Genomic DNA, 61,528 nt, shown 5'->3' with positions numbered 1-61,528 from the left:
TTGTGTGTGTGTGTGTGTGTGTGTGTGTGTGTGTGTGTGTGTGCGCGTGTGTGCGTGTGTGTGTGTGTACTAGTTTCGGCTCCACAATCCAGTGTGTCGTTACTATAATTATAGCTTTCATGGCTGAGGTTGTTGGTGTGTCTGTTGGCTCTGGGTTCCCAGTACTCAGTAGCCAAGGCTGGTTGGTAAAGTAACTCCAATTTCACTTCAAGGTACCAGTGCATCTAGTGCCTGCTTTTATCAAAAGCAGCGTGCTGTCTATACTGGTTACCCCAGCAAGTGTAGGGTGTGCATAGGTAACTGTCTTGGCCGTTTTATGCCGATATACTCTGTGTGGTGTAGATCAGGTGTGCATTGGTGGTCGATTCATATGGCGTCGCCAGTTGTATGGATTAGACAGTTATCTGGCGCAAGTCTTGATGTGTCTCATTCAGATCTTGTTCGCTATTGTTGCTATAAGAGAGAATCTGTGGGTGCACATCCAGTGCATTTGCAGATTTGCGTGCTTCTCTTGCGACGGGCGTATACATGGTACATGGTGTATGTGTGTGTGTGTGTGTGTGTGTGTGTGTGTGTGTGTGTGTGTGCGTTAGTGCGGCAGGCGTGCGTGTGTGTGTGTGTGCGTGTGTTTGTGTGCGTGTGGCTACAAAAACCAACTTCATAGCTGTGTGGTGTGGACCACTGAGGCTGAATAGTTGCGGTCAATTCTTCAGCCTTGCAAGCTGTTGAATGGTGCAATCCCCGCACAAGTTGCTATGGCTTCTGTCGTAGCATCGCCACCATCGCCTCCAGCGATGAGCGTCGAAAAATCAAAGGTGTGTTTGAGTGTGTTGGGGGAGGGGTGTGTTTGTGTGTGTGTGTGTGTTGATTCTCTTGAAAATGACTTCAAGGTACCAGTGTTTGGAATGTCTTTTTCCATTAAGGGGCAGCCTACCCATAAATCTCGGCATTCAATTGACCGTAACTTTAGTGTTTCCCAATGGATTTGAGTGATATTTTGACCACACACTCCTGCTACTATGCTGGCCCTCAGGACATGATTTACAAGTTCTTGCGCCTCACTGACAGGATTTACAGGCCGCAAAAACTCAAAATTCCGGCATAGTGCCACGGTTGGCGAGCCACCCAGGAGCCAAACAAATGCATTTACAATTTTTTCACATTTTCGTGCCCATTCTGTCCGTGCGCGGGACCCAAACCTAAAACAAGTCCAGAAGCAGCCATGGGTGATGGGGTAGGGCCCCTCAACGTGGCCCTGAAATCTGTCACAACGGAACGAGTGGGCGTTCTCTCGCAGACTCACGCAGACCCAAGTCAATTATTTTTGAATTTTTTTAGGTTTAGCACGTGCTACGAGGTCGTACCTTTGATACAACATCCAGTGCTGGGACCTCCACAGCAAGCCATTTCCACAGCGCTGCACACCAAATCCAGGATACCCTCAGAAACAGGCAAAGACTACCACTCACGTTCCACTAGTGCCTAGTACTGAATCCTACCTGACTTCTTGACACGACTCAAACTTGCTAAAGTCACTAAATCAACGTCAACTACAATAATCAAGCCACAAATCTGCAACGTCACGAGGGTGCTGGCAAAAGTCCTGCTGCACGGCGGCGGGCTTAGCCCGCCGCCGTGCAGCCCAATACTTGTTTTTTTAACGTGATTTTTTTGGACTTTTTGGACTTGCACACTTTCGCGTGTTTCCATGATACGACAAGTTGCGCACGGTCTGCTCACATTCAAATACAGTGCTGCCAACAAAATGACAGCGTGCAACAAACAAATCTTTCCTTGCAAGGGCACATTTTCGGCCATAACTCTTGAACGGCTGGTCAGATCGGGACACAATTTTTCAGAGAATTTGCAGCCATTCATGCTCTTTCAACTGACGTAGCACTCAATATGAATTTACAAATTCGTTTTTCAGCGAATTTTTGGGTAGTCTGCCACCTTAAACTAGCTCTACATCCTTCTCATCTTAGCGTGTACAGCTGGTTCCGAACCACAGATGGCTCCCAGACAAGATGCTCTGTTTCCCTCCCCTTGGCTAAAACGTCCTCCCTTGTGCACTCTCCACTCCTTGTTGCCTACTCTGCTTGGCTTGCGCTGCCCGCTACTACGCGCAATGCCAGTACCCTGGACGCATTTAAATCTGCTCACTAGATTCACCATCACCTGTCCCTCCCATGATTTTCCGTCTTGACCATTCTTTTCTTCTTTAATTATTTTTATTCACCATGGTTGGTTAACACCCACATCTCCCGTACTGGCTGATTTTCTTTCATGCTATGAGGTGTTGTCTAATAATAAGTAAATAAATAAATATGCAGCCATAGCCCTGTGTCTAAGCTGCAATGGAGAGCAGTCGTGGCACTGGCGAATCGATTATGTCTTATAGTGCTACAAGGTGGTGGAGCTTGTGGAAAATATTGCGCCGGATTAAGCGCAGATTGAATATATTATGCAGCCTCTCTTCCTTTGTGACCCAAACCAAGAGCATTAATTTATAGCCCTTGTTGAAACATTTTAATCAGCTGGGGCTTAGTTTGAAGGTACACACCTCACAGTATCAGTGTACAGGTCAAAGTGCTGGAACAAATACACCCTCCATGACTTGAGGGCAAAGACAACGCCCACAGTTTCTCGCTCTGCAGCCGTGTAATGTCGCTCAGCCGAGGACAATTTCCTACTAGCATAGGCAAAGGGTAACCACGAACCAGCGTCCACGTTCTGTGATAGTACAGCTGCCGTAGCGAAATCGCTGGCATCAGTTTCTACGCGGAATGCCTTGTCAACGTTTCTTCACGGAATGCCTTGTCAACGTTTCTACACGGAATGCCTTGTCAACGTTTCTACACGGAATGCCTTGTCAACGTTTCTACACGGAATACCTTGTCAACGTTTGGCAACCTCAAAACTGGTGTGCATAGAAGCGCATTCTTCGAAGAATCAAATGCCCTCTGCCTTTCAGTGTTCCAAAGGAAATAAGCATTCTTCCCCATTATTTCTTCCAATAAAGATGGAAAAACTGGTGGCGAAGGAAGCATGAACCTTGTAAACATGTGTGTCTGTCTGTTTGTCAGGGTGTGGGGAGTTGAGTGTGTATGGGGGGGGGGGGGGGGCGTGTGAATGTGCACATGTGCTTGTACTTTTGTGTGTGTGTCTGACTGTCTGTACAGTGTTTGTGTATGTGTGCGTGCATGCGCGTTTTGTGCACACTTCAGAAGTTCTGTTGTGAGACACAAATGATAAAATTTACCTTTTGTACACTCACCGAGAACTTTTTCCGGCCGATCTGGAGGCTCAGCATTCCGTTTCCTAAAGCCACCGTGTGTACGAGTAGAAAAGTGTCGAAATTATCAAGATTACCTAACGCTCTAATATATACCCAGCTGCCACCATGTACATGTACATAGAGAACACACAGTGATTGTTCTCTTAAAGAATCCGGGTCATATCATGAATCAGGGAATGAGAATCAGGGAATCAGTGCGTTCTAATGCTCTGTGTTGCGTTTTGACGATGATGAAGGAAGGGAGCCTTTGTAGTTCAATGACAACAACACACGCAGAAGTCCACTCGACTGCAATTTCAGTGCAATTTCTGACACAAATTCAACTCCACGAGTACGAGGAAGCTCGGCGGGTCTCCACAAGACCTTTCGCCCACCATCTGCAATGGAATATGGGCTGTATGATACGACCAGTGGCTTAGACGGGAAGTGGCTTTATTTTCGACCAATCCCGTTTCATTCACAACTATTTTGACTGCCATTTCAGTGCAATTTCTGCCACAAATTTAACTCCACGAGTACGAGGAAGCTCAGCGGATCTCCACAAGAACTTTCGTCCACCATCTGCAATGGAATATGGGTTGTATGATACCACCAGTGGCTTAGACGGGAATTGGCTTCATTTTCGACAAATCTTGTTTCATTCACAACCATTTGACTGCAATTTCTGGCAATTTCTGCCACAAATTCAACTCCACGAGTACGAGGAAGCACAGCGGATCGCCACAAGAACTTTCGCCCACCACCTTCGATGGAATTATGGGCTGTGTGATACGACCAGTGGCTTAGACGGGAAGTGGCTTCATTTTCCACAAATCTCGTTTCGTTCACACCAACTCAAATAAAATTGAAGTAACAGTTTGGGATTTACCTTGCCCTTCCATCGTCTCAGAATATATCAACTTCGATAAATGAGAGAGAATGAGTGAGGCAGCTGGAAGAATCAAGGATGAAAATAGAGATCAGAAGAGTCGACGGAGCAATCGTCTCCGTGCTCTAAGAGAAATCGGAGAATGTCCCAAGAAGTATTTCAAGAAGACATCACAATTTTCGAAATAATAATTTTCTGGCCTCGAAACACCTGGCCGGAGAGAGTGGAGTAGTGAAAATGCTACTCCGTTCCCCGGCAGCGTGAGTCAAAGATGCTTTCTGGGAATGTGTGCCGTGTCCTCTCCCGGGCTTTTACGACTCCCTGGAGTCCCTGGTTGAAGTGTCCCATAATAGAACCGTTTCTGTCATGTTAGCGGTTTTCAGTGGAATTGTCATGGCGATGATGACGTCCGATCAGATCGACCATCTCCACGTACTACGTGACGCAGCTATTCCAAACTCTTCGAAACTACTCCACCTCTGCCATCGGATGAGGTTGTGGAGTTTCTAGGAGGTTCGTTCTGAAGAGGCCAATATTGGCCACCTCTTCAGAAAAACGAAACTCTTCGAAAAGTCAAAGAGTTACAATTCGAACGCGCCCTGGCCTTAGTGCTTAACTGAAAGCGTGTAATCATCATCGTGCGCACCTCAGGTGCTCGGCATGAGGTGAGAGCTGATACACAACTCGTCATCTGGCGTTCCTTGTCGCTGTGCGCTGCATCAGCCACGACATGCCTTGTAATGTGGTAGGCTACGCCATTGTGGCCTCACTAGGAGGCAGGAAAGCGGCAAGAGGTTAGCAGGAGATGCCGATCTTGGTAACTACATTGTACATGATGTACATTGTATGCAAGATAGTCCCGAGTTGCTGGAGAAGCACGTCACGCGGCACTTTATCGAAGGCCTTCGAAAAATCGAGAAATGCAGCATTGTAAGGGATGCGTTTATCCATGGTCGAGGTGATCTTAGTAGTGAGCTGTATAAGCTGGTCAACTGTGGAGCTACCACGGACAAAGCCGAACTGTTCGGGGACAATGATATGGTTGACCTCGAGAAAGTGACCGAATTTGGTGGCGACGATCTTGTCTAGTGCTTTCGCAATAGCTGGGAGTTGTTGTTGTTTATTTATTTTACATCGCAAGGCAAACGGGCAGTTCTGCCCAATATTATGGAAGCGATGACAACCAGTAAGAAGAGTCAGAAATGAAGCGAAAAATAAATGAAAATAAAAAATTAATACGAAAATGGAAGTAGCAATGAGGGGAGGCAGGGTCAAGACGAGCAGAAAAAATGGATCTCAAATTTACAAGTCGGGTCATCGTAGCATGATTCTATCGAGCCTCATCAGTAGGTTACGAAAGCCATTACAAATTTACATTTAACCGAAGTAAAATACGTGTAGCATGCGTTTGAATTCACGGACAGATACTATGGACTTCATACAGTCGGGCAGGCCATTCCAGAGTCGGCAGCTGGCTAGAAGCGGTCGGCATGCGCCAGACGCACTGTGGGCCAGGGGGAGGGGAAGGTTGCGGCCCAATTGACCTCGAGTGGTCATGCCTGTCGGCGGGACTTGCAATACAATTCGGGACGACAACAGCTCACTGACGATTCCAGAACGGATTCTAAATGTCAGGAGTCGGAGCTTGCATTCTCCTCGTTCCAGCACTGGGCAGACACCCAGCCTGGTGTATAGGGGAAGAGTGTGGGCCAATGGGTGCTCATCGGCCACGCAACGGATGCAACGTTTATCCAGTTTGGCTACTGTGTTCCGCTGCTCAGCGGACAGTCCTGGGAGAAACGCATTCGACGCATATAGAATATCCGGTACGACAAGGGCAGAGTAATACAGCATCGCCTGCCCTGCTGAGGGTTATAGGGCCGTAGTTGGAGGGATCACACGGGTTACCTTTATTTTTAAATATGGGGATTACTTTTCCCAGCTTCCAGGCACTAGGAAACTCACCTAAGGTGAGGCTAGCATTAAACAGGTTGGCAACAGAGGACGTTATACATGGTGCGATCTCTCGGAGGATCCTGTTCGAGATGTTCCCGCCTGTTGCCTTATGCTGCGGGAGCCTTCGGAGCACCCGGTACACTGAGGATTCGGCCAAGACTGGCAGAGAGAATAATTCATTCGGACAGCCGTCGGCTGGTGCTGGTATTGGACCTGTACCGTGAGCAGGAGTGCACTGGCGCTCAAATACCTTCGCGAGCATTTCTGCTTTCTCTGGCTCGCTCTGTGCCGTGTAGCCCTCACACGTTAGGTCAGGAACTTTCTCTTTCTTACAGGAGATGTTGGCAAGTGTCTTGGCTTTCTTCCACCAAAGGTGGGCATCTTGCTCAACGTGAATATTCTCACTGAGGCGCTTGAAGTACAGGGTCTTGGCATTTCTTAACTGGTTCTGATATGCATTCCTCTGGGCCTTGTAGGCTGACCAGTATTCTACTGTTTGGTGGCGTTTGGCGGCATGGAAAAGGCGCTGCTTCTGGCGATGAAGGTGATGCAGATGTGGGGTGAACCAAGGCTTGGTTTGCTGTCTTCGAGATGAAACTCGTCTGTACGCTAAGCAGCTGGCAATGGCTTGTGTGATGCATGACTCCCATGCCCACCACGCACTCTCGATGGTGGAAGCACCGAGCATACACTCCCGGAGTGGAAGAGATGAATTTAAAGATGATGGGACAGTGGTCTGAAAGCGCACCCCAAAGCACCGGCCGCCCCGCTTTGTACCAGACTACGCGAACACAGTGCGGCGGTTGCCTTTAAACTGGCTCTGAACAGAATTAATTGTAATTTGTAACCACCTTGCTCGGCATCCCTAAACATTACTGCATGTTTTCTCGGTGTTTTCTTCACTGCATGTTTACACATACACACACCCATTTGAATTATATACAAACTTTGTGCTTTGGAATTATCATGTTATGATTCTTTTAAATATTTCCTTCTCTCATAATATTATATTCGTTCTTAGCAGGAACCGGAGGTTTTTCCTCTGGTGAGAAGGCAGAATTGCCTGTGCTCTAAACGAATTCAAATAAAAGAAACAAACAAACAAAACACTGACTTTCAATCTCTACGACAGAAACTTTCATCTCTTCCACTCCGGGAGTGGATTTAGGACTTCAAGGTCGAAGATACGATGCTCTGCGTCTGTGATAACCAGGTCGGGAAGTGATGACTGGCTACCCGTAACTGAGTATCGCGTTGCGGTGTTTCGGACAATTTGCTGTAGTGCAAGGTCGTCTAACAATCCTGCTAGCTGTTTTCCCTCTGCCGTATCAAAATCTGTTGCGTTCCACTGTCGGAGCTTGGCATTGAAATCACCGAGAATGACTGTCATGCCTGAGGTTGACAGTGCGTTGGCGATGGTGGACTGGAAGGACACAAAAAAAGTCATGTTTTTCTGCTGATGATCGGTGAGGGGGCCTGTAAAACATGTGGAATGTATTCTTTCGACTTTTCTGCGATTCTATAAATTCCACGCAAATGTGCTCCAGTGAGCATTCAAGGTCGGTCCGCCGGTGGAAATGGCACATAAGCGATTGTCGAATATAAACAGCAAGTCCTCCGCCTATCGCTGAGTGTCGGGCACCATCTCTATCTTTACGCAGGAGGCTGTCAGAAATTGAGATGGCTGCATCCGGCAGTGATTAGTAGAACCACGTCTCACAGAGGAATAGGAGGTCAAGGGACGAAGTGTGTAGTAGCGACTCAATGACTGGGATCTTATGAGTGGCGCTTTGGCAGTTGAGTTGGCCTATCCTAAGGTGGAATGAATGTGTTATGGGCGTGTAGGGTGGATGGCTAGATATCACATCAGCAAGAAGGGGAGGGAGGGGTTCAGGCGGCAGCTCGTATTCTGCAGGTGGGCAGCAAAGTTCCAGAACTGCAGGAGATTGCATGTCGGATTTTCAGGTTTAGCAGGCAAAATTGCATTTGACTTGTGCCAGAATGGGTTCCAAGGGAGGAGAACGTTCTGGCAGATTTTTTTATCCAAGGTAGTGGATACTGATGACTGGAAATTGTCGTCTGAGGTATTCGATGAGGTAGACGGTTTGTGGGGCCCGCACGCTGTTGACTGCTTTGCCAGTGCAGAGTCGGCACAGTTGCCTCGTTTCTGCTCACGTTGGTGGAATCCAGGATGTTTGGCCGTGGATGCTTTCACGATGTGCTGGGAAGGGGAGAACTTGTGGTTGTGCCCCCCCCCCATTTACCTCATCGGAGACGTTATTAGCAGAATTTCAGTGATTGTCAGTCATGGGACATTGGTTGTCCCAAAATGGACATCTGCATGGTGGTGGCCATACATATTCAAAGGTACTGAAAGCTCCACGTTGGTGAGGATTTTTATTTTCCTGCCTAGAATATCAGGTCTGTTTGACAGTGGCTCTTGCCAATGGAATTGGTTTGATGGGAAGGTGCCAAGATGTGAAGTCATGGCAATCAGGTTCTGTAGTATCATGGGCTGTCGGTGCTGTGAGACAGAATGTCGGGAATGATATTGAACTTAAAGACAAGGTGTCTGCAGATGGTTCTGTGTTTTGCTGTGTGTTGGTTGTTGATTGGCTGCAGATTCTAGAGGCTAGTTCTGCAAGACGCACATGGTGCATAGCCTGAGGCAGGCTGGACGGTCCTGGGGACTGTGCTGGTGGATCCAGCGCCAAGGAGCTGCCAACATACCAACAGAGGGAAGTCTGGTTTGGTACTTGCCTTGTATTATTGTTAGCTGTGTTTTTGCATGTTCCAAGGTGTGAAGTCATGGCACCCAGGTCCAGTACTTCGTAGTATCATGGGGTGTCGGCGCTGTGGGACAAGATGTCTAGGTATCTGCAGAAGGTTCTGTGTTCTGCTATGTGTTGTTGATTGGTTGCAGAATCTAGAGGCTAGTTCTGTAAGACGCACAGGGTGCATAGCCTGAGGCAGGCTGGAGGGTCCGGGGGGAATGTGTAGGTGGATCTTGCACCATGGAGCTGTCAACATATCAACACAGGGAAGTCTTGTTTTGGTTCTTGCTTATTATTATTATTATTGTTAAAATTCGACGAGGAGACAATAATTTTAATATGGCAATAAGTAGGACGAGCTGAAGCGACATGTGGACTACTTTATTAACAATGTAAGCGATGGAGACGATGCAAGAAACAACCTAAAGGGTAAGGAAAAAAATACATGTAAGAAGAAAAAGGGCAATGGAAAAAGATGATTCGAACAAGTTTTCGTACAACACTCTTCAGGAATCACCGTTGTACTAAAGAACAAAATGAGAACAAAGGAAATAATATAGCAATCAAGGTAGGGTGACACGATACAATGACAGCACTGGAATATCGAGGTGCCTCACAAAAGTGTGCAGAAAACAAGGGTATACAAGTAAGAACTAAGCGTGACAAGTGTGTATCAGCAACAAAAACAAACAAGTGAGAACGAATAATAATAATAACAAATAATAAACAAGAAGGTGACAAAACACATTTAGGCACAATTGTATCGTGTCACCCTACCTTGATTGCTATATTATTTCCTTTGTTCTCATTTTGTTCTTTAGTACAACGGTGATTCCTGAAGAGTGTTGTACGAAAACTTGTTCGAATCATCTTTTTCCATTGCCCTTTTTCTTCTTACATGTATTTTTTCCTTACCCTTTAGGTTGTTTCTTGCATCGTCTCCATCGCTTACATTGTTAATAAATTAGTCCACATGTCGCTTCAGCTCGTCCTACTTATTGCCATATTAAAATTATTATTGTTAGCTGTATTTTTTGGCAGGCCATGTGGTTGTGTATGGTTGGTGCATGTTAGCCATTATGATGTAACATGGCATAGGAGGAGGCTTGTAGCTGGAGCACAAGCTTGTGCGGTCTGAATAACGAGGCTTATATTGTGGTTCTTTCCATGTGCTTGCTAAACATTTTAGAGATCTGGTACCAGGGGTGCTGGAAGGAGCTACAGGAAGTAGTTGAAGGCAAGGGCCTAGTGAGTTTGTCGGAACGAGCCAAGGACTTGGTGATGGAGACTAGGCACCGGCGGATTACGCCGGCATAATTACAGTATTGGCATAATTTGATGGTTGACAATTTGGAGCAAAATTTGGCATCCTCTCGGAGGTAGGAGCATAACTACACGATTATACCACAGTTCTAGTATGTAGGCTACACAATTGTGTACACTGCACCTGATCAGTGCTGGTGGTCTGCATGGCAAAGGGTTTGGAGGTCATGCAGATAGTGTTTTCAATGAAAAGCAGGGTAGAAATCATGGCAATACATTATTGTATGCTCGAACTCGTCTTCTTCAAAGTTCCTTCTCACACCGACACAGTACATGATGTAGCAGAAGATGCGAGTGAATCAGCCTTCATCAGGTATCCCGGGGCGGATGAGATACATGTAGTGGCGGGTAGTCCGCAAAACTCCGTGTACATGTACATGTACATTATGCATGTTACGAAGTCATGACCAGTCTGGATTTTAGCAGCCATGATATGACTGCAGGCTACGGATATTGCTCTAAATTGATGTATACAGTATAGTTGATGTTCGGTCATGATGGAAGGAGACGTGGAGCTAGGGAGAGATGAGCTGATTATTCGCAGGGTGAGGCCCAGGGTGACATCGGATGAACGAGCATGATGATCACGAAGACAGTTGAACATGATAATTTTCAAAGGTAACTCAAACTAATTTGGCAATGAAATAATATTTTTACTGAAGTACAAAAGAAATCAAGTAATGAATAGAAGAAGTATTGTTTTCTCTTTTCCATGTTGACCTCTTACATGTACATGCATGGACACCTTGGTATGGGGATACTCATGTACATGTATTTTCTTGTACTTATGGCCACTTGCAACTTGCAAGTACGAAAAAAGGCACAATTTCCCGAACTTTGAGGCTCCATAAGTACAACAAAGTGAATATATATCCCCGGGTGCCAAAGCATAATATGAGGATTTTAAGAGCATAATGCGAGAATCCATGAAAGCATAATTCCTTGATTTCGTGAGCATAATCCGCCGGTGCCTAAAATTGGAGACACATGCGTCATCTACGTTGAAGACCTACACGTCGGCATTTTCGCGTTGGAAAATCTGGGCTATGGAGCATGGGTTTGTGGCGATACCCGCTACACCGGTGGCAGTCAGTTTGTATCTGATCCACCTCGTAGAGACGAGCGTATCCGCAAGCCCAATTTCTGCAGCTCTGTCCGCAATCAAATGGGCTCATCAGAAGGCATGCGTACAGCTTCCTGTCAATGCCATGGTGGAGCAGATTGCAGCAGCGGGAAAAAGGATGTTAGCTTGCACCCCCAGGCGGAAAGAGCCCCTCGACAAGAAGCAGGTGGCTACGATCGTGGGTCAACTTGCCGGGAGCGACGATTGTCTGAAGCTGCGGACAGCGGTTATGTTTGCCATTGGATTTGCTGGCTTCATGAGGTGGGACGATTTGGCGAGAATCCGGGTGCGGGACATTGCATTCCGTCGAGACTACATGGAGGTTCGTTTGGATAAGCGCAAGAATGACCTGCTCAGAGAAGGCAGCTTGGTCCTCATAAGCACGCAGCCTGGTGAGCTGGGAGCGGTAGCTCTGAAGCAGAGGCTGATCGAAGAAACGAACCTTCAAGCTGATGATCATTTGCTGAGTAACTTGGTGAAAGTGAACTTTGGCTGGAAGACGAAGAAAGGGTCACTCCAGTACTCCAGAGCAAGAGAGCTGTTCCTGGAGATAGTGGCAGGAGCAGGCCTACAGGCAGAGATGTTCGGCCTGCACAGCCTCCGATCGGCAGCGGCCGCAGGCAAGGTTCCACAGCGACTGTTGAAACGGCATGGTGGCTGGCACAGTGAAGCAGTCAACTCCTACATCAAGGTCAGGAGAGTCTGGACAATATGCTCTTGCCATCTAGTGCCGTTAGCTGGCACTAGATTAGAGGCCCCTGGCTATGCTTTGCTGCTGTGCTGTGGTGGCCCCCACTGGCAATGTTCACGTGTTCAATAGTGGTGTACACGTATGAGTGAGTGTGCGGATGTGTGCGCAACGAGTGAGTGCAGAGTGGACAGAAAAATGTCACTTCTCTGCGGTTGACGTCACAGTATGAATTAGCAGAGAAGTAGTGTTCTCTGTCCACCCGGGAACGGGTACGAGAGAGCACGGTGTGGGATAAAAGGAGGTGACGAGTGCAGGGTCGGCCTCTTTTGTCTTTGTGCAGAGAGTTGAGTGAGAGTACCCACCCACCCACCCCAGTAATCATCATGTAATTTCATATATCATCGCTTTGATTATTCTAGTGATTTGATTATTCTAGAGTGTGCGGATGCATAATGGTCGGGCGTGGTTTTCTGGTTGTACGTAGCTGGAGTTTTTGTTAGACTACAGTCCATTCATTGGAAACTGGCACCCTAACTTTTTGTTGTCTCTCTCACATAGTTGTAGATATCGTGAAAACAACAGTACATCCTGCATTGTGTGACCCGTGCAATTACTCCTTGCCACATTTGAGGCCAGAAAAGTCCAAGAACAGGGAAATAGAAATTCAGCCAGGTTTTACAAAATTAGGACAGGTATGCCATGGCAAAATGTATGGAGAAGCAGATCCAAAACCCAGATTTTTGAGATTTAAAGTGGGTTTTTGATCCTCAATTCGGCCCAAATCCGACTTTCAAAAGCCAGTGGGCCAGTTTCCGATGAACATGATGAATGGACTGTAGGCAATGGTTCTATAGTCATGACCACGGAATTGTGTGCAAAGACAACAAGTAACACGTTAGTTGGGGCGCTGTGCTGTGGTGGCCCCCACTGGCAATGTTCAAGTGTTCAATAGTGGTGTACACGTATGAGTGAGTGTGCGGATGTGTGCGCAACGGGTGAGTGCAGGGTGGACAGAGAAATGACATCCAGCTCCAGGATTTATCCGTATGACTACAGTCCATTCAAAAAAAGATGAGCGTTGGCTCTGGAGAGCTCCCGTGTTTGGCGATTTTGTGGTACACTGTGCAGTGCCGCGCGATTCGAAACTTGAAAAAGGGTCCAAAAAAGGCACCTCAACTGGGGTTCGAACCGCAAAATTAATGTACTGTTATGCAAGTGGAGTGAACGGCCTGGATTTTCATGGTTTTTACCCAATTCAGTGCTTTTGGGGCAAAACCTGGCCGAAATCCTATTCATGTTATGGCTTGCTTTTTGGAGAAATATACTTCAAAAACACAATTGGAAGAGCATTCCATGGGGGATTGCTAAAAAAATTGTGACGAAAACTCAAAATGTGACCCGTTTATGGCCAAAAGCTAGGATAATTATCATCTTTTTCTGAATGGACTGTAGACTGTCTATTGCCGGAGTACACTGACTGGAATTCCGAACTTTTCCGTTTGAGAAATTTTTTTTCCTTGAAATTAATCCTTGCTGGGTTTTTTTCATCTAAATGTCCCGCTATTATCTGCTGAGGTGATTTCTTCCCTCGTCGATTTCTTTCCTGCTTTTATACCTCGATATTTAGGTACTTGTTTCCCTTCTTCCCATGCTTCATCTTCCACTCTCCTCTCCCCCATTTCCCCATTTTTCTTGCGATATTTATGTGGGAGACTTCCGTGATAAGCATCCATTTGCTTTTGGAGAATCCTTTTAAATAAATACAATACAATACAATACAATACAATACACTACAGTATGGCGTTTACGTTATCTTCGTAGATCTACCGAGTAGTCACAGTAGTACTAGTAGAGTACTAGTACTAAAGTAAAGCTCAGAGAGATGCCTGCGTCCCTGCTGGCACTGCTCTTTGACCTGTTGACTGAGTACATGACATTGTACTACTGTACTGTAGTGTAGGCCAGGCTGTAGTGGACATGGAAATCCAGTCGATTGACCGGGGCCGGCCGGCGCCCCCAGCGCGCGTACAGAACGCTGCGTGCGGTGCACATAAAAATTATGTTGAGTGTTGATCCTTTGCGACGAGCGCGCTACATGTACAGAATCTGATGTACAGCGAACAAATGCATGTGTGTACAGCTTGTCCACGGCTGCATGGCCAGCGCCCTGGGGCCGCTAGACGTGCGACCGGATTTCCATGTCCACGACAGTCAGTAGTACATGTACAGTGTCCATGCTGTGTGTAGTCATGTAGATTTCCTGATTTATTATAATGAAGCCGCTGAGAATATGTGGAGCCGCTGAGAATATTTTGAAGCCATCATGGCGAAGGAACTGATATTCCCTCCTGCTCAGCAGCAGGTAAGACAGTTACTATACGACACTGTTGAGAAAAAAGGCCTACAGATAAGCGCGGGGCTAGGCAGTGACTACAAAATCCCTTTGAAAGACTTATTCTTCAATTTGATTCTGTTGACAGAAGACGGACTTGAAAAACTGTTGAGGAGTGAATCATTCTTTTCGTCAGTATCTGAGAGAGGTCGCCAGCTGGAGCAGTTCAAATCGAGACTAGAGGAAGAGTCTGAAGTAGCCGGTGAAGCAGGCATTGAGCTTGCCGACTTATTTTCCATCAGTGAAGATGCAACTGAGTCCGGACAAGGGACGTGTAGCGCACGAAATCAGACGTCGGATGCAGCAATTAAAAACGTGCTGGTGTTTGGCAGCGCTGGTAGCGGCAAATCTACGATCTTCCTGACAATACTGGAGTATTTGTGGGCTAAAGGTTCGCTGTGGACGGGGCGGATTGATCTGGTGCTTGCGTTGGCGTTACGGCGTCCTGATGTGCAGACTGCTAACAGCCTGTTTGATTTACTCACGCGACGTTTTGCCAGTTTGAATGTATCCGCAGAGGTGCTGTCGGAGATCTGCCGCTACTTTTGCCACCTCCCGTATCGACTCTGTATAGTACTTGACGGTGTAGATGAGTGCAGTTTGGATAAGTGTAGTGACTACATGCGTGCTCTGCTGATGAGAGAGGTCGACACAGATGTGCATGTGGTGGTGACATCACGACCGTGCGCGGATGCCTACAAGCTGAGTAAATGCGGACAGTACCAGCGACATGTCGAGGCAAGGGGCTTTTCAGCCGAGAACGTGGAGACGTACGTGAGAAACGTGATGGGCAGTGTGCGCGCTGAGGTCATGCTGGAGGAGCTGCGTTCCAAGCCGGACATTCTATCGCTGATGGGCACTCCTTTGTTCGCGGCGATGGCGTGCGAGCTCTTCCGCAGCAGGCATGGATTGGCCGAATCCAGTACCGCATGGTACGAGTCGCTACTTCTGCGCGTGTTTGAACGGCGTGCAGCTGTAGCATATGAATCATTTAATGCCGTGGAAGAGGCGGATTTGGAGGTGATGAGCGAGCTTTCACGCTTTGCTCTGGCGATGTTGTCCGTGCAAAAGGTGGTGATCAGTGAAGCGGACGTGAAGAGCGCACAGCTAAGCGATGCCGCTCTTCAACTTGGACTGCTGGCTGCATGCGAGGACTATGGCGCTATTGACTCGCGACAGTATCGGTTTGCTCACCTGTCCCTGCAGGAGTTCTTGTCTGCGTGGTACCTGTCACGCGAAGTGCTGAAGAACGAGCAGGATGCCGCATGGCTCGTGAAGAGAGTCGGCCATTACAGCGGTCACATGACGCTGTTCTGGCGCTTCCTCATCACACTGCTGCCGCGCGCGGTCTCCATTGCCGTCATGGAAAATCTTTGGCTCCTGATCTATGAAAGCTATCCGTGGGCCAGATCCGACACTGTTGATTCGCGCCTTGCAGCGGACATTGCCAGCTACGCCTATTGCAAAGCCGAACGTTCAGAACTTTGCAAAATGCAGTCAGCACTTTGCGGCCTGCTCAAGTACAAGCGGCTGGGACAGCTTGCTGACAAGCTGCTGGAGGAGACGCATGGTGAGGGCAATGGTTGCCGGTGTGTGGAGAGTGCTGTGCCGTCGGCTACGTACCTGTCCAATGAAGTCTTCTTGACCACTCTGATCAGCTTGTGGCGGCAGCAGGCACGAGAGCCCAGTGACGAGGCATTCCTGGCCGCAGTGCACAGTGTGGACCCGGTCACAGCGGCACGGTGTCGCAATGCCATGCGCCTCAGGCCGAGACAGTCTGTGTCATCATCGTCCTGCGAGACTATTGCATATGCGTCGCCGGCACTTCGACCAGCATACTCCAGCGACCAACGGCTATGTCTGGTTCATTTTCTAGTGGCTCATCACCAGCATTGTGGGTATCATGGTGGATCCTGTGACGGTTGCTGTTCGTTCTTCTCCCCGGTGTTCGCCGACGGCTTTAGTCTGATAGGCGTGGACTTGTATCTGTTCGAATGTGCCTCCATTGCCTACTGCCTGAGCACACATTCGTGCATCAGTACTCGGGTCATTGATTTGTATGGCTGCCACACTGGCATTGCTGGCCTGAGATGCATCCGTGATGGCGTATTGAGCTGTAAAAATGTCCGCTTGCTTGATGTGACCAGCAATTCTTGCAGTGATGCCAGTACGCTATGCGCTATCATCCTGTCTCTTTCGGCCACTTTGGAGGAAGTCAACGTTCGCAAGAATCGGGTGGTGGGCTGTGGCGGTGTTGCAGCAGTGTACCATGCAGTGTCTTCTTGTGAGAAGCTGAGCGTCGCCGACGTGTCTGGCCTCGCCGGTGATGGTGGTGCTGTCGAACTAGCGTGCATCAGTGGCATCGTTCAGGCATGCTCTCTCCTGAGAAATTTGTACGCGTTCAGCAGCCTGCTCCAGTTCGACGACGAGTGCCTGGAAAGGTTTGTGCGAGCTGTGAAGCGTCACGGCGCGATTCGCAAACTCTGCTTTCATAGCCGCCTGGGTGAAAACCAGCGTGTGGTGGCGGAGCTGAAGCAACTTGTCAGTGACGAAGATTGTACGCTTCAGGCAGTGTAAGGGAAATTCAGAAACAGAAACTTCTCCGCCGCCATCTCAAACACTGAAGTAGTTATTGATCTGAGTTTAACTGTATCGCAGTTGTCAGTTTGTGTTTGATCAGTTCCTTTTGTGCCTTACTGTTTGCCAACTACAATGTACTTTATTTTCTGTTTCAGCAGGCGGCAGAGTGGCAGCAAAGTTATAGCCTTGCTTTATTGCGAACTTGTTTCTCTTGTTTACAAAATTGTTGTCAATTTGCTGAGCAACATGTACTTCGAAGTATAAGATGTAGAGTGAGTTCTTCTTACCTGTTCGAAGTCCACACATTATTTATTCATTATTAATTTTATTCAAGCATACCTCAAATATACGATATCGAAAATATTCTTCATTTTAGACTTAAAAAAAAAAGGTACTGATATTTTGCAATATTGAATGCTTTTCTAGTTATTTACGATTGACAAAGCACTGCCAAAGGCAATAACTATAAGATAAGATTGAATGTACATGTAAGCTGCTGTTAGTACTTTTTTCAATAGCTACAGGAGTGCTTCGGATGTAGCTAAATTAATTTTTGGCAGCTTATCCCGTTTGTCTCTTTCCCTCAAACCAGTTAATAGCTTATATTAAAGTAAGTAATAAAATAATTATTAGTTATTCCTTGGTTTGAGATTAAAGTTATAATATTATTACAGATTGAGTATAATAATAATTATTATTATCAGTGACCGTCTCATCGCAGCGTACATGTTCTGCCAGTCCCTGCGACTTGCACATGTCTGGGACCATGTGTCACAGCTAGCACTACGTGACCAGTGACAGTCATACTCGATCTAGTCAATTGATCAAGTCGTCAGTCGGTCAGTGTACGTAGCGTGACCCCACCGTGTACATGTACGTGTAGGCCTATAGGCGCGGGTCAATCGGAACAACGGAACGTGGAGAGATTCACTCCCTTCCTTCCCACCACGCGGTCGGTAACAAGTAGATCTTCTAGTTCTAGTACTACTACTAGTACCAGCGCCACGAATAACGTTAGTTTCGTGTACAAAATGTAATTCTAAACGCATTTCTAGCGTGGAATCTAGGAAGCGATCACTCGCAAGGGCCTAAGGTGATTTCGCCACGATCCCTATCGAGTCTCATGTTCTGCCATGCTCTCTACCTCGCTGCTGACACGACTATCATTGACTACTGACAGCACTGTTGACGGTAGTCATAGGAAAACGCGCAAGCGACTGGCAAAGCAGGGCCGCACTTTCGGAGTGCCCGCTCCTTCGCTCGTCCAAAAATACTTCCTCTCGAAGCGGCACACCCGCTGTTCATGAACCTGAGCGTGGCAAGGCACAATGGGCTCGATATGCGATGCACATTGCAGTGATAACTGAACAACAGCAGTTACAACACATGTCCAGCTCCAGTCAGGGCCATGCATCTTCCTGTTGCCAAAGCGGCTGAGCTAGCTTTCAGCCTGTGCCGGCGAACTCGTACAAGACGACTACTTCTTTTACAGTACTTACTACAAGCACTGCTAGTAGCGTACGGCATGAGCCTGCTGCCATGAAGCACCACTGCCACTCGATACAAGGCTCACCTAATGCCATTCTCGCCAATCTTGGGCACAACGCTCAACAGCCAACACTCGCGCAGATCGTAGATCTGCGACTCGAGCCAACTACACAAACACACTCAGTCCGTTGACGATGATCTGCTTCGCACATAACACTATAACAGAGTGACTACACACGCAGTCCCAGTCCATTGAAAGTCGATACCGACAACTGGCTCACCTGGCGCATGGCCCGGCTGCACTGTGGAGTGTGGAAGTAGAGTTTGCCACGCGAGCGAAGTCCTTGTTATGGCGAATACTCGCTAGGAGAGTCAGCTTATTTGTCTCTTTTAGACACTGACGTGACGTCCCTGTCGACCGGCTGAAGTTATTAGCGTCGATTTACGGACACTCCTGCAGCGAAAGTCGGAACAGGCCGCTGCTGACGTGTAGCGGAAAAATTTCCGTGGCGAGTGGCTCCTCCTGACAGTCCAGCTGACCACGTAGACGCTACTAGGGAAGTCAGGGGTGACGAATGGAAAGCGCTGTCCCATCCTCGCTGGGCCTAGGTGCTCTTGTTTTGACTGTTGGAATTTGATTCGCTCGCTTCTTGACGGCATTGTAGATCTGCTCGTTTTCACGTGGATGATAACTGGAGATGTCATGCTAGCAACACTTGCGAACTCTTCCGCTGATACTCTGGAGTTTCGCAACACACTGGAAACTGTCAAAGTCGCGCAGCCATCTCCGACTGAGTTGTGCCTTTTCCGTGTCAAGACAAACGAATAGCCGTGGTAGCAGTGCCCAAGCAACTCGTTACTGGAGCTACGGTTGGTGTGCGAACCGACGGTCCAGTGCGGTGTGTAATGCCATGGAGGCCATGGAGCTAGGCGATTGCTGTCCCGCGCTGAGTGAGTAAAGTGCTTTGCTAGAATCTGATAACAGACTCAGTGATTCTGGCTGGTTGTGCAGTCACACAGCTAGTGTAGTGTAGGCGTGCGTGATTGAATCATGTGAATGGACTGTTTGAGCGGGTGTACTCACTCCATCCCTAGCCTTCTGCCATGGCATGGGCAATGAAAAAAATGAAATCAGCTGATTTCCGGAACACAGTAGCTTTTGTGCATCATCATCATGGTTTTTGATCGCACATGCACATGACACTGGCATGGTTCCTTGTTGATGTGAGCATAGAGTAATATTAGAGATTTTTCTCCAAGACTGGCAAGAGCTTAGAACATTATTCTCCTGAAGCATTGAGATTTTTTCTCCAATCACCATTCTGGCCTGTCAAGTGCCTGGGAATTGGCAATCAGGTCATACAGTATCATGCTGCCATGTTAGGGTTAGTATTCTATGTATGAAAGATAGACACTGATCATGTCTAAATTTGACTAGCCCGTGTGAGATTTTAGGGACTGCGTATACACATGAGGATGACTCCACAGTCCCTGTACCCACCGCACAGTGTCCCATGATGGAGAATGCTGGCGGAAAATGCTGACGGAAAATGCTGACGGATGATGCTTGCAGAAAAACCAGCAAACTTTGGTACTTTTCGGGCACGTTTCATGCATGTGTTCTTTTTTTGGTTTTGTGTTTTTTGAAAAAGAATTGTGCCTAAGAAAGAGGAGCAGAAGTATCAGAATTGCCTGTCATAAACATTCCATGGTTGTGCCGATTTCCATAATATTTGTGCAGAATCTGTCAAATTCTTGCGCTATATCTGCCAAGGCATACCGCTCAGCCAACATACTTTTAAATGGCCATGAGGCTGGTGCAGTATGCTCCCCAGACTAGCACAGGAGTTGTTCGCATTCACTCGTTTCTACAAAAAGCACGAGCGACGGCATGGCTACTTGAGTAGCTGGAGTTGGTTGACATTACAGGTAATCCGCATTTCAAGTTTCGACAGAAACGGAGTTCAAGTGTCGAAACTGCAGTCGATCCTTCGCAACGCTTGACTGTCAAGGCATGTGCCCATATGATACACAGTCCAAGTTCTGGTATGAAGCTCACAGCTAGCTGGCCCTGTAGTTCACCATATTCACATGATGATGTTGTCTGAAACATTTGCACATGCTGCTAGCATAAGGGGTACAGGTCGGGTCGGCGTTTTGGCGTTTTGTAAAGGTCGGGTTGATGTTCTGTGTATCTGCTTGTGATTCTGGAGACAACGATGGCATCCCTTTTTGGCGATACGTTTTCACTCAATCTGCGGACAGAACTGGTCTACGTTTTGTGTATCGACTTGTGATTCTGGAGACAACGATGGCATCCCTTTTTGGAGATACATTTCCACTCAATCTGCGGGCAGAACTGTTTCGTCCTTTGTGGACTCATCAGCGCAGCACAGAGAAAATGAGGCCGAACCTGATAGCAATGAAAAATAAAATTTCCAAGGCCAGATAAAAACCAGGCCCGAACGTACCTTGCCAGAGTGCTCAGACTCACAAGTCAGTGAGCTCTGCATAAAGCAAGCAGAGAAGGCACTACCCCACATGAGAGTGCTTAAAACTGCTACAAGAGCAGGAGCGAAATACTCAATCTGCGGAGAGACATTTAAAAAAACTTTTCCTGGAAAGGTTGCCTACCTTTCTTAGTAGACCATGTTGGGCTTACACTGGTACTTGAATGTTTTTGATTTGTTGAAGTAATAATTTGGTTACCATGCCAGGATACGAACATAGAAGCCTCAGTGCAAGGGATGCAATGAATTCAATCTGGGCATCATATGCTTTAGGGAAACGGCATACTTACTGTTTAAGAAGGGTGTATTCTTGGAGTATAATGTCATATGCATTGACTCATCTCATGATAATGCGTATGTGTTTATGCCTACATGCATGCCTTTGTGTGCGCGTACATCTGTGTGTGTGTGTTTGTGTGTGTGCATGTATGTATGTGAGTATATGGCTTTCTCTGTCTCTGTCTCTCTCTCTCTCTCTCTCTCTCTCTCTCTCTCTCTCTCTCTCTCTCTCTCTCTCTCTCTCTCTCTCTCTCTCTCTCTCTCTCTCTCTCTCTCTCTCTCTCTCTCAAAATACACATGTAGGCTCTGTTGATCGATCGCGCTTGAAGGATTCTCAGCAATGGGATATCGTGGTAAGTGTGGAATATTGCATGCTTGTTAGATATCGCATGAATAAGTATTGTCACAAACTAATGGTTCGCACCAAGCATACATACCAGCATACATACCAGCATACTGTACAAGCAAAAATATTCGTCTGGAATTTAATTTCGTCTTTTTCGTCCAAGGAGCTTTGGGACTAAATTAAATGACGGACGAATGTCGATTTGTCCAGCGTTTCTATACACTGTTATAGTCCATGGACTAAATTTTCAACCGGACGAACTCCCTTTCTTTGGAGTTGGACGAAATTATTGACCGACGAAATTTTCTGCCTGTACAGTACATACCAGCATACATACCAGCATACATACCAGCATACATACCAGCATACTAGTACATACCAGCATACATACCAGCATACATACCAGCATACATACCAGCTTACAAGCAATTGATTATACGTGTACAGTCTTCTTTCTTCTTTCTATCGTGTCCTCTAAAGTATTTTACTTACCTTCGCGCCATGGCACGCCTACGACGTTTCCATGGCCCTCATGTACCACATACGGTTTCCTGGCCCATTTTTCCTGGTGCTTATCTCCGCTTGTCGTTTTCTGGTTCTTTGGTTTTTCATTACATTGTCTAAGGATGAGTTACAGTTTTGTCCTGTGAAATATGATAACCCAAGATGCGCTCGCGTTGAGCCAAATCATTCTTACATCCCAACTTTGTAAAGTGGTCACAAATGCGGCGTATACATGTAGGCCCATTTCACTGAAAGGAGCTACCAGTTCATGGATAGCATGTAGCAGAGCAGCATGTTGGGATGAGAGCACACTGTATTTCAACTACAATTAAACTCCCCTAATCACTACTTCCCGGATCCGGGTACTCCCATCAACTGGGCACCTTTTTTGAGTCAGAAGTATGACTCGAGTTTTATAACGAAAAACGGCGCCAAATAATACCATCGATGGGAATAAGAGGTTCTAACTGGCATGCGGTCAGTATGTGCGTTCTTAGTCAGTTTGGGTAGTTCCTAGTGACAGGCAGTGCCCATTTCCAATGTGCCCGGATAAGGGGAGTTCGGCTTTGCACCGAGTATTGTGATCTCAGTGTGCGACAGCTTGCTGATCTAGTGATGTGAAGCAGATAATCGAATGATGTGAAGCAGATCATCTTCCCAATTCCTTTCACGCATGTACTTGTAAAGACAGGTTAGGCCTGGAATTGCGAGGCCTGTGGAGCCACATGCAGTATAGTTATTGCATGCCTGCCAACCATCCCGATTTGCACGGGGCTGTCCCGACACTGAGGGTGGTAATTATAGTGTGAAAGTAGGGTGCGGTTTGACATTTTGTGCTCCGAGGATTAGCCTCGAGGTGCGTCTCTCTACAGAACTACCCCTCCCCATTATTGCTTAGAACTAATAGAAGAGACCAACAGTACCAATGGCGACAAACGAAGGCATGGACCTGGCTTTGGTTGGCTATGAGGAGCTCATCAAGATCGGCGAGCAAATGTCTGTGGATAAAGCCTCGAGCCTCTCCCGGCCGGATCTGGTGAGCGAGCTGAGGAAGCGTGGAGTGGGCGTGTTGGCGCAGAGTTCGCTACCCACATCGGAGCTCCAACTTGCAATTGTAAGCCTTACTGACTCAATTAGCTGCATGTCACAGGAAATTGTCTCCTTGAGACAGGATAGAGCCGACAAAATCCTGAGTCTGGAATTAGAAGTGCAACAACTCAGGCGGGAAGTTCAGGGGCTCCAACAACCGGAAATCTGTGTACACCCTCTCGTACAGGAAGCACAGCAAAATTTGGCAATGTCCGGCGGGAAGTTGTACAGCACCGCCGTAGGAGACTTGAATCCCCCACGTGCACGCACCCATATTTCCTCTGGTCCTATGCAGTACACACAGGGTAGTACGGGTTCTAGTACTCACCATATGACCCCCGCTCACACCACCTCCAGCCATTTGTCGCAGCCTGTTTTGTCAATGCATGGCACCAGACCACACCCACCTGAGCAATCCAACCCAGGGTCGAGTGCTGCAGGTGCAGAGTGGTCGGAAGTCACACGCCGTAGGGTTACGTCACGCTACGTGAAACCACAGCCCAGGGCAGCCGACCCGCGTGTGCTAACAGGGCCTGAACGTACAAAGAAGCTTGTTCTGTACGTTGGAAATGTCAGTCCGGGTTGCAGGGCAGAGTCAATAACAGCGTGGTGCAAGGCCCGCCAAGTTGACGTACTGAACTGTTCGATTTCAGAAAACACGTACCTGGGTACTAGCCATGCTCGCGTAACCGTGGCAGCATCGGACGAGGACAAAGTTCTCGACTCCAAATTCTGGCCGGCCACCATCCAGCACACAGTGCGAAAGTGGCGCTTTGCTGATGCCCAAGGTAACAAGTCGTCTTCTAATTCGCGGCGAGGCAGTGATGATCAATCCTGAACTGTCATGCTAACAAACCAACATACACAACGATGCAGCAACAACGACTAAATCCCAACGCCCCTGTATTCACCCCACGATCGAAACTAGCCCGCCCGCTCTACCCCGCTCAGCCCTCCTCTGGCCGACCCGCACACATTGCATGTCCAGCGCTAAATCCATCAGCGTTCCCTTTTTTTCCTAAATCCCAGCGTGATTTAACCCTAGTATCTCTGAATTGTCGCTCTGTTGTCAACAAGTTGTCTGAGCTCTGCGTTATTGCCGAATGTGCTATGCCTGACATAATCTGCCTAACAGAGACGTGGCTCTGTCCCTCAAACCCGCTCTCACTGTCAGGCTATATCTGCATCCGCAGAGATCGACCTCCGGAAGACAATCGGTCAGCACACTGTAGCCGTGGGTATGGGGGTGTTGCCGTACTTGTCCGTTCGGACTCCTTTCCGTACGTCTCCCCTCGTGCCGACCTTCAACGCCCTGGCTGCGAGTCTGTGTGGCTTGAACTTGGCTCCCCCTCTACTCAATCTCAGAATCCCATCTTACTATGCTGCATGTATCGACCACCCTCACAGAGCACAATGCAATTGTCGTACTTTTGTGACATGTTTGTTGAGGCATTACAGTCAGTCTGTTTAGATTCTTATGATCTGCTAGTGACTGGCGATTTCAACGCCCACAACTCAAGCTGGTGTCCCACCGATTCTACCTCGAAGGCTGGTGACCTCCTTAGCACAGTATTTGCTGCTCTTGGGCTCCACCAGATGGTTGACTTCCCCACTCATTCCTCGCCTAATGGCTCTGTTTCGTGTCTGGACTTGGTGATCACCAACCGACCACGCCTCGTGCGCTCAATTGATCAAGCACCTCCCTTGGGTATGTCTGACCATATACAGATTGTTTGCACTTTATGTTACGCCCCTATTTCGAACTACTTCCCCAACTCTGCCACTGGTCCTCCCTCTTCACTGTATCGCTTCAAACAAGTACCTTCGCACCTTTGGCAATTCATCAACGCTGATTTAGCTGGCTACAACTGGTCCTCTCTGAACTCGTACACTGATGTTAATGACGCACTTCATCACTTTGATTGTGAGCTCCAGTCCGCCTTCCGTCGGCACCTCACTTCATTCGGAGCCACCCACACTGTGACATCTCCACGACCCCGCATGCAATCTCCACCATGGGTTACTGCTGAGCTCAGGTCTGCTGTAAAACGCAAGCGTGATCAATATAGTGTGTACAAAAAATATCCGACAGCAGTAAATCATGCAGCTTATAACCGACAAAGGAATGCTGTAAAGCACCTGTCTCGGCAAGCACATCGTCAATATATACGCTCCATCCAAGCATCACTAACATCACCGAATCGACCTACACTCTTTCAGTTTGTGCGAGCACAGCGGCACACTTCCGGCCGTGTCATGCCCCAAACGATGATAGCATCCGACGGTACGGTCGCCACGTCCCCCAAGAGCATAGCTGATGTTCTGAACACTCAGTTCACCTCATTTGGGCTACCTGATGATCCTTCGTGGCGCATTCCCCCTTTGTCCCAGTCGCCTTTCATATCTGTTCCGTTCCGTACAATCACTGTCACTACGTTTCAAGTTCGGAAATATCTGAAGCGCCTGAAATGTGGAAAGTCTCCCGGCTCAGATGGGATCCCGAATGAAGTGCTGCAGTCTCTTGCACCATCAATAGCCTATCCTCTCGCCATTATTTTTAATATGTCATTTCGAACTGGTACATTCCCACAGGATTGGAAATCCGCCATCGTGACACCGCTTTACAAGAATAAAGGCTCCCGTGCTTGCCCGGCAAACTACCGCCCCATCTCTCTGCTGCGCACAGTTTCCAAACTTTGTGAGCGTATTGTATTCGATTCCCTCTACCTGCACATCGCTCCGGCTCTCTCACCAGCTCAGTCGGGATTCTGCCGTGGTGACTCAACTCAATACCAGGTGACTCGACTTGTCCAAGACATAGCGACAAAGAGGAACTGTGGGGAGCACGTGGGAATGGTGTTTTTCGACTTGGCTAAGGCATTCGACACCGTTTGGCATCGTGGCTTACTTGCCAAGTTGAAGGTCACCTTCCGGGTGGAGGATGCTGCCTTGCGTTGGATATCCTCGTATCTGTCTGCTCGTTCTCAGGCTGTTCGCTTGTTCTATTTCTTGTCTGATCCCCTCCCTGTAACGTCTGGAGTGCCCCAAGGTTCCATTCTGGGTCCTTTGTTATTCTTGCTTTACGTTAATGACCTACCTTCAGTTGTCCCCGATGTTAGTTTGTATGCGGATGACACTGGCCTTATCTGTTCTGATTCCTCCCCTGCACAATTACTCCTTACCATGCAGCATCGCATCAACAGCACTGTGATGTGGATGCAAACGTGGAAACTCCAGCCCAATTTAGACAAGACAGAAGCCATGTATATTTCTTCATCCCCTCCTGATCAACCATTATTCTTCCCTGACTCGACTATGCCTATCCGTGTTGTTACTCAGCACAAACATCTAGGTGTGATGTTTGACTGCAAACTCTCTTGGGCTGCACATGTCAACTGTGTATGCAAGCGAACCAGTTCAGCCTTAGGGGTACTACAACCACATTGCACTCATTTGCCCATCCAGTGTAAACTATTATTTTATCAGTGCTATATTCTCCCTATATTCGACTATTGCGATACCGCTTGGTGTGGCCTTTCTGACACAACTCTGAGCCAATTAGAAGTCCACCATAGATTTATACTTAAAATTCTTTACAACAAGGATCGATGTTTTCCTTCGGATGCCCTTTATCGACTTGCACACACTTCTCCTCTCTCCGTTCGTCATAAGCACCATCTCTGTACACTGGTTCATAAGATATTTCTTCATAAAACCCCTTCACACATGATGAAGTACAATTGGTTTTCGACAAGCTCAACCCGTAACGCGCTCACCCTGCCTCTTGTTAAGTCAGCCCAGTATCTAAAGTCCCCTTTGTTTTCCGGCTACTCTCATTGGTTATCATTACCATACGGTCTGAAAACTTGTTCTTCTATTGGTCAGTTTAAAGATCTACTATCACAACTGAACTAGACGCAATAATTATCATCGAAGAACATTCTCGAATACCTGGGCGATGCACGAATTTTGATAGTGCTCACTTCCGTTAATCGTTTTTCTTTGTAATTTTCCATTCATTTTCTTCTTTAATTCATATTTGCTTTGTTTTCCTGGCTTACTATTGCCGTGGCTGGCTCAACGCCCTTGTCTCAGGGGATTCTGTCCCTGCATTAGCTATGCTTGTCACATGCTATGAGATTGTGTCTAATAATAATAATAATAATAGTAGGCACCCAAAAGTGAATTCGTCGCATGTCTCACAGCTACATTTGTATATATTTTCATACCTAGGTATGCAATTGTCCCGATCTCAGGTTTGCAAAGGTTGGCTGGTATGTTACTAGAGAAGGTGGTGGTGTACAACGGAAATTCGTAGCGCCGTAACGAATAATTTTAACGAAAAAAGTTCACGATTATTCGTAAATCTTGAGGTGCGAACATGTGAACTTTTTCGTAGTACCTGGTACTAGTAGGTTGAGGCGGCTCACGCGTGGGTACGAAGAGTCAAGACAGGGAGTTGTAAATTATCAGTATTTTAGTACTCTACGTTACGAAAAATATTTTCGTAGATCTGCTCTGTTTCTGTCGCGTTCGGACGGATCTTCATAGCATCTTTCGTTACTCGAACCCGGACGGTCAAAATCTTACGGATTTTCGTTGCGTGCAACCTCTCTATTGTAAAGTTTAATGTACACCCTTTACTTGGGCCTGGAGTCAATCTGTTGCACACTGGTCTGTGGCAGATGCCATTCATGATGATCGTGGCTGTCATGCTATTGTGTTGTGACTTCGTAAGGCCGACCATTTGTTCTGCGATGCCCAGCTGCAGTAACACAGTCCACAAACACAGCGCGCTGGGCCGAGTCGTACGCTTTCTGGAGATCACAAGAAATGCTGTTGAGTGTTGCTCATGACACTGTTCTCGGCAATTTGGAGAACGGTAGAATTTGTGGCAGTATCGTTATACGATCGACCCTTCCGCAAATATTGAAGAACAACTTGAGCTTGGTCCTGCAAACTTTTTTGCTGCTGATGCACAAACAGCATGTCAACAATATTGAGTAGAGGAGCTCCAGAGTTATGTCCCCTCCCTTGGATATCAGTATAGTCTTAGCATTCGCGCAGTCTTGCCGCATGATCCTTTCGTCCACACTCTACGGACTGATAGGCAATCCACGTAACACCGGAAGTCTGGCTACATTCAATAGAGTGCCACTGTTTTGAGCGCGGAGGTTTCCTGTGACTACTGTAACTAGATACCATATACAGTCAGTCATAAAGTGCAACAGTTGATTATTAGTAGGGCTGTGTTTTTTAGTAAAAAAAGAAAAGTTAGGCACAAAATTGACAGAGTAATGAGACATTTGACGACCTGACACTGAATTGTGGTGAGACCGGTTTGTCACGTATCTTGCTGGTCTCGTCATCGTCCAGTAACAATCGACATTCTTTGTTCCCGTGTGACTGTAGCTTGTGCTCCTTTTCGTTGAGCTTACCTTCCCCTCTTTGGTCTCTCCTCAACCTTGAACTTTCCAAGTTGGAAGGCTGTTGGTTAGCGCTACGGAGATGTGTTGAAGCTAGGTGTGAGGACGTCGAATGTCTCAGTACTCTGTCAGTTTTGTGCCTAGTTAGTGCACTTTCTGACTGTAAAGTTATAGTATCTAGTTACCCACCGTTAGGCGCTGCATCTGCCGCTAGGATTTACCGGGTGTTAGCGGCCGTCGTGAGTTCCCTTCGGGAACGGACACGATAATTTACTTTTTACTTTATTTTTACAGTGGTGGACAGTTACTCTTAACTCGTATCCATATGTCCTTTTCCTTTTCTACATTTTATTATTGGCTCAACATCCGAGTTTCAAATATTTATACGGTATGTAATGGGCGCAAGAAGCTAGGCGAGGTGTAACACTGAGAAGTTACAAGAATATTCTCAAAGTAGCACACAGTGCCCAGGGTTCTAGGAAAAATAGCATGTGAGGAACTGTTTTCGTCCAATAACAAGCTGCTAACATTTTGCATGGCTCGATAATGCAGCACAGATACAGTCAACGAGCGTGCAAATACTTAACTGATCATGGACAAGAGTTTTGGGCAAGCAACCAATTACTAAACAAGAATATTATGAATACTATGAAAGCTATGAATTCTGAATGCCCTCACGCGAATGGTCGCAGCTCGACAGCACAGCCCATGCAGCACAGCATAGCATACACGCACCACGTCGATTGTCCCCGCAGAGTCCCCTCAGGCGTTCTCTCGAGCGACAGACCTCCGCTGGCTGTTACATCATGCCCGCGGTGGACCGACCGCCAGCACTCGAAGGCGACACATTATGTCCGTTGCTTGCTGCCATTGGCCATCGACACAAACCAAGTGTAGCGGCGGACAGAAATGGGAGTCCCAACGATGATTGAACAGTGACAAGAAGATCAACACCTACTCCAAAGCGGTATGCATGGTCCAGGCGCCAAAATGATACTGTAAAAGCCATATATATATAACGAAGTGCTAACTCTAACGAGGTAACGAGGAGAAATCTGTCGTTAAAATAGAAATCGATACATATACTGTCCTATTGAGCGTTGAGAATGAGTGATCATCGTTACCTTTGCTACACGTAAACTAGTCAATTTTGCGAAATCGTTATATATGCGCCTCGTTAGAATAATGGCTTTACAGTAACATACATGCTGTCATGCATTCCTCTTCACACACATGCACACAGCTGTGCTGACTTTTGCATGTCTTTCTTTTCCCATTTCTGCTGTGCTTACATGTACCCCCAGCTCCTGGGAGTCACCCTCAAGGTGGCGTCGGGAGAGGTGGAGGAGTCACTCGAGGACATGCTGAAAGTGGTTGAAGCCTGTACGGTAAGTATGCTACACGCATGTGTGATTAGTTTGCTCAAACTTTGCTGTGTAGTGGAATGTCAGCTGGTCTAGTATACTTGGTCCACGTCATCAACATTGTCGCTTATCTTTCAGCTTTGTTTTTATGTCATGTCGCCAATGCTTGGCAGCCCATTTCATCCCAACTTTGGTTAGAAAGTTAGTTTACTAGTACCTGAAAGGTATAGCTAGATTTCGAGAGCGACGGGTGGGTGATTCTGATTGTTACCACGCCGCATCAAAATGGACTACCTTTTCACACTGCGCAGGCAAAAGCAGCGAGATGCACAGGAAAGTAATCGGCTACTCGGAATCAGTTCCATTTTGCAAAACGGTCGAGATCTTTCGCCTCGGGGATAGCTCACCAAACTGAGATCGCAGTTCCCTCGCCTCCAGCTCAACGCTCGGAGTGTCCAGAGCATCGTGGAGATTTACAAGTACGGTCCGTGTCGTCGTCGTCGTTCACAATAAAATCTTGCAAAGAAAGGCGACTGATTCGAACCACACAGGTAGTCCTGCTACCCACGTGAAAGAGAAGGCGACAGTCACGATCGATTTCCCTTTAGAAATAGCCAGGCACCGGAGAGGAAGGGAGATGAGCTTGCGAAAGCGAGAGATTCGATCCCGAGCAAAAATATTTGGCAACAGCGCCAAGAGCAGCGAAGGGGAGGACCAAAAAGTATGGGCCCGTCCTTGCACAGTAAATTCCTCATAGCTAGTTGTCATTCTATACCTTACCGTCCATCGTACCAAGTTTTATCACCTCAAGTGCACACGTTGTTGTCCAAAGTCTATGTTCCAATTGTCGAAAGATGAGCGACAATATTGATGACGCCGACCAAGTAATTATCTTGATGAGCTAGGACACTCCTTACTTGGAAGTGCAGAAAAAATGTTTAGCCAACCCAAATCATGGGCAGACTAAACAACTGAATACATGTATTTTAATATTTAATATACTTTTTTTGTGGAATCGTGAAACTTGGAGATAAGGATAAAGCTAACTGGTCCTCTACAGCCTATGCTCTGTGTATATATACACATTGTGCACTGTACGGCTGGTGGATTACACTTTTGTAATGTATTACGGTAATTCTCTAAAAATGCAGTTTAGTCTACTGTAAACGAAGTGCTAACTCTAACGAGTTAACGAGGAGAAATCTGTCGTTAAAATAGAAATCGTTATACAGAAATCAATACAAGTCATATACTGTCCTATTGAGCGTTGAGAATGAGTGAGAATCGTTACCTTTGGTATACGTAAACTAGTCAATTTTGGGAAATCGTTATATACGAGCCTCGTTAGAATGATGGCTTTTACAGTAGGTCTTATCTAACATTCTAAAGTGCAACTTCTCCTGACTTATGCCCAAGAATTACATCCAAGGACGCATAGAATGTATGTTAGGAAATCACGGCTTGATGATTGACATTCATCGACGTAAACTCTAATAGTTTGTTCAGGAAGGCGATCAATGTCTCACACTGAGTTTTCCAATTCTTTTCCCCATTGTCTGCATGTTTCCCATTGACTGTCAGTAGCTGAGGATTCTTGTGTGCATGTGTTCTTTTTGTCGGCTGAGTTCAGTTGGACACACCTGGCATATTCCACAACGGCGTTCAAAGTGGATCGCTGGCTGTGCTGTCTCTCTCGTCAAACTGGATCTACATCACGGATGTTCACCACAAGGTATGCGTGATAGGTATTGTGTATATCAAAAAGAAACAATGTGAAAGAAACTTTACTTCTTGCCAACTTGATAATGCTAAAACGATGGGATGTAGTATGTTACAATCATTCACTTCCTGCCGGTTACCTAGCCCTTCAAACAGTCACAATGCCAATCTAATCTGCTGATTCACAGAAAAAGCCATTTCCTCTGCGTCATTAAAATTGTCGCTTCGCATATCGCAATGTTTGTGACTTTGCTCGTCTTCGTCAGACTGTCGGAATCGCTGTTTTCTATGTTCGAACATTGGTGCGACCCTTCCTGCGCAATGTCTACTTGTTACTGCAGCCGTGGTGGTCTCGGACTTGACTTTGTCGGAGCTCTCTTCCGCACCAAGCAAATTCATCGCGCTCCGCACTATTCCGCCCCAGAGCCCATATCCTTTTTCTGGAGTGCGCGCTGTCCCACATCGTTGGCATGGGCATTTATCAAGACTGCAAGCTTGGGTATAAGAATCCTGGTATCTCTCCGGAATACGAAATGCTGAAGTTGCCGATGGCACGAACAAAGTGTTCTCAAACTCCTAAAATGCGCTGCTTGTGGTGCATGTTGCTGCGAAGGTAACAGCTCTGAAAACACCAACAAAACCAGCGAAGCGCTTGCCAAGGAAAGAAGGTGCGGAACTGCTCGTTACAGGTACTTTGAAAAATGCTAGCTTGCCTTCATCGCCTGCCACCTGGAGGCATGGATCGCTTGATAACGAAGTTTCTGTACCTGAATTTGAACGCGCGTCTTGTTCAGCGTATTGTTGGGTGCTGAACGATCTGCCTCAAACTCTGATGAAGACGTCGACCTTAGCTGCAAGTGCAGCGAAGCAGGAGGCCACAAACTAAAGCTTGGCCCGTCGACAATGCTCTGTCTCAATTTCTAGCTGATTTCTTTCCCCTTCGAGTGGAGAAAAAGATTCGAAAAATTGCTCTGGGAAGCGACAATTTTAATGACGAGGAGGAAGTAAGAGATATGTAATGTGGTACTTGACTTAGTAGATCGTATGCGGGCGCCGAAAAAGACTCCAGCACAACTTGGCGAGAGCATAATATTAGATTGACATTACGCCCATCCATCCAGCAATACTTACGGTCCATTCTGCCACTGTCTGGATGTTTACAATGAACCCTCAGTGGTCTAGTAGGAATACTACACATGCGGATTACAACGTGTTCGATTTTACTGTACACAAGAATCGTTGCACGGATATTCTAATGGCCTGGTGTATGTTTGCATGCATCTTGTAATCAGGGATATCGCTGATGAAATTCCCATTCAGTGAACTGGTTCATGTTTGCCTGTCGTGTAGGTGTTACTCAGTCGGCATGAGATACAGGACATCAGTAGTGCAGGCTATGTGAAGGACGATGGCATGTACATTCTACTGATCAAGTGCTGGCAGCCGCCCGGACAGCGCTACCTGGCACTTGCCATCAACTGCCTGGAAGAGGTAGGTCTGGCAGTCATGTTGTCGCAAAGCACATACACGCATGCTGGAAATGGTCTTGATCCCTGGGCACAGATCTTGACCGTGTCAAATCTCTTTACATTGAAGGATTCTCGAAAGGCTTAAGGTCTAACTAGGGGTCTCCGGGATCAAGGAGGTAAATGAACCTGGCTGGGGAAGATAATGATAATACATTATGTAAGATATGTGTAGTGAAACGTGTCAAAAAAGACCATTCAGGGAACCTTCCCAATGTGGTTCCCGTTTACAGGTGGTCTTCATATTCAGGAAATTTTGATTGGAAAGGACACCTTTTGGTCCTGGATGTCATGGGCCCCTGCGACATGTGGTTGCTTTATCAGAGTGGTCATCTTCGGAGGTTGACGACAATTATTGTTAACCCTTTCCATGCTGGCCCCTTTTACTCCAGCAAACTGCCTTTCCTCCGCACTGACTCTCCTGGTATTGTTTTCGCGCACAGGTCGGACAGAAGTTTTCTCTCAATTTAGTTCACCTTGATGTATTTTTATCATCCTGGGCTTGTTGGAAAGATCAGGACCAAGCGAATCCACCCTGGTGGCTCTCAACTCAATATGCGCGGCGGTGCAACTTCTACGTCCTCTTGAAACTACCTCACGATGCCTTGGAAAAGCACAGGAACTCGATCTCACATTCTTTTTCGGTTTCTTGCTACAGTTCAGCTGATTTTCACGATTCAAACTGCGCTGCAAAGCTGAGATCCAAGTGCTTCCGCTGTTGCATTACGCATCCGCTGTGCCAAAGGGAAATCCCCTGGCACGCAACAGAAAACTGCGAACGCATGCCGTGAATTCCGTGTTCACTCCGTCGCCGCTCTGTCAATCTCCTACCGCGAAGAACTTTATATCGCTGGAAAGCTGAGCATTTAAAATACCTTTACAACGGTGTATCGATTGTCGCGATAGATATATTTTTGACGGAGTTACGAAAGTTTGTACACTGATCTATGCAATGCGATGTACTGCGCAAATCTCATGACATCTATAGACGTCATTAGTGGTTTGGCGTACAGCGAGCATGACGTCTATAGGCGTCATTAGCACGGGTTACAGGGCAAGTTAAGGCAAAAATCAAAATTTCACCAGTTGTAGTCTTCGGGGTGCTGAGTCGTGGTCGTGGTCCGAGGAAGCTGAGACGCTCCCTTCCTACTTTAATCCCAATCGAAGTCGCGCACTTCCACCGAAACTGGGTGACTGCGCCCTACGAGATGGGGATTTGTATGCATAATGTCACTAAAAGCACCATGTGGTTCTTATAAAAGCACGGATGACCGCGATTGGCCCATATGTTGTAGTCTTTTGGACGCTGAGTCGACTGGTTTTGGTCCGAAAAGGCTGGGATGCAGCATTCCTCCTTTATTCCCAATCGAACATGGTTGAACAAGCGGTCACGTGTTCCTGCATACACCAGTCACCTGGTCACCGTGCCTGCAGGGTACAACTTGCTAGCCTGTTTGACCTTTTTTGGGTGTAGTCCTGTCACTCGAGTTGAACTCGAGTTGAACCTTGGTGTGAAAGTTGTCGCCTGCTGGCGCGGTAACCAGGTGATTTGGACACCCAGGAGCACGTGACCGCTTGTTCAACCATGTTCGATTGGGAATAAAGGAGGAATGCTGCATCGCAGCCTTTTCGGACCAAAACCAGTCGACTCAGCGTCCAAAAGAGTACAACATATGGGCCAATCGCGGTCATCCGTGCTTTTATAAGAACGAAATGGGGCTTTTAGTGACATTTTGCATACAAATCCCCATCTAGTAGGGCACAGTCACCCAGTTTCGGTGGAAGTGCGCGAGTTCGATTGGGATTCAAGTAGGAAGGGAGCGTCTCAGCTTTCTCGGACCAAGACCATTCGACTCAGCACCCCGAAGACTACAACTGGTGAAATTTTGATTTTAGCCTTAACTTCCCCTTTAATTTATTACTGCGCACTTATGTGTTAGACAGCCACAAATTTGCACGTGCTGAATGGCCTTAGGATCGGGACACCGAGGATTCGGCGAGGCTTAGAAATGGAAACCATGTGTTTACAATAAGATAGCTATGAATGAAATGAAACCCGCGCTCATACCACACGAAAAAGTAGCAATTGTTTTCTTCCGGAACATTTCCTTGCCACATTCATCAATGACATCTCGTGACTAAAAGAAAGTAGATGACCGACAGTAGTGTACTAATATTAGTGCAATATATTAGAGAGGTTTCGGAGTACGATTTTTCATGCCAAAATCCATAGAGGCGCTACGGATTTTTTATACGTCGTTTTCGAGCAGTGAAATGTTCCGGAGTACGGAACATATGTGTTTGCCGTCATTGCCTAGATTACGATCGCAAACACATCACATTCCCGTGCTATGCCTTTTCAGTTTGATATTTTGAACCGAAATCAAACCTTCCCGCGGAAAATCGATGTTTCTCGTACAAAATTTGTAGGCGAAAATCTTTCTGCACCCGATGACGCAAAATCTCCATTCGAAACATAGTTCTTATCAAAGCCAGTCCACACGGATTCTCCGTGCCGAAAAATCGTATAGAGCACGCCTAGAAAAAATCAGTAGCGCCCATACGGATTTTGGCGCGGAAAATGGTACCCCGGAATCTCTCTATTACCCAATGTGTGTACTGTGTGTACTACTTTGCATACTTTCAACATGATTTGTAGGTTTGTGTTCTCTTTAACAAAATTACTGCTTTTTTCTTCACTGAAAATGAAGTGGGATGGAGACTGCTTCCTTCTGCCTTCCTAAAGTATGTGTGCTCGTCTTGTGTCTGTGCAGCGTGCCGTGACGTCAATCTGCAAGAATGTATGGCGGCGATTTTCGGATCTGTGCCGTAACGAGGAGACTGGACAAGTGTACTCGCGCCTGAGCATCCGAGTTGCTGATACGAATGTGAATAGAAAGGCGGCTACGTCAGGCGCTCCTACGACGCCCAACAGCTCTCGAAAGAATGCTCCTGTGGCCAGCCCTGTGGTGAATGTAGTTGCCGTCTCGTGCCCTGGATTCACTGAAACGGCAAGCGAGTCGCCCGTGCAAGATGTGCAGCAACCTTGCCAGGCCGCAGTGTCACCAGCGCTTGAGGTGATGGTGACCAGCACGGAGCAGAGTGAACCACCGCAGACCGCACCAGCGGTGAACGTGGACGAAAGCCCCGGCCACCGAGGAGCAGATAAGCGTGTTTCCAAGGAGAAGAGCCGCAAGGCCAAGCAGCATGGCCTGCGGTGGCTTGTCAAGAGTGCCCTGCGGCGATCATCTGAGACAGCGGACCCCATCATGGAGACTGGCAGTGACACTTCCCTTCCCAGAAATAAGAAAAAGACGAAGAAGGGCCGAGTCAACAGCATGATTATTTCCTCACCAGTTCTTGACAATGGCCAGCGAGATCAGTCCATGATCTATCGATCTGAATCGGCCAGTGAAGGAACACGCACGGTGAAGGTAGAACTGGCACACAGCGAAACCGAAGAAACAGCTTTCACCAGCTCTGCAGCGTCATCCAGTACCCCCAACGACCTGCCCAAATCCGACAGTATTGACGGCGCAAGTGACATGTCACCAACCCTGGATGATGCGGTCTTCTCACGGCCAGCTAAGCCCGCTTCCCTTCCGGTTGACAGCCCGCTACAAGACAGCAGTGCAAGTCGAGATAGGAAAGCATCACTTGGAAACGTGTCTGCGCGCAATCCGCTGAAAAAACGAGCACGGTCCATTGATGCCCTGAACGAGCAAGGCAGCGACTCTGATTTCTCCACGTTGCCCAAGAAGGGTAGGAGGAAGAAGCAGAAACACAGACGCCGAGCTTCCTTACCGCCCCCTCCATCACCACCAGGCACACCACCTGCTCCACCTTCACCCTCGGGCGATGAAACAAAACTCACACCAAACAAGATACTTTCGCAAGCTGCGCCTGTGTCTGTTATTGCCATACCCGACCCAGAGCCAATCTACGCAACTATCCGCCACAAGAGTGTCTCGGCCGGCTGTTTGCTAGCTAGATCGCCCAGTCCTGAGCCTCCAATGCTTCCATCGCGATCGTTGGACGCTGGCATATTCTCTGAGCCGGAACGTCGGCGCGAAGTCGCGGCCATTCCAGATGTTGTATACAGTAGCGACGATGACGACGATAGCCTATACGAGAAGCTGCCTGCGCACGCCAAGATGGTTTCGCCCGACTTGCGGCCGCCCATGCCCATACCATCCGATCACTGCGCAGTGTCTGGGTCAGTGGATACGACATCGCCGCCTCAGAGTGTTCTCGCTCTCAGAGCTGACAAGACTCCGTCGCCGAGCGCAAACGATGAGTCTGCGCTCAAAGGAAGCAGTCAAACAGTGGGAGCAAGCAGCGAGGCAGCTAGCGAGGGCTCGGCGGAACGGCCTGGTACTAAGCAGCAAAATGCCGGCGAAGCGCCATGGTTCCTAGCTAGTGATTCAGATGAAGACACTACGGCACCGTACAGCAAGCTCAAGGGAAAGTCGGCGAAAACCGAAGCCCACAGTGCAGCCGACAATCAGACCAAGACGGACCTGCCAACTGCACCGACGGCAGCGGCTGGCCCACAACACCGTCCATCTTGGTACAACTACAACCACAAGAAGAAAAGTGGCCCGCCAATCTTGCCTTATTCGCCCAGGATTCCTCGTCCGTCGGCTGTCGTTGCTCCCAACAGGTCTGGCCTTGTGCAGCAGAGTTCTGGCGCTCCAGTACCGACTGGCCTGTACGAGAGTATTCACTCTGGCCCTGAGCCGCTTTCCAGTGCAAACATGTATGAAAATTCCTATCCACCGACGTCAGCGAATACCATGACTAGCCGCGTCATGCACAAGAAACTGGCCAAGAGAGTCAGTTCGCACGGCGGGCGAAAGCGATCCCGTACGACTCGCCCCCTGCCGTCCGCCGTCACCTCTGCGACGGATAGCAGCTCGACGGTGGATGCGCTGGTGAGGCAGGTGATGTCGAGCAAGTCGGGTCAGGAGCACCTCCGCTACGCCATCGGTCAAGCTCTCCACCACTCCGTGTCCAAGGGCACGCTTGGCTCAAACGTTTGAGTGCCGCCAGCGGCTGCATCACTGAAGACCTACATTCAACTCGCCCGTAACAGGCTGCAGCTAGTGATTATATTATTAGAAACGAAGCGTTTCAAATGTGATACCAGTTGAATATCCCCGGCACCAGTTAGCTGTGGTTCGGTTTCTGCTGCTGTGAATCACGCAGTGCAGTGACCAGGTGTAATGCAGTAACCCTGGGCTTATGTATACGGACCAAAATGAGATGAGCAGATTTATATTTATGTATGAAGTACGCAGCTTTTTGACTGCACAGCACTATAGTTAGAGACAAATTCATTTTCTTCCCACTTTGCAAGCACCTGGGATGCAGCAATGGCATCTGAAACCCTGGTAATAATAATTACTATGGTCTTCCAGCTGCATCTCTGTCCAGTCTATATATACATGTACATGTATCCGAATGTCGAAAGCTTGCTGTGTACATGAGATCTTTACTCGCCCTCCCCTCCCTCTCATTCCCATGCTTTCCTTACCAAACTGGAAGTAGAATAATTGTTTTGAGACTTACACAGTTGAATATAGTTGTACAGCACTTTCAAGCGCATTGTATCCCGTGTACTGATGTCATGTTCTGTCATGTTATCCATATTATATTTTTACTTCACCTTAGCCGCAGGCACTACTTAGCTTGGAAATTGACATTCAAGAGAACTAATCCCCCACATTGGAGTTTTCATGTCACCGTTTTCTGGATTACTCCTTTAGCTGCGGTTGAAGAACGAATTGAGCTGTGGCACACGGTCATGCGCTGATTGAAGACTTGGCCAAAGCCCAAGTGCCCGAATACTTTGTCTTGACTTGAGAAGACCACCAAGAGTTAGCCCCTGGTGGATAATAGAGGCAGAAAAACCAGCAGAATTTTGGGGTTTTTCTGGTATGCTTCATGCATTTCTCAAGATACATTGTGATGATGGTTATTTCATGACCGCAGCGAATACCATGACTAGCCGCGTCATGCACAAGAAACTGGCCAAGAGAGTCAGTTCGCACGGCGGGCGAAAGCGATCCCGTACGACTCGCCCCCTGCCGTCCGCCGTCACCTCTGCGACGGATAGCAGCTCGACGGTGGATGCGCTGGTGAGGCAGGTGATGTCGAGCAAGTCGGGTCAGGAGCACCTCCGCTACGCCATCGGTCAAGCTCTCCACCACTCCGTGTCCAAGGGCACGCTTGGCTCAAACGTTTGAGTGCCGCCAGCGGCTGCATCACTGAAGACCTACATTCAACTCGCCCGTAACAGGCTGCAGCTAGTGATTATATTATTAGAAACGAAGCGTTTCAAATGTGATACCAGTTGAATATCCCCGGCACCAGTTAGCTGTGGTTCGGTTTCTGCTGCTGTGAATCACGCAGTGCAGTGACCAGGTGTAATGCAGTAACCCTGGGCTTATGTATACGGACCAAAATGAGATGAGCAGATTTATATTTATGTATGAAGTACGCAGCTTTTTGACTGCACAGCACTATAGTTAGAGACAAATTCATTTTCTTCCCACTTTGCAAGCACCTGGGATGCAGCAATGGCATCTGAAACCCTGGTAATAATAATTACTATGGTCTTCCAGCTGCATCTCTGTCCAGTCTATATATACATGTACATGTATCCGAATGTCGAAAGCTTGCTGTGTACATGAGATCTTTACTCGCCCTCCCCTCCCTCTCATTCCCATGCTTTCCTTACCAAACTGGAAGTAGAATAATTGTTTTGAGACTTACACAGTTGAATATAGTTGTACAGCACTTTCAAGCGCATTGTATCCCGTGTACTGATGTCATGTTCTGTCATGTTATCCATATTATATTTTTACTTCACCTTAGCCGCAGGCACTACTTAGCTTGGAAATTGACATTCAAGAGAACTAATCCCCCACATTGGAGTTTTCATGTCACCGTTTTCTGGATTACTCCTTTAGCTGCGGTTGAAGAACGAATTGAGCTGTGGCACACGGTCATGCGCTGATTGAAGACTTGGCCAAAGCCCAAGTGCCCGAATACTTTGTCTTGACTTGAGAAGACCACCAAGAGTTAGCCCCTGGTGGATAATAGAGGCAGAAAAACCAGCAGAATTTTGGGGTTTTTCTGGTATGCTTCATGCATTTCTCAAGATACATTGTGATGATGGTTATTTCATGACCGAGACGTTGAAATAAAATATTTTTCTGGTGAAAAGCAGTGATTTGAGTGTGAGCCAGTGTTGCTCACAACCAATTTTTTACATTGACAGCTGTAAAAAAAAAGTAAAGTTAGCTGGATTAGCCGCCGAATCACCTGACGAATTGAGGAACACAAATAGCAAAGCCATTCGCATCGGCAGGCCACCACTTCGCCCATTAAATTTTATCCTCTGTAGCCATCCACTATAATCCATACATCCTCACAGCACGCTCAAGTCAGCAAGGTTTTACAACATTTAGCCCTTTCAGCACGCATCGCGTGTGTTAACAGATATGCCATGGCCAAATGTATGTAGAACGTTACTAGACACAGATCCAAAATCCAGATTCTTTAAGTTTAAGGGCTTCTAGAATGCATCCGGACTGTCTTGGATGGCTGGACCGTAAACCAATCGATTAGAATAAGTGAGATATTCGGGAGGAATTTCGGGAAGGGTCCATCTTCAGGAATGAAGCCAGTAACTAAACAGAGATTGTGTACATGTATATGACAGATGCCAACAAACTGGTCAAAAAGGTTTGCCAATTTCACTGCTGCTCGAGAAGAATCTGACTCAATATCGAACATTATCCGCCAATCCACGCCAAGGGCTACCGGGACACATGATCAATAGTGGATTTCACAACCTGGGCACTAAACGAATAGTATACGTAGTTCCAGCAGAACGAGAACATAATTATAATATGACTGTCAGTGTGAGTGGGAATGGCAGAAGACAAGAGCATTCTGACTGGTGCATACTATCCGCACCAGGGTGTCATGGAAGCCCTTGAGTGACCATGGTGGGTCTGACTCCCTGGCCTGAACTCACGACGGACTGCCATCCAGAAACACAAAGTAGGCGTAGAAGAAGTCCACCGAACCTTCCACTCTACAAGCTTGAAAAAGGAAGGCCCTGGAATGTAGTGCAGCTTGAACAAGTATGACAGGGCTGCCACCATCCGACGAAGCTGAAGACTTTGGAGGATGGTTCCAGGTCCCAGGAAATGCAGGGCACGTTGCTGAACCTTGTCCAGCTGGGCCATGTTAGTTGCGGCTGCGCTCGACCAGGTCAGTGGGGCATATTGAAGTAGGGGTCGCACGAATCCCTTGTAGACCGTCACTCGGCCATGGTCGTCCAGGATGGGTGCTGCCTTTCGTAGGAAACCCAGCCTTTGGGAGGCGCGCAGTGCAACACTGCGAGTGTGCGCTCTGTAGGAGAGAGTAGGGTCGAGCATGGCTCCCAGCAGCTTCAGGGCATCTGTCTCCTGGAGTGCTTCACCTCCAAAGGTGACTGGTGGAGTGCAGGGGGGAACGTGCTTGCGATGTAGAGTCATGCGCTGTGTCTTGGCTGGCTCAAAACAGATACGCCACTTGCGGCCCCACTCCTCAAGACTGTTGAGGGACCCTTGGAGGGAGGCGGTGGACTGTTGGAGATCGTCAGTTGGCTCTACTAAGCTGTAGAGTGTGGTGTCGTCTGCAAAGCTGCTCAGCTGCGTTCCTGGGGTTAAACATTGTTCAATGTCACAGGTGTATAGAAGGGAGAGGCTGGGTCCTAGGATGCTGCCTTGGGGGACACCAGCCTGGATGGGTTGAGCATCTGACGTCTGGCCTCCAACCACAACGCGGATGTTTCGGTTGGTGAATTTATCTGCGGTTCCTCTACCACGTCGGAATCCAAACTGGCTGTTTGGCAACACCTCATGCTTCTCTAGGTAGTTAACCAGTTGCGTGTTTACAATGCCCTCCATGACTTTCGACATGATCGTTAGCAGTGATATTGGTCGGTAGTTAGATGCCAAAGATCTGGAGGATCGTTTGTGAACTGGGACTACATGGGCAAGTTTCCATGCCCCAGGTTGCACACCGGCTAAGAAGCAGAGGGCGAAGAGCTTTGCCAATGGGTCTGCAAGTTCAGATGAGCACATCTTGAGCACACGAGCAGAGATGCCATCCGATCCAGTTGCTTTTGATACAGCCAAGTTCGCCAAGTGCCGTTTGACCGTTGCTGCGCGGAAGTGAATGTGCTTTAGCGTGGCATAGGCAGGTCGTTGCAGGTCAGGCAGGTCAGCAGCACAGAGGTCGGTATTGCCAAGCCTACACTTGTTCGCAAAATGCGCTGCAAAGCACTCGGCTTTCTCACGAGAAGAGTGGAACTCTTGTCCTTCAGGGTTGGTCAGCAGGGGGATGTCAGAGCAACGTCCCTTGCCTGCTGCGCTCTTGATGGTTGACCACCACTCTTTGTCCCGGAGGGAACCTGCAGTAAGCTTGTTGCGAATTCTACGTTGATGTGCTAATCGCGCTGCATGACACGCTTCCACTTCGTGGTTAACAGTTGTGATGTACTGGACCTTGTGGTTATCGTTGCGGGGATCGCGTCGCCACAGCTTCCATGCCCGCTCCTTGGCATGATTGGCGTTAGAACAGTCCGGTGTCCACCATACAGGGTTGGATTGGTGCACCACAAGCTCTTTGGATGGTATGAACTGTTTCATTCCATGCATGATGACATCAGTTACGCGCTGACAGGACTGCTCCGCACACCCATGGATCTTGGCCGGCCAGACTCTCGTTAACTTCCTCCTCGCGCAGCATCTATAGAAACAGCTCTCAGCCCAGGTATACGTCATAGAGTCACAGAGACGTAAAGGCCATGTTAAATGGCAAGTATGTGTCTCGCCATACAATGGCTGGCCCAGCTGCTGATGTGATTGTACCAAGAACGTCTTTATGTAGGCCAAAGCCCCTACTGTATGGTCAGGGCATCGACTCGGTAGGTACCAAATGGCCCCCTGAACCCAGCCATTCTTCGTGCCCTTCAGACCACTGCGATAACCACATAACTGAGTGCAAGGTTAAGACGAGATATGGCACCGCCGTGCCCCTGAGCGTGGAGGTATACTGCGGCTTGACGACGAAATTGATGGTGAAACGGTGCGTGATATTCTGAAGGGTAAACACCCGAAGGCAGCGCCTATCCAGCCCGGATATGTACCTGATGGTGCCCCGCCACAGGCCCCACATCCAATTCTATTTGCTGCCATAACAAGAGATAGCATTCGGCGAACTGCTCTGAAGGTCGAGGGAGCTGCAGGACCGTCTGGAGTGGATGCTGATGTCTGGCGGTGAATGCTCACTTCGTTCGGTCAGGCATCTGATGGTTTATGTGATGCGGTTGCCGCCTGTGCCTTTCGCATCGCCACCGCCTATGTTGATCCAGTCAGTTAACAAGCCTACACCGCTTGAAGGCATATTCCTCTGGACAAAAATCCAGGTGTGAGGCCCATTGGGATAGATGAGGTAATGCGACGCATAATCGGGAAAGCGATTATGGGTGTGCTTGGCAATAAAATCCAGGAAGTCGCAGGTTCTATTCAGCTCTCGGCACTGCTCCGTTCGTCGAGGAATACCTGGCTGACAGAGTGAGTGGATTCCTCGGGAAGGTGAACAAGTTGTGTGAGTTTGCTGAGGCACAGCCGCAGGCAGCCTACCATGCTTTGGTGAATGGGCTGCAGAGTAAATGGACGTTTCTTTGCCGGACGGTGGATGGTGCTGCAAAAGCCCTCAGGCCGTTGGAAGAGCTATTCATCACAAGCTCCTCCCAATGGTGACTGGATACCACCCTAATGAAATGGAGAGAGAAATGGTTTCCTTTCCTTGCCGCCATGGTGACTTGGGCATTGTAGTCCCCACCACTCTAAACCACCAGTACACAACTTCGAAGACCATTACAGCTCCTCTGGTGGAACGCATCTGCTCTCAGGCTCCCCTCGGCGACTCGTTGGACTGTGTTCGTTCCGCGAAGCGCAAGTTGTCGGCAGCGAGCAGATGTTCTATGAAGAGCAAAGTGCTTGATTTCCTTGCGGCGGCACTGGCAGAACTCTGCTATTCTGGCCAATTGGCCTCCCAGCCAGGAGCGTCTAATTGGCTGACTTGCCGGCCGATGAAGCGCCACTGATTCGCTCTGACTAAGGGTGAGTTCCGGGACGGCATTGCCCTTTGGTATGGCTGGCCATTGACTGGTCTTCCCAGTAGCTGTGCCTCTGGGGCCAGTTTCGATCTCTGCCACGCCTTGTCTTGCCCAAAGGGTGGCTTTCCAACGTTGCGCCACAATGAGGTACGTGACGTCACCGCCAGCATGCTCCGTAGAGTGGCAAATAACGTTGCGGTGGAGCCTCATCTTCAGACGGTCACGGGTGAGCGGTTTCGCCATAGGACGGCAATATCAACTGACCAGGCACCGCTTGACATTGTGGCAGGCGGGGTGTAGGGCGGACGGTTTGAACGCTGATTTTTTGATGTAAGGGTATTCAACCCATATGCAGCTTCGAACCGGTCGGCCCACATCCAATCTGCATTCAACAAGCACGAAGCTGAGAAGCGACGCCATTATGCTGAACGAGTGCGAGAGGTGGAGATGTTGGGTTTCACTCCACTTGTCCTGGCAACAACTGGTTGTGCTGCTACTGCGTTTTATCGGCGGCTGGCTGTCCTTATGGAGGAGCGTGGATCGGTTGGGTATCATACCCATATCTCGCTTATCCGGAGCCGTCTGGCCTTTGCCCTATTAGAGCAGTGACATGCATTGCTGACTGGCTGAAGCAGCGAGGTTTGATCCTTAATGCATCAAAAAGTCAGGCATTGGTAGTACCGGCTGGGAAGCTAGAAGCGCAACCTGAACTGGACGTATGGTGTCATGCGACTAAGCTGCCATCTGTCTCTTCTGCTCGCTACCTCGGAGTTCACATTGACAGCGCCATGTCTTGGAACACCCAGATGGATAGGTGCGTTGCCCGCCTCACCAAGAAAGTCGGTGTGCTGTGGCGGATGCGCCGCTGCCTCAGCATGCAAAGCCGCATCCAGTACTTCAAGTCGGTGATCATGCCTGATTTCTCATATGGCTCCAATGCCTTCTCAGCATTGCTGGCGGGTAAGCACCTGGACCGTCTCCAAGTTCTGCAGAATCGTGCGGCTCGAGCTGTGTACGGATGCTCGCCGCGCACCTCTGCCAGAAACCTGCTAGTCCAACTCGGCGCCTACCGTGTCCGGGAGATCTTCATCCAGAAGCTCATCTTCCTGGTTTGGCGCTTCCGCTACTCCCGTGCTAGCCCCACACTGCAAGTGCTGTTGCTACCAACCAGTGGCGCTCCTACTCGGCTGCAATCATCGATGGGTCTAAGACCACCGCCAACCCGCACTGAGCTGGGTAAGGGTTGTCTCGCGTTCCAAGGAGCTAGGCTCTGGAATGCGTTGCCCAGCGAGGTGCGGGCCATACCGCACCCGGCCCAATTTCGCACTGCTGCTGTTCCACACAGCATGAACCCTTGAGGTCAGACGGATCACTATCGCCATATTTTCATTATATGCCTGCCTGTTGGCCTGCCTGCCCGTCTCTCTCCCTGTTCTCTGACAACTTGCTGGTTAATTCGTGCGGTTGTTTTCAGACGTAAAGCCCTGCTGTAGAGGTCTCAGCCCTCATTTGTTAGTCTCTCTCTCTCTGTCTCTCTCTCGCTCTCGGATCTCTCTCTCTCTCTCTCTCTCTCTGTTTTTGGTGGACAAAAATATCTCTGGCGTTGATTGCTTTCTTGCTTCGACTTCTGCCGCGCCTTTGTTCTCGTACTCCCCTTTATGTACAAGTGTTGTGCAGACCCTCCCTTAATATAGTCTGTCTCATTTTGTCCTGAGATGTTTTGATGCATAGTGATTATGACGCTCATCATTCGCTCCCTTGTCACTGGACAGTTCTGTCCGTTTGGTTTTAGCGAATTCAAATAAAGAAAACAACAACGTGCTAATATCATGTGTCTGCGGGGGGCCCGCTCACCATTTCCATGGCATAGGGGGATGGATGACGCCTCTCCAGATGTTCCTGTTGCCGAAGCCCGCCTTGTTGGCAACTAGCTAACACGGGTAACGGATACCGACTGATCAACAGACACTATCTTAAAAATGGAGTTGTCACTGTGTGCAGATTGTAAAGTTTCATTTCCTTTTTATTTAAAGTTTTGTTTTGCTTTGCAGTTGCCCAGTCAGGCCAGTGAAATCATGTGATCACGTGATTGCCCCGGTCAGGCCAGTGAAATCATGTGATCACGTGATCACCCGTTTAAGAGGCTATAAAAAAAAGGGAGCGGTACAAAGCTGCTCATGTTTGCCGATGACAAGACTTTGTACGCTTCCTCACGAGATCCAATAGTATGTGCCGATGTCGTGTCCTCGGCTCTCGCTAAGCTTCACAGTGAACTAAGATCACTGGGCATGAGCGTTAATGTTGACAAAACCGTGGTCATGAGGATCTTGCCGAAGAATGCTCCTGACGTACAAAGACCCGTTCTTGTTGAGCTGGGTGGCACTACCTTAAGGGAAGTGAGTGTAATTCGCTGCCTTGGTATCCTTATCGATAACAAGCTCTCATTTGTTCCACACGTAGATCACCTCACCAGCAACGTGTCACGCAAGATAGGCGCGGTGCGACGCACCTTCCGCCAAATGGCAGCATTTGCCCGTTGCCAGTACCTGCTTAGTGTGATTCATCCCGACTTTGAGTATTGTTTCCCTGTTTACGAATCTCACCTATCAGCACAGTCCAGGGAGAGATTGTTTGCCTTGTTCCGTAGAGCTGTACGAGTTATCTTCGATGCTTCATACCATGCTGCTGTACCACCCCTTCTTGCTTCTCTTCAAATAAAACACCTTGAATATCGATAAATTTATCAATTTCTTACGTTTACGTTTATTTGTAATATTGTTCAGCCTGCATCATGCTTACGCAGTCTTTTCCCTTTGCCCACCTCTAAGCGGTCAACTCGTGGAACTACAACAAACAATTTGTTGATTTGCTTGTATAAATCCTTGGTAGGGTACAATTCCTTTTCCTCCAGAGCATCCCTTATATGGAATGCCCTCCCTGCTGACTTGAAAGGAAGTGAGGACATTCGATCATATTCTACAGAACTTTTGCACGCTCTCAATGACGACAAATTGACTATATCCCTATATCCCCTCCTTTTTGAAAATGTATTTCACCAATATTATAAAAATTAATATGGCTTGGAATTTTTAAACATGAATATCGACGGACTTGCCCCTTCTGTTCATGCATTGCCCTGCTCTAGCAATGGCTCATGAATCCGCCCAGTCCACATTCCTTCTACGTTTCTCTCCGTTTTTCTTTCCTTTCAGTTGCATCTTCCTCTCTGCTCTGTTTTATTTCTCTTTTCGTTCGTCCCTCTTGATATTTGTACTTTGTACTGTTGAGGCAACGAACTGAAATAATCTAAACCAAACCAATACAGTGAGTGATGTCCATCTAAACTTTGAGCTCACAGTTGATTCCAAGTTTGGAGTCTGTACAGTGGATTTTGTACCAATGGACTCTATATAGTGGTTGGACATCATATAGGGGCTGGACGCTCTACTGAGTCCAACATATAGTCTACATGGGGAGCCCATGTTAGACAGTCGTCAATAATTATACCAAGGTGCTTATGTTCATGTTGAGTCACCTCCACCATTAAACTGCGCTCTTTAGCCGACTACTGGCAACTGGCAGTGATGGAATACCTGGGCTGCTTCTCAAATCCTGCAGTGATATCCTCACGCCATCCCTCACAAGGATCTTCAATGAGTCTCTTGAAACGGGCATTGTACCTTCTGCCTTCAAGAAGGCCCTGGTCCGGCCTCTGTACAAGTCTGGAGACCCAACATCCCCTGGGAACTATCGTCCAGTATCCCTGCTGCCGATTGCCTCAAAGCTGCTAGAGAAGCTCGTGCAGCGGCAGCTTGTGGCATTTCTCGATGAACACAATGTTCTACCACCGACCCAATTTGCCTTCAGGAAGGATCACTCCACTGAAGATGCACTTGTGCTACTAACGGATGGTGTTCTCACTGCAAAGGACTCTGCATTGCCTTGCTGCATCTGCCTACTTGACATGTCAAAGGCGTTTGACAAAGTTAGTCACCCTACGCTGCTGCAGGACTTGTTCGACATTGGCGTTTCTGGAACGGCATTAAGTTGGTTTGCCAACTATCTCAGCCATCGAACCCAGCAAGTGCGCATTGGAACCCAGGACGGACCCTGTAATGCATGCACATGCGGTGTTCCACAGGGTTCCGTTTTAGGACCAATCTTGTTCAGTGTATACACGCGCGGCATACCAGAGGTTGCTGGTGACGTTCCCACAGTACAGTTTGCGGATGATATTGGCTTGTACTTCAGCCACCGGCTGCCTACTGAATGCTCCGCGGCGCTTACCCGGGCAGTGTCTGCAGTGGCTGACTGGCTAGAGGATCGCAACCTCATCCTGAACTCCACGAAGAGCCAAGTCCTGAGCATGCACAGTGAAGCCATTCCTGTAAATTGCAATGGGACTAGTTTGCCAGCAGCAAGCACTGCGAAGTACCTCGGAGTTCTGCTGGACAGCTCCCTCAACTGGCAGAAACACGTGAACAGCATCGCCAAGAAAGTATCGCAGAAGATCGGGGCGCTCTGGCGATCTAGGCGAGCATAAAGTCTGAAGGCCCGTACACAGTTCATGAAGTCCATCATCATGCCTGATCTGCTGTACGGGTCGACAGCATTTTTCGCCTGCCTGCGACAGGAGCAAGTCTCTCGCTTGCAAGTTCTCCAGAACCGAGCTGCCAGGGCAGTGTTTGGCCAGCCACCCCGCTCTCATGCTCAACCCCTCCTGACCAGCTTGCAGCTCTACAGCATTCAGGAGCTGCACAAGCAGAAGATGCTGAGGTTTGTGTGGCGTTGCCAGCACAATCGAGCCAGCCCAGCCCTCCAGGACAAGTTTCGAAGTGCTCATGGAAACACCACCCGCCTCCAGCAAGGACAGGGTTTGCGCCTGCCGCTAGCCCGGTCAGCAGCAGGGACATCCCGTCCATCGCACTGTGGTGCCATCCTCTGGAACACCCTCCCCAGCAAAGTTCGCCTACTCAATCGTCCCAGTGAATTCGCCGTAGCTGCACTGCCCTTCACGCTGGCGGGCTAGATCTGCAAACTCCGTGAATTCTCCCGCCTTCTGTGTTCACAGTCCCATACTCCCCTTGGAGTAGTCTGCACGGCGCTGCTGCTGCTGCTGCTGCTGTTGTTGTTGTTGTTGTTGTTGTTGTTGTTGTTGTTGTTGTTGTTGTTGTTGTTGTTGTTGTTGTTGTTGTTGTTGTTGTTGTTGTTGCTGTTGTTGTTGCTGTTGTTGCTGTTGTTGTTGTTGTTGTTGTTGTTGTTGTTGTTGTTGTTGTTGTTGTTGTTGTTGTTGTTGTTGTTGTTGTTGTTGTTGTTGTTGTTGTTGTTGTTGCTGTTGTTGTTGTTGTTGTTGTTGTTGTTGTTGTTGTTGCTGCTGCTGCTGCTGCTGCTACAGCAGCTACTGCTGTGGCTGTAGTTACAGCCCCTCTCGTTGTCAGGAAATGTTTGCTTGTGCTACTTCTCATCCAGTTGACTTCTTATTATGACTTTGTACGTTATAATTTTGTTGAGCTCCGGTTTTCCCCTTCATTCTAACTCAAGTGCAGTTTAGCGTGTATTGGCTTGCGATTTCCTTTCTTCTGTTTGCTTGGCATTTTATCGCTCCACAGGTACCCTCGGTCTCAGGTGCTCTCACATTTGTGCAATTGTTGATTTTGGTCCTGAATTGTCCTCCCTGTTGCTTTGCTACCGTCCTCCTCCTTCCTCCACCTTTTTTTTCTTAATTGGCCTCATTATGGCATTCGCTTCCATGTAATTGGGCTTGTAGCCCGTGTGTACTTGCGAATTCAATTAAAAATATACATACATACATACTAGACCCTCCTGCACACAACCATCACCATTGCGAGGACACTTCCGTAGACGATATTGATAAACTCCTTCAGACAGCTGTTTCGCTAATACATAGCTCATCAGTGAAGGTAGATGTTGAATGATTAAAAATATAGACCAAACTGCTATTATATAGGGGGTTTCCACATACAAAACTGGCATAGCTGAGGTGATAACGCGGGAAAATGAAAAGTGTGAAGTACTGTTGACGCGCATTGGACATGCATGCAGCGTCGGAAATTCGGCGCGGAAAATCAATCACTATTCAGTGCAGAAATAACGTGCCAGAATCAGAGTACTATGTAGCTAATGAGAGTCTGGGTACTAGTATTGCAGTTGTCCGAGTGCCAGCATGAAGGCCTGCGAACGCACCTCACGACTCGCCGACGTCGACAGCCACAGCAGCCCCTGGGGCATGACACTGTACTGCTCGCCCGTCGCGCCAAGACGCTTGGCAGTCACTAGGCTTCATGCCACCGATGTTGTCCGCAAGCTGCCTTGTTATCTGCCCATCACCCACTGCCGCTGACACGCTGGGAGGCCCCGCGGCATTCGCCCAGTATATCGTCGTCAGAGCTGTGTCGACGGTACAATAACGCTGGTAGAAACAAACAGTTGGTCGTATGGTATTGCGTCCTCCGGATTGTCCCCTGACTCGTCTTGTCCCTCTTCTTGTTCTGACGCTAACGGCGCACGTATCATTATTACAGGGTGCGACAGAGCTCTCGGCCATTGAAGAAAATGTTGAGTCACCTCCACCATTAAACTGCGCTCTTTAGCCGACTAGACCCTCCTGCACACAACCATCACCATTGCGAGCACACTTCCGTAGACGATATTGATAAACTCCTTCAGACAGCTGTTTCGCTAATACATAGCTCATCAATGCAGAAATAACGTTGAATAGTGATTGATTTTCCGCGCCGAATTTCCGACGCTGCATGCATGTCCAATGCGCGTCAACAGTACTTCACACTTTTCATTTTCCCGCGTTATCACCTCAGCTATGCCAGTTTTGTATGTGGAAACCCCCTATACAATAGCAGTTTGGTCTATATTTTTAATCATTCAACATCTACCTTCACTGATGAGCTATGTATTAGCGAAACAGCTGTCTGAAGGAGTTTATCAATATCGTTTACGGAAGTGTCCTCGCAATGGTGATGGTTGTGTGAAGGAGGGTCTAGTCGGCTAAAGAGCGCAGTTTAATGGTGGAGGTGACTCAACATTTTCTTCAATGGCCGAGAGCTCTGTCGCACCCTGTAATAGTGCTTATGTTCATGGACAATTTCTATGGTCGATGAGCTGCCAGGACATGATAAAGGCACATTACAGAACTGATCACTAGCACCGCTACAAAAGAACATCACTTTGGTCTTACTAGTGCTCGGTCTCAGCTTCCAAGTCGACATCCAAGAAATGATGGAGTTGACCTTTTTCTGGAGGTAATCAACTAGCAATTTCCTGCAACTACTTGAAGTGGAAACTGTGGTGTCATCGGCGAACAGTGAAACATTAGGGACAGACATTTTTATTTTTTTACAGAATGCACCTCCTACTGATAGACCATAACAAAGAGAGGAGAAGAAGAAGACAAAAGAAGATAATGATAGAGACAACAAAGGAGAAAGACAGACAATGTACTAGTAGGGGCTCTCAGGGAGCCTGTGCCGGTGAGGCGGAACTAGCAACGCCGACATAGGGTCTCGGCGTTAGCGCTATCCAGCGCACCATGGACGGGATTACGAAACACATGTAAATAGATAAGTGAGGGGGAGGGAGTTGATTGTGGATATATGGGGTGTTACAGCGAGTCTGTAGCCCAATACCAGCGGCTTTGTCGTAGGTGCTGATGCACCTTGCCCTTGAACGACTGGAGGGACGTCAGGCGTGGCGGAGACTGCAGCACAGTTGGGGGCAAGTTGTTCCACTCGTCAATGATGCTGTAGGGGAAGCAGCGTCGCACGTAATCAGGAGAGGAAGTCGGGCGGACGTTTTGTAGCTGAGACTCGTGGCGCACCGAGTGGTCGGACCGAGTTCGAGGACATGTTCGTGAAGGAAGCTGTGGGGGGACCAGCGACGTTAGTTGCAGTGGCCCTGCCAGACACATAAGTTTATACATATAGCTGAGGGCGGCGACCAATCTCCTTGCTGCCAAACTCTGGAGGAGGACATCAGGGCCAAGAAAGTGGAGGGCGCGTCTCTGCACTCGATCGAGAAGGCGCAGATGGCCTGAAGCTGCTCCCATCCATACCAATGGCGCATACTCTAGGACTAGCCTCACAAAACCTCTGCAGACAGTTCGTTTACCAGCACCATCGAGTACGCGAGCAGCTTTGCGCAGGAAGCCCAGGCGAGAATTCGCCTTGAGCACAGTGCTGTGGAGGTGGGTCTTGAAGGACGGGCCCGAGTCAAGTGTGATGCCGAGGAGTTTTACCTCCGATAGCTCAGACACAGTGTGATCTCCAAACATCGGTAGATCATTGACGTAAACTATAAAGAATAGTGGTCCCAGGTTTGACTCCTGTGGTACACCAGAATTAATTGGCTGGGGAGACGAGAGGGTGTTGCCGACGCGTACAGCCTGTAACCTGCCAGTTAAGTAGCTTTCAAAGAAACAAAGCAGTTTGTCACCAGTGCCATAAGCACCCAACTTGCAATCAGGCCCCTATGCCAAACGGTGTCAAAGGCTTTCGCCAGGTCAAAGAAGCACATGCCAGTATGTTCTTTCAAATGTCGGGACTGCATGATGTTTTGGATTAGGTGGACTAGGTGCAGAGCTGTGGAGTCTCCTCGCCGGAAACCAGACTGCATTGTATGCAAGCACGGGGACAAGTGTCGATATAGCTGATCGTACACAATGCGATCAAACAGCTTTGAAATACAGCATAGTAGGGAGATGGGTCTGTAGTTCGTTGCATCCGACCGGCAGCCTTTGCGCTTATAAATTGGGACCACTAATGCGTATTTCCAAGCGGAGGCAAAGATTCCAGACGACAGAGAGATGTTAAAGATCAGCGATCACGGATATGCTAGGCTGTCTTGGAGGTGTTTCAGGATTTCGTTTGGAATACCATCGTAACCAGGAGACTTCTTCCTGGGGAGACTGCGTATGTATCTGGTTACAGTACGGGATGAAATCGTCAGCGATGTAAACGTTGACTCTATTGGTATTTGGTGGGTAGGAGGAACTAACCATTCAGGTCTATCCTTAACGCAGAAGCTGATAATCTGCTCATTCAGAGTATCCGCAATATCAAGAGGCGTAGTGGCGGAACTTTGGTCAGACCGTGTGATTGCTGTTGGACTAGAGCCCAATGATCTCGGTCAACGCCAAGGATGCACCCAACCTCCTTGCTCTCAACTCCTGACCTGGGAGTGGGAGTGTGTATAGTCGTGCATGGGGATTCCCCAAGAATGATGGCAACAAAACCAAAGATTCCGGCACAACTTCAAACTCGGGCACTGACTCGGAAAACGAACGCAGTCTAACGAAGCCGCGGCCACCCAGGATGGAAACAGCGGCAGCGTCCCACCGCCGCGAGACACAAGCAGCCATGTCGACTTCCCTGCCTTCCCTCCAACTGCGGGGAAGGGCGGTCGTATAACCCCCTTATACAAACTAGACGACGGTAGCACCCTGAGGGCCAACGAGGCCCTGAATGATGCCTGTGAACCTGCGGCCGCAGGACAGAGCTAAGTTCTCACCTGCAGCCAGTGAAGTGGCTGCAGTGGCGCCTTAATACTTATTTTTTTATCTTGAGAAGTGAATGATGTAAAGGATTGAAGGGAGAGGCGGTTTTCTGGTTATTATTCACTGCTCACAGCAGACCCTATGTCTAATTTCGAACTCTGGATAGAGGATGCCTAATTGGCTGGACTTTATACAGGGAGTGTTCTCCACATAAAGACTCTTTATAGTTGATTTCAAAGTTTGACTCCGTACAGTTCATTTTGGACCAATGGACTCTATATAGGGGTGAAGCTAATTGGCTGGACTCTATACAGGGAGTGATGTCCATCTAAACGTTGAGCTCACAGTTGATTCCAAGCTTGGACTCTGTACAGTGGATTTTGGACCAATTGACTCTATATAGGGGTTGGACATCATATAGGGGCTGGACGCTCTACTGAGTCCAACATATATTGCCTTTTTTGGTGTGGTAGTAGGTGGAAGCAAATTTTGTTGCTCCGCCAATCGGCTCCTTACTTTTGTTTTGTTTGTCGAGCACTGACCAAGGAAGCACAGCTATGGCGGACTCAACCCTAGACCTAGCCCTGATCGAGTTCAATGTGTTGCAGCAGGTAGCCAAGGACGCCCGAATTCCAGGATGGGACGACCTATCCAGGGCGGACCTCGTGTTCGCTCTCCGTAAGCAGGGCCAGGGAGCCAGCGCACCAGCCAGAGGAGCGCCATCTGAAACCGGTATGGTACCAATTGTATCAGAACTGTTAGACGTAGTCCGAGCACTTTCAAATGAGATTTCGCAACTACGAAATGTGATTGAAACAAGTAAGTCTTCGCAAGAAAACTTCGAAGCCCAATTGTCACGATTGCGGGAAGAGATGGGGGAGCTCAAAAGTCAGCAAGTGCGAGCCCCGGGAGTGCCACTAACCACTCGGTACCAACCGAATACGTACGCTGCCACCCTTTCACGTGCATCTACTACAGAGCCCAATGTACAAGTAGGTCCAAATATGTACACTTCTACCATTCCTGGCGCATCCTCTACAGAGCCCATTGTACAAGTAGGTTCCCAGTACGCACCTCCCGCACCCAAACATGGCACGCGAATGACCAGCTCTGGCACTCCTGGTGACACTGACCGTAATGGTTGGCAGTATCCTCCACACCGACACATGGCTCGTGCTCCCGCGCTGCAGCGTTCTATCACATCACAGTACAAAAAGCCGATGTCCAGTAAGCGAGGCAGCCTCCAGGGGGCAGAAAGGATCAAGCGGAAGTGCTTCTACCTCGGAAATGTCGATCCTGGGTGTGAGGCTGACTCTATCAGGGAGTGGTGCAAAAAGAAAGCAGTTGACGTCCTCAGTTGCTCAATTTCGGAGTCCAAGTACTTTGGTACTGCTTATGCTCACCTTGTTGTTCCGGCTGAGCATACTGACCAGGTTCTCGAAGAAGATTTCTGGCCAAGCAAAGTTTCCATCAGGGAATGGAGATTTGCATCTGACAGCACAACCTTGGATCAGTCTGCTAGTAACTAAACCATGCAATTGGACCCACACCCACCTTCCTCACTGAACCCACACGCACACCCATTCTTTCCTACCAGACACTCCCTTCCCACTCACCAGCATTCTACACCACCCCAGCTCACACTCCTATCAACAAACTGTCGTTCTGTAGTAAATAAGTGTACAGAGCTTACTATTGTTGCTGAAGAGTGGCAGCCTGACATAATCTGCCTAACTGAAACCTGGCTCGACCCGAATATTGCACTTAATATTACGCGTTATGACACCTTCCGGAGGGACAGGCCCCCTGCAGAGAATAAGTCCGGGACAAGTGCAAGAGGTTATGGTGGTGTCGCTATCCTTGTTCGACAGAATAAGTTTAAGTCTGTTGCCATGCGTCCCGATCTAGCTCGCGATGGGTGCGAAGCCGTTTGGGTTCAACTCCAGCCGTATCCGGCTGCAGCTGAGCCGATCCTCCTCTGCTGCAGTTATCGCCCACCTTCTGCTAAGCCAACAGATATAGCAAGGTACTGCCAGACTCTCGAAGACGTACTCATTACTCTTCCTCTTTCATCTTCTTACGTTATCTTGACAGGTGATTTTAACAGCAAGCACACGTCATGGTGTTCGACAGATTCCACCAATACTGCCGGTGCTGAATTGTATTGCACCCTCAGTCCATTTGGTCTTCACCAACTCGTCAACACATGTACATACACGTCACCCTCTGGTGTCCAAGCCTGCTTGGATTTGGTATTTAGTAACCGTGCCAATCTCTCGTCTTGCGTCGAAACTGACTGCCCTCTGGGCGCCTCAGACCATGCCATTGTGTTCTGCCAGTTCGACATCCCCCTGCCTCAGTCTCCCCGCGAAATAACGTCTCAAGCTCAGGAGCCTAACCCTATGTCTTTCGATCTCCGACACGTCACACCTGCTGTGTGGGAGGCGGTCAATGCAGACTTAGACTCAGTACCTTGGAACTCATTAATATCCTCAGACGTGGACAGTGCACTTAGCAACCTGCACAGTGTCCTGCAGACTGTGCTGTCCAAGTATGTTCCCCTTCATAGCTCCCGCAAACCAAATCGAACTCCCTCAACCCCAGGGTCTACACGCAAATATCATCCATGGGTTTCCACTGAACTACGCAAGGCTATCAAGTTGAAGCGTGACCTATTCAGCCTCTCCAAGAAATTCCCTACGGACTACAACCTATCAGCATATAAGGCACAGCGGAACCAGGTGAGACATCTCTCCCGCTGGTGCCACCGCCAGTACATTCGTTCAATCAAAACAACACTTACCTCAGGCAGCACTACGCTTCACCAGTTTGTCCGCAGTCAGCGATCGCACAAAGTAAAACCTGGCATCCCTGACATTGCAAGCCCTGATGGGCTGCTGGTGTCCGACAGCTTCCAAAAAGCAACCATCCTCAACAAGCAGTTTACCTCTGTCGCGGTGCCTGATGACCCACGTTTAGTAATACCCCCTCTCCAATATGACACTCGTCTTACTCGCCAATTCACCCGCGTTCATATCACTACAGCAGATGTTCGTAAAGCCATCTCAAACCTGAAATCTGGGAAAGCGCCAGGGCTAGACGGTATCACGAACAATATGATAAAGAAGCTAGCTCCTGCGATTTCTTTTCCACTTAGCCGCCTATTTAACCTCTCCTTTACCACAGGCAAGTTCCCTACTGACTGGAAACTGGCTAAAATTGTGCCTATTTACAAGTGCAATGGCAGCAAATCTCAAGCTAGTAACTATCGCCCAATTTCCCTCCTGTCCTGTATTTCCAAACTTTGCGAACGGCTCTTCTTCAATCAATTGTATAATCATATTTATCCTGCTCTGGATCCCGCGCAATCTGGGTTTCGTCGTGGTGACTCGACCGCTCTACAGCTCACCAAGCTGATCCAAAACATTGCCGACCATCGTCATATGGGGCGGAAAGTTGCCATGTGCTTTTTCGACCTCGAGAAAGCTTTCGACACCGTGTGGCACCGTGCACTACTTGCTAAACTTTCCAAAGTTTTCGGTGTGTGTGACTCAGCGCTGGAGTGGATTACAGACTACCTATCCGACAGAACGCAAGTTGTCTTTGTAGGTGGAACTCTCTCAGATGCTTCACCTGTTCTGTCCGGAGTGCCCCAGGGATCCATCCTAGGGCCCCTCCTTTTCCTAGTGTATATAAATGATCTTCCCAGTCATGTTGAAGGTGTGTCCTTATTTGCTGACGATACTGCACTGCTCCGGTTCAATGAGTGTCTAGACAGGCTGCGAGACAGTCTCCAGCGCGGTATCAACGAAGTCCATCAGTGGATGACTACCTGGAGACTAAGACCTAATATCGCCAAGACTGAGATATTATTCCTGCCGAACTCAGAGCCAACCTATGCATTCACTCTTCCCGGATCCCTCACAGACCTCAAAGTGGTAAAACAACACAAACATCTTGGTTTGGTCATTGACTCAGACTTATCGTTTAGTAGACATGTCGACTATATCTGTAGCAAAGTCAGTAAAGCTGTTGGCTACCTCGTGTCTCACTGCTCCCACCTACCGCTTGAATGCATTCGCCTTTTTTATCATTGCTATATTCTCCCCATTTTTCTTTATTGCTCAACCGCCTGGTCATCCCTACTTAGTAAATCGTTAATGAGTACCCTGGAAGTCCACAATAAGAGGGTACTCAAAGTCCTTTTCCGCAAACCATCATACTTTCCTTCTGCCGAGCTGTATGATATGTTTAACACCTTCCCTATCTCTAGTCAAGCGGATCGAAAACTGTGTATTGTTGTTCATTCTATTCGTCTTGACAAAGCCCCGCCACACTTGCGTAAATATAACTGGTTTCTTCCCACTCGTCCTACGCGCAATCCCTGCACTTTACCTAAAGCCCGAACCTCAGCTTATACCAGATCTCCGTTTTTTGCTGCCTATTCTCTCTGGCTGGCCCTGCCTCTATCAGTAAAATCGTCTTGTACGCTAAAGGATTTCAAGGCCAACATGAAGCTCGTGTTCTAATAACTGCTAGTTCTTCATCCACATTTGTTTCTCTTTGCCTCCAGTAATGTGTAATATTTTATTTATTTTTGCTTTGTTTTTGTTTACTGCCATGGCTGGCTACCGCCCCCCTCCCTCCATATTGGCCTATATTCTCTGGCCACGGGGTGGTAATAAATAAATAAATAAATAAATACATGTATATACATGTACGCCTCGTTAGAATAATGGCTTTTACCGTACTCAAACATTGAAACAAGCCAAAGACTAGCACAGTTCGGCGAAAAGTTACTCTGCACTAGTCACAGCCAGAACACACGAAGTTTTAAACAAGAGTCAAGAAGACAAGCGACATTCCTTTCTACATGCACTTCCACTTCTTTCTTCAAAACCCGCTCCTATGTAGTGAGGTTTTGCATTCCGAAATTCGGCAAAAAGATTCGGCACGCGGGGGCGAGCTCGAAAATGCACACGAAGATTCGGCATGTTTGTTCGGAAAAAGCTCACTTTGCCGAAAATATTTTTCGGATGAATTTTCTTGTAGAAGAGCGCTAGCGCGTGATTTATTCAAAGAGGTTTCTTATCTCGGCATCGCTTCGCAGGCGTCTTGGGCGCATCAGCATCGCCAGCTACTTCTGATTGCTCTTCTCCACTGTCTGTCTACTCTCTATCGCCTGGAGTGTCCTCACCGTCAACTGTGTGGCTGAAAAGACTATGGCGATACGCATAAAATTTGACTTGGCCATGGAGTTGGTTTTTCTGAGGCGACTGAGGAGGCAGGTTTGGCCCTCGAGTCTTTGGGCGATCAAAGTTCGTTGGAATCAGCAAGAAAAGGAGCACGGGACAGGACGTTGCTGATGCTGGAGCTCACGAAATGAAAACACATCATTTTCGACTTGCAAAACAAACGTTGGTGCGAAAATTCGACATTTTGATGTTCGACATATTGCGATGAAGAAGGCATTTGGTTTAGATAGAATGACCCCAACTGCATTAGTTTTACAACGGTGTCATCTGTATTCGTTTGAGCAACGAGTTAATTTGAAACTATACGTTTTGGTCTATCGCTGCTTGTCATCAATTACTAGCCCCCTCCTTCAGTCACTGTTTCTCCTGCGTTCAGTTGGCCCGCACACAAATGCTCGTACTCGTGGCCAGGATACAGCTGCCTTAGTATTACCTACTGTACATATTGGGTATGGACTGCGCTCAGTTTCTTTTCTGGCGGCAGGTCGGTGGAACACTCTTCCTCCAAACTGTCGTCAGGCACAATCTGCTGGTACTTTTGCTCACCTCACAAAGATTCACCTAGGGTTCCCTGTAACAAGGCCATGCCTGTTGGGACTCCCCTAGTCAAATAATAAATACTACTACTACTACTACTACAAATGACCGAAGAACGCCGAACCGAAATTCGGAATGCAAAACCTCACTATTATTGGCTAGTACTAGTACATCTCGTTGCCACTTGACCACGGGCATGATTGTCAATCATACCTGAAGTGACGTCAGTGTTGCCAAGGGCAGCGGGCATGATGGCTGAAAATCATGCCCGCGGCGGGAAAGGTGGTGATTAGACAATTCCTAGGATACGGTCACGTGTCATGTAAGAAAGCGCGATCCTGCCTGCTGAATGGTATGGAACTAGTTCCACTGCCCGTCGTCAAGTGACGACGGGCAGTGGACGCAATCCACTTCCCGTCGTCACTTGACGACAGGCAGTGGACAGAATCCACTGCCCGTCGTCACTTGACGACGGGCAGTGAACAGAACCCACTCATGAGTCTACCATTTCAATGACAAGCTTCTGTGGTCTAAAAGTACAACCAAAAGTCATGTACTGTAGTCCGTGTACGGTTGTCGAAGTCACTCTCACTCAGCTCACAGCCTCATAATCATACAGCTAGCTGTACTGGTACAGGACTCGAGTCACAGAATGGTTCATGTATTATTATTCTTTATTTCCACGATGGGCCATGGCCATTAAAGGAAGATAATAATTATTATGATTCAAATCAGTCCAGAATCATATAACTTGAAATAAGTCTAGCAAGTAAGGAGACCAACACATTGCAGGGGGATGGGGTTACGATGGGGTGCAGTTTGAGCTACTACAGGAGCATATGGATGATAGAATGAGGCTAGACGCCATTGATTTAAACGCATGCTTGCTATTTGTTTCACGCAGGTCGGGGGGTAGTTGGTTGAAATTGTGAAGGGACAGGTTGATGGGTGAGTTGGTGTGTCGGTATGTGTGTGATGTTCTCAATGTGTATGTTCTCATGTGTCGTAGTGCATATGGCTGCTTTGTGATTGGTCTTGCAAGGTGAGGCTGTTGCAGGTGAAGTGGTGCGCGGATGTACTTGATGTTGTGGGCAAGAGTAAACTGTCGTAAGAGTTGCCCGGAGACTAATGAGTAATGTGGGGAGTTGGAGATGATGAAGAAGTGAGCTGTGATGGACTGGTGCAAAAAAGGGGGATCCGCAAGCAGATACGGGCTGCTCGTCGCTGAACGCGTTCTAATTGGTCCTTCTGTGTGCGGGTGGTGTTGGATAACACGAGACTGCCGTACTCTATAACGGGCAAATGTAGGCGGTGTAGATTACGAGCAGACTGGGGGTGTTAAGTTGGCCTCGTGTTTTACGAAGTTGGTGAAGGAGTTTTTTGGATTTGTTTATTATGTGCGTGACATGTGAGTTCCATTGGAGGTTGTTTTGTAGTATGATTCCAAGGTGACGGTGTTCTTTGACTTGCTTTAGGGGTGTGCCGTTAAGAGTGATGTTGAGTTGGTGGTTTGGTGTGAACGACAAGGTAACGGTCTTTGAGGCATTGACGAGGAGGTGCCATCTGCGCAGCCAGGTTGCGGCAGCTGAAACGGCTGACTGCAGGGACAACTCCGATGTCAAACGGCTCTGGTGTGTTGCGATGGTCGCCGTGTCATCTGCAAATTGGCTGCACTTTGTGTTCGAGTTGGTGCAGGCAGAGGGCAGGTCAATGGTGTAGATCAAGAACAGCAGGGGGCCTAGAACGGATCCTTGGGGCACTCCTGCTGG

The 61,528-nt window shown here is 48.2% G+C and overlaps 1 protein-coding gene across 2 annotated transcripts; it reads left to right on the top strand.

Annotated features, from left to right (window-relative positions):
* Nucleotides 1–14,322: 14,322 nt before the first annotated feature.
* On the top strand, nt 14,323–40,221 carry LOC135826298 (uncharacterized). 2 transcript variants are annotated; one of them, XM_065338924.1, is made up of 6 exons: nt 14,323–14,395; nt 21,586–21,635; nt 29,952–30,035; nt 31,642–31,743; nt 33,081–33,221; nt 36,031–40,221. In XM_065338924.1, the coding sequence occupies exons 3-6, from the start codon at nt 30,009–30,011 to the stop codon at nt 38,296–38,298; spliced, it is 2,538 nt and encodes an 845-aa protein (XP_065194996.1). In that variant the 5' UTR covers nt 14,323–14,395; nt 21,586–21,635; nt 29,952–30,008; the 3' UTR covers nt 38,299–40,221. The 2 variants fall into 2 exon arrangements, with proteins under 2 accessions (XP_065194996.1, XP_065194995.1); XM_065338923.1 differs by lacking the exon at nt 14,323–14,395 and adding an exon at nt 18,769–19,444.
* Nucleotides 40,222–61,528: the final 21,307 nt, after the last annotated feature.

This window comes from Sycon ciliatum, chromosome 10 (assembly GCF_964019385.1).
Source record: "Sycon ciliatum chromosome 10, ocSycCili1.1, whole genome shotgun sequence".
Classification (NCBI taxonomy): Eukaryota; Metazoa; Porifera; class Calcarea; order Leucosolenida; family Sycettidae; genus Sycon; species Sycon ciliatum.
Note: the sequence above shows the minus strand (reverse complement) of the source record. Positions and strands in the feature narration are given on the sequence as shown.

What these genes read in the sequence shown, in the direction of transcription:
- LOC135826298 (XM_065338923.1), top strand. Translation starts at nt 19,405, where the DNA reads ATGGAGGCCATGGAGCTAGGCGATTGCTGTCCCGCGCTGA. An exon ending in CGATTGCTGTCCCGCGCTGA is followed by an intron (nt 19,445 to 21,585) that starts GTGAGTAAAGTG and finishes ATACACATGTAG; the next exon opens with GCTCTGTTGATCGATCGCGC. An exon ending in CCATCAACTGCCTGGAAGAG is followed by an intron (nt 33,222 to 36,030) that starts GTAGGTCTGGCA and finishes GTGTCTGTGCAG; the next exon opens with CGTGCCGTGACGTCAATCTG.